The following is a 72,089-nucleotide window of genomic DNA, read 5'->3' on the forward strand; positions in this document are numbered from 1 at the left end:
TGTATTAAAAAACTCATTTTTTTATAGAATTACAAACTCATTTAATTTTTATACCTCCAAAGGTAAGGTTTGCTAGCATACTACGCATAGAAAACAAAGTTCGAGTGTATTAGTAATTCCATGTCAAGTGAAAAATTATTCTCAATTGTTATCATGGGAAAAACAAATCTTGATGCTACAATATTATATAGATGGCCAAGATTAATTTGTCTCATGAGAACAAATATCATCTCTCTTAAAATGAATAGAAACAAAACTGGTTTCTTATTGTACAGCACAGCCACAGTCCACTGATGACAAGCAAACTGTGTTTTGCAAAGCAAAAGATAAAAAGAACATATATTACGACAAGCTGATTGAGACTCATCTTTCTGCATTCATCGATGTGGGTGACACTTGTTCTTATGATAGATACAAAGCTTCTAAATAATCATCAATGTAGGCTAAGCTTGGCCAATGATCTGTACGGATACGAACTAAAGTTGAAACATCTCCAACTTCCATTTTAAAAAGGAGATGGAACCGCGGTGGAAGAAATATTAGAACATGAAAACAACCTAGGTGTCTTTTCCTAGTATTGCTAATAGACCCCTTCTCATACTCTTCATCATTGTAAGTAAGACGGAGTGGACCTGTATCACGATTAATAACAGAAGTAGCATCAGGAGAAGAATCTTCCCAAATGACATTTTGAATGATTCCCCCTTCCCATACAGCATCAATAAGTGGCTCCCCACTCACACCTACAACAAAGCGTGCCAAATGGCGCTCAGTTGCCTGGATCAAAGAGGTTGCAGGGACATCAAGAAGCTTGACAGATTGAGTTCCACTGATGGCAGCAATCCCTTTACCCCCTTTCAACTGAAAGGTCTCCCGGCCAGTGCTGGAGGATGAGCCACATGCCTCCCATAAAGTATTGAACAGGTCAAAGTTGTATCGAGGTGTTTCATCTTCTGGAATGTCTGATGGGACAATAGCCTTGAGAAACATGTCTTCTATGCCTACTGTGATTCCTTGAAGTTGACCTTGGATGATTTGACCATTTTCTGCATTTGTTTCAATGTGAACATTAACTATACCTGGTGTGGGTTCCCTGGGTTCCAAATCAACTACAACAGTAGCTCTATATTTTTCCTCTTCTCTGGAATCATTTCCGACACCAACAGGTACAATACTTAGGGAGACATTTTGAGATGCAGGATCTTTATTGTATGGTTCACCAAGAAGAAAAGGTATCCGATAGGATGGAATTGACCCATATGGTGCAGATGACGAGAAATTTAACACAGTAGCATATATAGCTGGAAGTGCGTCTGTCTCTTCCAAGGATGGGACAGCTTTATCTATTCCCAACATGCGATTGAAAGTATTAGATTCAAATCTCAATCTGCATGAGATTCTGACTTTGAGACCTGGCATATATCTGAAGTCGGGAATGCAGGAAAAGTACTTCCTTAACGTGTTTAAAATTTCTGCGACTTTAGAATCCATAACACGGAGTGGCTCTTGTGGCTGATTTATCCTTCTAGTTTCAGGAATGGTCTGTGTATTGGAACTATCAGAAAATTCTTTTTCCTCAACAGGAGCTTTGAGGTCTCTGATGCTCTCCAGATAAGTGGGATTGGCGTTACTTACAACTAAATTTGACAACGACAGAGACCAAAATTGTTTGACTAGCAATGGGCCCAAACGCTCAAGGTAAATGCAGGATGATAAGTCTTTAAATGACTTGAATTTCTGAGAAGGTCGAGGTGACTGAACGTTGAAAAATGAGGTTGGATGTGAAGATGGCGAAATTCCAAGGATCATGTCCCCGAGATTCAGGATGTCTCTAAGCTTCTTCCCTGGAATGCAGACCAGCATACGCAAGTAGATCCTGCAAAATACCATATATCAGCACAGGCAGGCAATAATATTTACAGGCCCTCTAAACCAACCTTCCAGTTATCTTCAATTTCAATAGATCATTAATAAGCCAGAGGGGTGAAGGAGAAAACTGAAATATATTTTATCAAAGGCGGCACTATACCTTGAATTGTCACGAACCTCCAGATCAGGAAAATATAGACATGTAAATGCAAGCAGACGAGACAATCTAATGAACAATCTAGAGCTATGGTGTCGCATCAGCATAGTTCGGCAAATTCCAAGAGCTCTGCTTCCCTGAGACCAAGATTTCATCCCTGTATCTGGGCCATGTTTCTCCACAAGAAAAATCATGAAGTTCGTGAGCACCTCTAACAATCCACGAGGAGGTATAGTCTGATTTTCAGCAATTCTATCAAATATTGGAAAGCAATAAACCAACTTATAATCCATTTTCACTTTGGGAAGCAAGTGCTCATCAAATTTCTGAAGTAAGCACTCACCCAACCAACAGTGCTTTTGACAGGAGAGTAACCGGTCAACAAACGCTACGACAACAGGAACCAGTCTTCTACTCTCCAACATCATGTTCACAAGCAACCCCTGGAAAACAAAAAAAAAGAAACTTGAATACATCATGCCTAACCCCGCAGCAGTGATGAAAGAAATGAGCCCGCATCAGCAATTAACCATGGAATCTGAACTTTTCAGTTATAACATACTGGGGGGGTCCTATAACTAGAATGCAACTTCTAAAATAGAAACATTCTTAGCACCTGCAAAGTGCGAAAAATGGCAGAGTCCAACAGATTTCTTGCAGTGGAAGGATCATTGTCAGAATGAGAAGAAGAAGCAATCAAAAACTTATGGAAGGTGCGGAATGCAACAGCGGTCTCTGCACTCATGGGAAGCAACCATTTGAAAGAAGATACACAAACAATACCATTTTCAAACAGCTTCACTGGATCAATCAACTCATCAGAACCACTTTTCAGCCTCAATACATGAGCAGAAACCGAGGAAAACGCAAGAAGGTCAAGCTTCAAGGCTTTCAAAGCCAGAGGATCAAACAAAGCGGGGTAAAAAGTGGAGCACAATTCGACGGTGGGCTTCGTCTTCTCGAAAATCAACTGATTGAAACCCAACAACCAGTGGACAGCCAACAAGCGAAACACCAAAAAATTCTGAGATTCTTTCGAAATCAACAAGAGTCTGCGAGAAACCTCTCCCTCTTGACCATCAAACGCCTCCAAGAAACGCAAATACATGCTCAAAACAACATGGCACAGAACAGGGTCAAAGGAATGAATCATCCCAAACAACTGCACCTTCAGCATGGATGGTTGCAATTCCAATGCCACAGCCACGGGAATTATCATACTCACAAACTCCATCATTCCGCAAGGAGTCATCACTTGTGGCCACTCCAGCAAAAATGCCATCGCCCTCCTCAACTCCTTCACATTCAATCCCGAACCTAACTCCGAACCTGAACCCGTCACACAGTTCGGCGCGTTGAACGGAACCATCGGAACCGATGTGTTGAGAATCGAAACGCTGAGTTTCCGAGCGACGATGTTGTGAATCACCGACGTGAAGAGCAAGAGGTAACACTGCGAAGCATGAGTTCGTTCGTTCTGGCACAGACTCCACAAGTGTCCAACCACATCCGAGAGCAATCCCGGTTTCCATCGCTCCAATTCCCTCAGGCATTCGCAAGCCACGCCGCGCGTGTGCCGGTCCGAACCGAAATTGGGACGGTTTACAACTGTCAGCAGCAGCTCGACCAGGTTATTCTCCGTTTGGGAATCGACGACGACGTTTTCCGATGTGCAGATGAGAATCGAGGTGACGGAGACCATGAACTGGTCTTTGAAGGCGGAAGGGACAACGTCGAGTGGCGCATGGACGACAGCTTTGAGCGCCTCAACGAGACGATGGAGATGGTGGTTGGAGATGAAGAAGGAGAGGGAGAATTCGTCAAGGAAGACGAGGAGTTGGAGCTTGAGGAAGAGAGGGAAATCCTTGCGGAGAAGAGAGGAGAGGAGAAGATCGAAGAGGGGATCAAGAGAGTTCCATTTGTGGTGGACGCCATTCTGGAAGTCCTCGATTAGGGTTTCCCACTCCTGAGTTGTCAAAGGCTTCGACGGTGGTGGCGCCGCCGCTTTCTCCGCCATGCCGTTCACGCTTCGGCGTAGCTGCTTTTCTCATCACTTTCCTCGTTAAAAAAAATCTGGACCTGGACTCTGGTCATTGGATTGTGTGCGTTTCAGAATTCCCTGATCTTGTTTTCTGTTTTGGTCATTGCACCTTTTACTCGAGGTTTTGCTCTGACGCTGAGGTTAGGAATTGCGAGAGGTGAAATCTGAGATTCATTGAGCGTGTTTTTGTGGGATCCAGGGTAATATGTGAAGGGTTAAGGTTTTTGGTCCTTTTCTTAATTTTGCTTCATTCAATAACTTCTGTGTTTCTCTTATAAAATTATTGTTTTGGCCAAAACGCACCCTGTAGATCCGTTTTGAGGCACACTAAAATCAGAGAAACTTAGGGCACAGCTTTGTCCCTCAAAAGCCACTAGGAGCGATGTTGGAGACTACCCATTGCCACTGCAGACTATCTCTTGGGTGTGTATGCTCTGATATCAATTCTTTTTTTCTAATTTTATCTTCTTTCTTTTGTTGTGTTACGCTATAATAATTTGTATTTTCTATTTTTTTTTCTCTTTGGCTGTGTTATGTCATTCTCCTCCATTCACGTATCTTTGTTTTTTATATAATTTGGTTTTAGATTGCGTTTATGTTTGCCATCAATGATGATCTCTACTATTTATTAACTGACCTATCAAGGGAAGGACTCAGGGAGCAATGGTTGTAGACAAATTTACTGGATCTGTTGAAGGTAAGATTACTTGTTTCACCCAAGTTGTAACTGTGTTTCAGCGTATCAAAGTAATTATGGATTCTGTTGGAATTAATCTGCAAAGACAGCTAGGCATATGCACAACTATTTTGTTAGAAAAGAAAAATGATAAGGAAACTGCTTCATGCTCCAACAAAGTAAAAATCTTGGGAACATTGCTTTGTGTCTTGGGAGCTCTCACAATGAAAATAATGCAAAGCGAGAAAAATTCCACACTTCAATTATCAACGACTCCATCAGGTTTTATCCTTAAGATACAAAAGATTATCGGTTTCTTCTATCTCGTGGTTGCAGTCATGATTTTGTCGAGCAACTTCGTTCTGCAGGTACCTTGTTATAAAATCTGTACAGTCATATGAAATCTAGTTTTGTTAACTAACATGAGCCAGAAATTTGGGGCGAGTAATTTATCTCTAAATTGTCACATGATACTCAGCAAAGCATGGTATAGGGAAATATTTGCAAGAGTAATGTATGGTGGTTTCTACCAACCATGTATGAAACTTTTTATATTTTCATTGTGATGGATGTCAACTAAAAGTTGTGAATGCACAGGCAGGTCCTGTGAGTGGAATATGGCTGAGTTTCAACGGGTGGACAGTGAAGAAAAGAGGGCCAGTGTTTGTCTCCATGTTTAGCCCCATTGGTACAGTGTGCTCTCTAATTTTCTCGGTTATTACACTAGGTGGAAGTATTAGTATTGGAAGGTACCTTGCTAAGATTCCTAGCTAGTGTGTGTAGCTTCTGACTTCTGCAAATTGTATATTCCCATTTACAGTGTCTTTTTTCATCCTTATCACAAACACTTCATTGCATACATTGGAGCCATGTTTCACATGTTCACTGGGCCGAAGGGAAAGAAGGAATATCAAATGGAGATAGCTTAGCGAGGCCTCTTTTCTGTTAACATGTTTGTCAAATGTCAAAGTGTAAAATGTAGCTAGAAACAGAGGAAAAAGGAGGTTTGGTTAAGTCGGGTGAGATAATAACAGTAAATTGCTTTAACGTGGTTAATTTAATTCAACTCCTATGAACAAGTAATGCATTTAAACGGGATTAATAGTGTCAATACTCAATGGCAACCAGCATGTATTAACTAAACTATTGATTAAGGAAACAACGTGGCAAAGCAATATGCAAATATTAATATGTGCTCTCAACAATGTCCTTTAGAATGTAAAATAAAAGCACCCACATTTTCAACTTCTTTTTTTCCTCTTTTGCAGAACATTGAAACAACTACTTCCTTCACGTATTGGTGACAGAGAATTTCCAAGAGCATATTGTAAAAAGGTAGAAGTCTCTTGGGTTTGAATTGTTGTAAAACCGAATGAAGATATGAACAAATATTGCAAAACAAAATATAGAGTGTGCACAGAAAAATTTTAGCTTTTTTCGATGCTTCTGTCGGATGAGATTTCGGAAGTGCAATGGAGATTGGTTTCGAGTTTGAAGCGCAAACGTTGCCCTCTCCACCTAGGATCGTGGTCGGAGGGAAGGTTCACACCTCCGCACTATTGATCTTTCGGAAGATTGAAGAACATTGTTGCACTTGAGAAGCTAAAACGTTCAAATGCAGTTTATGAAGGTGCAACAGCTTTGGTTTCGATTGTGAAAATGCAACAATTTTCTTGGTTCCTCTCCCTGTATAAAGAAAGGTTTCATCCGCTTCAAAAACACATCTTCTCACTGTCTCTTCATGTTTCGCATCTCACACTCACGTTTCCTCTCACCTTTTCATCTTCCTCCCTTACTCTCTCTTCATTTATTCTTTTCTTTCTTTATAATTATTTTTCTGAGTTTATTGGATTCTTACTTTTTTAAGAGTAACTTGCTAGTTCTGATCCTCGAAAATTTCCAAGAAGTTTTTGTTGTATCTTGGGGAACTTGTACAATATACCGCGGATAAGTCCTTATAAACAATAATGACTCACGTATCAGGAAATCAATTTTGTTTGTGTTTTAAAACCTTATTTAGTACATGAATAATATATTTAAAAAATATGTTGTGAGAAAATAGGTGGGTCACTTTGTGTTCCATGGTTTGTTTGTTGATATTGCTTATTAGGGGCAGTTTGTGGTGAGAGTGAAAAAATAGGGAAAGGAATATAAACTGGTTGGTGCGGCCATATATGTACCTTAACTTCACCAAAAACTCCTTTTTTTTTCTTTCCTTATTCTTTTTCAGTAACACTTTTTCTTTTCTATACAAAAATATAATTACGTTTTTAGTTATCAACTTCTATTCCACCTAATTTTTCAAGACTTCTAAATTCAAATTATATTTTAATCGAGTTGAGCTGACTTAGTTAATTTAATTGTATTGCATTTAAATTATTCTTTAAAATATCACATTCAAATAATTAGTATATATATATATGAAAAGGTTTAATTAAATAAATATATTTCTATAGTTGACGGTACAAGTCAGAATAATCCCTGTTTTCATTAACTTTTGCAATTAAATACGCATGTTAATCATTCTTATTAAACAGGTATTTGTTCTATCTATTCTATTTTTCTTATAAATACTAATAAAGTTTAAATATAATTGTCGTATTGTACATCTCACTTGTCGGTCTCAAAATCCATTAATGATTATTTAGATTTTAATGTTATTTTTATTTAATTAAAAAACTACTTTCAATTTAATTAGAAAACTAACTTCACACGAATTCACATAAATTAAGAAAGCCGGTTAATTGCATTGAATTTCATTAATATATTGCTCTCACCATTTTATGTTATGATGTTTAATTTGTATTTGGATATAAAATTTTATAATTTTAAAAAAAAACTTAAATACATTGAATTCAAATTATTGTCATTTTGGATTGTTTAATTATCTTAACAAAATCACCCGTTAAATTAAAAGATTTTAAGGATGGTTTTACATACAGAATATTATATTAATATAAAATATTTAATATATTTTTATATACACTAAAATTCAAATAATTATGCGTGTATATATGTATAAACTGTTTAAATATATATTTATAATTGTTCAATTTTATTAAATTTTGACATAAACAATATAAGTCATATATAATTATAACTTATAATTTTTTTATAGACCATCAGATGTGTTATAAAAGTAATTATATTCAAATCAAATAATATTATTATAGAGACCAAACATAACCTGGTCCTGTATGAACCAAAAAGACAAACATTGTTTTATAACAACAGTTGTGTTGATTAGTCCTGATTCAGAACCCACTTCACCCGTACCAAGTCAATGTCATGCATGATCCATCGTAAACTCAAATTTCCATCCAACTACACGGGAGAGTTTCCTAAAAATAATTTTAAAATCTAATCAAAATTTATTTATAAGATTAAATTTGTATCTATTTATATATTATAAATATTTTTTTATAAGTGATATTTAACCGATATTATTAAAATAACAGAGACAATAGAACCTCGAACAGATGTTGGGACCTAGAAAACGATTGTTTTCTCCTCCAATTGGTTGTTAGAATACTGTAGATAATGATGACGTACCTGATTTTTGGAATTTGTGTTATTTATATTATCTTAATGGACCATCGTTAGTGAGACGGATTAGGAGGTTGATTCGTGTTTAGAATTTCACTAAACAACTCTTAATTATGATTTGTCAATCCATGACTCATTACCATGGGTTGGTCGATCATGTGTTGTCACATAACCATCTTATCATGGTCGAATAACCAAATAGTTCAAAATTCCGACCGACTCAGTAAGTCGTTCGGTCGTATCAATACAAAAATCATAAAAACAAAAATTTATCCCCAACGAATATGTACGGGTTCATTTGGACTTTACTTTTCTAACACCAAAATTGAATAGCTAGCACAAACCTCAATTACTTGTGTAATCAGAAAAGCCATGTAATCCAAGGGGATTTGGTTAAACGCCAATGCAAAAGAAGATGCATTATATACGAAACATCAATTTATAGTTGGACTATTCATGCATCGCTTTCTATTTGTTTATATAATGCTGTTAATATTCTTATCTCGCTAAAGGTTGACATTTCATAGCACAACAATAAATGAAAATGTATATTCTGTCAACTTTCGTGCTTCCTTCTTTTTCCTTTGCTTTATATATGTTCGGACTATTATTCTTCTATATTTATTTAATTTTAGGGAAGATTTTTCCTTAGAAATATTTTAAAAAGTGAATATCAATTTTGAATATTCTGATACAAGAGAAACGTCGTGTTTAAATCATCATGATGAAAGTACTGTTCATTTTTAACATCACCTACCTCTCCTCTTTATCTAACTTGTATAAATGTGTTAAATAATTTAAATCGATGTGATGTAAAATATTTATAATAAAAAAATGTTATTTTGGTGATGGTTGAAGATTTGGTTTTGTTTGGCATGATGGGATAGGATAAGTGAGGGGTGGTGTAGCCCACAGCTAAGACCTTATCTGGTTTTATAGCAAAGTATGTGTATGGTTGCAGCAGACAAGAGAAGGAGCAATGGTAAAAGGGGTTTAAGTGAGTCGTGTTTGGTGTAGCCGTGTAGGCCATTCCATAATCTCGATGTATATCTATCAAGTTTAGTCCATTGCAACAAATCCTGGTCCCTCTTCATTCAATTCAACCCTACGTTTCGCATGCAAATACAATGCCTCCACCTGCCCCCTCACGCCAATTATAAATCATTTTCTATTTCACTTAGATGCCATACACGACCATTTTATTTGCTAATTGTTGTTAAAATAAATGGTTAGATTATAATTTTTGGCTCAACCTGGTTTTGGACCCGCATTTGTTACGAATTACTCATTATATTTATATATTGAGTTAACCTTTTTTTTTCTTATTTATATATATATATATATATATATATATTGTTAATTAAATTATGTTTAATTGACGTGAAATTTTCAATACTCATTGTTTGAAACATCTACATCTTAGATATGAGATTAGATATTTTTGAATAATCAAAACTAACAAATCTCAAATCTCGTTAAATTTTAATATCATATATTAAAAATTGAGTTTAAGTTTAACTTACTTTCACAAAATCTATTTATAAATTGTAAATATATATATATATAAATGATGATAATAAATTTATTTTTTAACAAACATTTTCATGACTAATTGTAAGAGAAAAATATTATATATATATATATATATATATATATATATATATATATTCTAACTTCCACATAAAATCAATTTAGTTTATAAAGGAGTTCAATTATTTTTTCTTCTTACTTTCTCGAACTCATGAAAAAAATTGTATAATCAAATTCTTCATCTAATATATTCGATATTATTGTTGCTGTTTAAAACAGTAAATTATAAATTAAATTTGTAAAATAAGAAACTTAACTGATCAATTAAAAAATTTATTTTAATACATTTTAAGTTTAATTAAGGTTTTGTGTCCTATAATTTAACTCTTTTTTTCTCTTTAGAAAAAAATCGCAACCATCTTTTTAAATTTCAATGTTTTATTTCTAGTCTATGGGACAAATGTATATGTCTTTTTCTTTCCTGCATTATAAAAAATGCCCAAAATACCCTTATAATTTTGATTTAAAAGAGAGGAGCGTATAGCTTGGTTTTTAACTGTGGTTGATTTGAGTGAAGGTGGAAGAAAGACTAAGCTTCGAGAAGGTGCAATGGAGATAGTGGTTGTAAAATTTGAAGGTTGAATTATATGATTGAGATAAGAATGGGTGATTCAATATGAGTTTGGAATGAAATAATGAAGATAGTGTGATCTTTGAAAATCGAGTTCTGTGAATACTTTTTAAAATATACAATTTAAAAGCAAAAGCATTGTTATGTATAATTTACTTTTTACATTACGGAAAATACATTTTGGAAGAGGGTAATTTACATTAAGAAAAATATAATTCATAAATGATTTTGAAATGAATAACGTATTCCATAAAACAAAATCCCAAAAATTAATTATGATTTCTAAAATATGAATTCCAAATGAGAAAATTTTACTTACAGAATTAAATTTCCAAAAGACAAATTGTCTTTTCCAAAAAATTTGTATTCCAAATTTTTTAAAAAGTTAATGAGTCTATTTCGATCATTTCAACTATGTGATATAATGGAAATTGATATAGTGAAAAAACAAAAGTCAATGTATATAGGTGGGTGTGGGAGAAATTGCCTCTATTTTATTTTATTTTTTATCCATATACTTACTAAACATTTTTTTTGAAAGTAAGTGCTTATTTTTTATCTGCAACAAATTAAAAGTAAGTGTTATTTTGTAAGATATTTAAAAAAATGAATGCATAAAGATATACGAAATGAAAGATAAAATAACTAATTAATGTCAACTTTATTATTATTACCTTAGAATTTGAATTATTCTCAAATAACTAAACATACATTGACACTATCTTGTACTCTTTTTTTTCTCTTTGCGAAAAAAACACATAGATTGACATAAAAATGCATCAATGTATAAATTATCTGTTAAATGAGAAACTGATTGGTTCTACACAATTGAAAAGATATTTTTTTTTTATCGTATTGATAATGAAATATCAGATAACAGTTTTAAATATATCCATAGAGAATCATTGTAATTTATAAAAACTTACGTCTTTGATTTTTTTTTTTATTACGATCGAGACTATCTATTGTAAAACTTGTAATATTGTTTTATAAAAGTATTATATATTATGCTTTTTCTAGACAAAATTGTGGATCTATCACTTGTCTCTTGTGTCTAATCTCATTAAAAATGTTAAAATGTTGTCATTTTCGTATGTTAGTTTGTAAGAATAACATATATAATATGGGTTACTTGAGAATTTAGAAGGATTAAAAATGAAAAGAAAAATAGTTATAATAACAGTAAAATTTATTGTGCACAAAATGAAATTGAGTAAAGTAATACCTAAAGTTGCTTTTAGAGACATGTTTGAATATAAGATCACAAAGATACAAAATGTTTGAGTTTTAAGCATCATTTTTCTGATGTTAATTTAATCTTCATTTTTGTAATAGGTGAGATTAAAATAGTTACATCTTCTAACGAAGAAACTAATATTTTTATTATTTTAAAGAGTGAACTTTATGGAAAGACGTGGCATCGTATTATTCGAAAAGAAAGCAATGTGTCTGGTGATGATAGGTTGGTGTTTGTGATTATGATGAATTGTGACGTTAGCATGACAGGTGTCAATCATCAATGGCCTATGCATGGCATGCTAAGAAAAGTCTCACGTATCAGATGCACTCACCTTAAGATAATTTTTTATAACACTTAATACATTAATTAATCATCTTTTCCACAAGAAATTCAAATTGGACTTATTTATTTTAAAATGTGTAATTTTACTTATTAATTCTTAAAATGAATTAAATATTAAAATAAATAAATTATATCAATATGATATGATTTTAATATATTTAAATTGAAAATATGTTAATATAACACGATTTTAATATAATTAAATTTTAATTAAAATTCCATATCATTTTGATATGATTTATTCTAATAGTTTTTTAAAATTTTATCATTTTAAATTGCTCATTCTTCCTATACTTCATTGCACATGTTGAGAAATATTGAGAAAAAAGAGAAGGGTGAAAGAAAAAGGAAAGGTATCTAGAATGGCAGAGAAATAAAGTTAAAAAAAATGTGATTTCTGGAAAGAGTTTTCAGTCATTCGAGTTCGAAAATACATGGAAATTTTGGTCCAAAACTATATCGGCTTTTGGTATTTTTTTCAAAAGTTCTTTTAAGATTTTTTTTTCAAAAAATAATTATTTATTATGGTTTTTAACATGGATAAACTACTTCCGTTTTTAAAAGTAATTTTGAAATGTTTTATATATAAAAAAAGGGAGATGCAATGGAATAAATAAAACTAAATGTCAAAAGGAATCAATTTGTGTTAGTTGGAATTAATTTATCTAATCCACTTTGTGTACCACTTTAATCCCCACTTTGGTGGCGAGTTTTAAAAATATTGACCCAAATTAGCATACTACGGATTGAAAGATTAAATGGGTTGACCCACTTAATTTAAAATAAATAAATTTGTTCAAAAAAATTCTAATAAAATTAAATAATAATTTCTCACTCTTTAGTTTGGTGGAGGTTTGTTAGAGAGTATATTATCTAAGTGCAAACATAATTAGTTTTTTAGCTTGAGGATGTTACATAGCAAAAATATATTGTTTAGAAAATTTTAAGGCACAAAAGAAAAAAAATGACATATGTATAAACTATGCATTTAATTCAACAGTCAACTATATATACATTATAATTGGACTATAAGTTCATATTGATAGGATTGTAACTGTTTTGCTGAAAATTTCAGTTGAGTTTTAGTATTTTAAAGATACCTAGTGTTTTTTGTTAAAGAGTTAGAATATTTTTTTGAATGTTTTAATTATTTTAATTTATTTTTATTAAAAAAATTATTTTTTTTATTGAATTTAGTAGGTTATATGAATCAATTTGACTCATCATAAGTTTTTCAAAGGTACGCCGAATTACAAGTGAGTCAAATTTTATTTTGCTACAATTTTTTCAACCAACTCAGAATCCGTGGTGTATCGCATCAACCCACAGATTTTGATATTTTAGAAAAAACTCACTTTTATTGAAAAGTTTTTTTTTTAAAGAAGATCTACTAAATTTAATTTATATAAATAAACATTTAAAACAAACCACTTTTTAATAATATATTTTAAAAGACAACTAAGCAAAAGCCATATAACTTCCTTCTTTAATTAAATGTTTGGTCTGTTGCCAAGACCTATTATGTTTATTGTTAATTCATTGTGAATAATAAAATATTAAATAAAGATAAAATGATATGAATAATAAGTAAATAAAAAAAATAATAGTAATTATACCTCTGCTTTTAATTTTTTTTATTTTAACTTTATATTAATATTTAATTTTATTATTGTATTTTGACTATATTATTTTTTATCTTTCTATAAATATTAAAACAGTTATGAATGTAAGTATTTTTAATTTAATTTTTTAAAATATATCTCAATTTTTTCGATCTTCAATTTTTATTACTGTTTTATAATCTGAACTTTTTAATATTTGAGATTTTATCACCATTTTTCTCTCTTTATTCTTTCTCACTTTATATCTCTTATTTCTCAAATAGCATGACTTTCATGTTTTTTTTGTCTCTTATACATACCAATACATATAAATTTATATTTTATTTAAATAAATATAAATATACATATAATAATAGTACCAATAAAAAATGCAGATGCACCGAAACTTATTTTACTAAAAAATATTTTTATATATGTTATAGATATTTCACTGTAAAATTATACACGTAATTTTTTTAATTATAGCTTTAAAATATATTTCATATCTAAAATTTAAATTGAGGACAAATGAAATTTATGAGATTCCGTTTTCTAAGGTCTTTGAGATTTATATTTTTCCATACACGTTGTTAAAAATATTAGTCATATATATATATATATATATATATATATATATTATCAAGGTTTGTAGCATGTAATAATTTTTAATTAGTTCCATTAATTTTCAACTAAAAATATGTATTTTTTTAATAAAACAAAAAGCTTTTCGAGAACAAAATTATATCATCAACCGATAAAATTATAAAATAACTATTGTAAAAATTGATAAACGTATCATGTTAAAAAAGATATGATTTTAATATAAAAAAAAGTTTTATACGATCAGTAAATAAAATATTTATTTCTAAATTGTGCCGATCCTTATAAAAATTAAACAGTAATAGAAAGATAAAAGAACTTATTTTAAAGTATTTGAAACGTTTGTGTCAAAACTAAAGGCATATCACATATATATTCAAATTCTCTGTGTGTGTATAAAAAAAGGTATTTTCTTTTGATTTACTTTTTTTCTGTGAATATAAAAATTACGGTTTGTTTTCAAAAGGAACCACCCTACCACATACATGGTTTGGAATTTAGGTTGCAATTTGATGTTAATTTATTAATTGTTGATATATATTTTTGAAAGTATGTTGTGGTGATTCTGATAATTGTTGGTAATGTTTTTCAACAACAATAAATGATAAAATAAAATGAGAATAGTAGAAATACTACAATCTATATAAAATACCTCATACGAATAGAAATACTATAATCCATATAAAATACCTGATACGATTATATAAATTATATAAATGCTGGTATCATATTATATAACTACATAATAATTATTGATTGGTAAAATATATAGAAAGAAAAAAAGTTTGCATAAACAAGATGGTGATATAGTGTGTCCGAAACACCAACTATAATAATCTTTATTATAATTTGGAACAGAACAGCGAGCATTTAGTGTGAGAGAGTTGCATATGACAGCAAAATGGGAGTAAATTTTGATTGTGTAACCTAATTTTTCTCAAAAGAATAAATTTGAATATGTTTGATGGTAGCAAGAGATACACAGTGATTTGTGGGGGAGAAAAGTGAAGAGAAGTTAGAGAGTATCTGAATGAGAATTAGTGGGTAAAGGAAAGGTTTCTTTAGAGGTTGAGAAACAGAAAGCAGTAAATGAAAAAAAGTTATTCCATAGGGGCAAGGTTTGCATGTTCGCTGCTGCTCTTTTCACTGTTCACGATCACACTGTTAGTTTTTGCCACCGAATAATGAATGTCACTGTTGGAATTTGTTGTGTTGACGCTTCACAAATCACAGCTCATATAAATACGCAGTATATGTAAAATTATATAGCTATCTAAATATTTATATATTGCTAATTCAATAATAATAGACACATATGCACAACCATAACTTTTGGGTCGTGTGTCCTATTGGTGGAAGAATGCTTGTTACCTACTCCTTTTTAAGTTCTGAAATTCCCCAAAACCAAACCAAACCAAACGTATCAGAATAAGGTCCTCTCTCTGCATTCAGACTCCCTCAGATGGAGCGCCACAAATGCAAGCTCTGTTCCAGAACATTCGCCAATGGCAGAGCCCTCGGTGGCCACATGAAGGCTCACTTAGCCACCCTTCCTCTTCCCCCCAAACCCCAACGTCTCCATCACTCTCTTAATACTTTCTCTTCCAATTCCTCTTCACGTGCAGAGTTAGAAGACGATGATAACGAAGAAGAAGATGAAGAAGAGCAAGAAAAGGCTCTGATCAACTACGCCTTGCGAGAGAATCCCAAGAAATGCTTCAGGCTCGCAGATCCCGAGTTCAACTCGGGCTCTGTTGTGCAAGACAGGGAGAGCGAGACCGAGTCAAAGAACCCAACTCGCCGACGATCCAAGCGGCCCCGCAGGCCCGCCAATTCCCAGCCCAAAGCCCGGCCCAAACTCAGCTTCATGGAGTCCCCCGAGCCCGTAAGCTCCGTCTCCGACACTTCCCCCGAGGAAGATGTGGCCATGTGTCTCATGATGCTGTCCAGGGACCGGTGGAGCAAGAACACCAACGCGGCTGTCGGCAGCGACGCCCTCGAAGAGGAAGAAGAGAGATCAGTGGAAGAGATCAAGTTGAGGAGAGTTCGCCGGAAGCACCAGTGCGAGAGTTGCGAGAAGACGTTTCGATCTTCACGTGCATTGGGCAGTCACCGAAGCATCTGCGGAGGGTCGGGTAATGATAGTAAAATCTTCGAATGCCCCTTTTGTTCTAAGGTGTTTGGGTCTGGTCAAGCACTGGGTGGCCACAAGAGATCTCACCTGGTACCTTCTTCCTCCTCCACCGCGAATGATTCCACCAGGTTCAAAGACAGCTTCATAGATCTCAACTTGCCTGCTCCAACCGAAGAAGACGACCTCAGTGTTGTTTCTGATGCCCAATTCGACGACTAATTCATTACTCGAGTAAAGTCTTCTCTTTTCTCATATTATTTCCATTTTTTTATAGTAGGTGAGAATTAATATTCCATTGGGTTCATTGTTACATCAAATGCTTTTTGATGGTTACCATCATAGTTTATATAATTTATGTTCTCAACCACTGTCTGTTGGGCCTAACTCTGGAGTGATACAAGCTACTACATTAACTGTTAAAATTGGATCATCATCAAGTGCGTGAATCAACTAACATCACATTGAATACCATTCTTGTTGGGTGGATGCAATGGAAGCATTGGTAGCAGTTTAGTTGCAAGTTTGAAACCAAACCCAGTTGCGCGTGTTTTGGTTTGGGTGATTTGGTTCATTAGTTGTGGACAACAGCTTTTGGCTTTGAAAGTACCAAGTGCTGAATTCCATTTTTGTGCTCTCTTCCACTTTCGAAAAAAAAAAACATAAATGGATTAGTTTTGTTCGTCATTGTGTTTTCTTTAAATCGCGTGAAGCGTGAAATGGATTTCCCAAAGACGTGTTAAAAGACGGCAATATAAACGCTGCAATTGGTTTCCTTTACATGAATGTGAATCTGGAGTTAGTTCCGTGATGAGCGGGAGGATATTGGGGAAAAACAGTTCCTTCCATTAATTTTCTCTTGTTTTAAATTTTTGTGGTTGGAGATAACAGCTATATTTTTGTTTTATTATCAAACACTTATCTTCCTTCTTCAACAGAACCAAGAATCAGGGGTACAAAGGGGTGCCCCTCTCTGTACTGTTCTTATCAAAGAAATAGTCAGATTTATGAAAGATTAATAAAACAAGCTTTTGTTATAAGAGATCATGTATTTACAGTAGCTGTTAATTCTTATTTCTTATAGATGAAGCACGTGTTGGTGAGATATATTTTTACTTTATGACAGTTATGACAGTTGGAATAGAATAAAAGAAAAAGAAAAGGTGGCCTTTTGTTCATCACGTGATCTTGCTTCATAAAAACTTAACCACAATGGTGACACTGTATTTATTGTTATTTTGATATTTTGAGTAGGCAGTGCCAATGGTTTGTTATAGATAGAAAGGATTGTGATTTTTTTAATAAATAAATAAATTCTATCTACTTTTTAAATAACTTATTAGTTTAAAATTATTTATTTAAGAAATAATTAGCCTATAATTCTATTCTGTGCCAATGCTTTCAGCTAGTGAATAGTAAAAGAAAACTTATTTACCAAGTTATAATATGTATTTAAATGCAATTTGATTTAAGATTTGGGTTAATGGCACGTTTTCAATGATTTTTCAATTCCATAACTTTTTTCTCCTTATACTTTTGCTAATTTCTAATTTTGTTTCTTATGAAATTATAATTATATTAATTCTTTCCAAAAAAAAATTATATAATTTTTTCACAGTTAAGTATATCACCCCAATATAATAGAAAATAGTAACATATTTTAAAATTTATTGTTAAATCTTACTTGCATGATTACGTAATTAATAATTTGAGATCATATTGTTTGTACCATTTTTAAGTTTTTTTTAATAAAATAAATTAATTTTAGCTTTTTTTATGTATTTATCTAATATGCTTTTTTTTTTAAATAAGTAGTTCCTTTATCATTTTAATATAAGCAAATTTTATCTATTCCTTAAATAAGTGATTTTTTTTAAAAAAAAACAGAATAGTTTTAAAAAATTAGAGATCAAAGGTGCAATTAAAATTTATAAAGAATAGAATAGTACATTCTCGACAAGAATGAATTTATTGTTTTTTAGCTGAAACAAGGATTTGACTCTCTACTCTAAAATAGTATATTTTAGAGGATATAATATATTGGTAGTATTAATTAAAAAAAAATACGGACATAAACTATGATAGAATAAAAACATATAGTTAACCAAATTTAAATTTAATCATAATTCCAATTTTTAATTTTAATTAATTATTATTATTGAATCTCCTTGGTTTTGGTGGACTTAATCCGAAATTGAGTTTCAAACATTTGATTTACATCTTATATTGTATTATAATTATTTTGATTTCAAAAATTGCTTTCAATGTCGTAGTTAAGAAACTCAATTATTTATGATGGAAATTAAATAATTTAATTTGATAGATAAGTAAAATAAAGTTATTTAAGATGATAACATAGTTGTTTGCAAAATTCATATTGTGTTTTAGGGTTTATGGGGATATATTGTTAATACTGATATTAGTAAAAGAAAAGAATAATTACAAACTAAGATTGTTGTTATAACAAAGAAAATTTTAAAAATCAACCTCTTCAAATCACAAGATGCGGCAATGAGATTCTAGACTATTCTTCAGATAGCAACATTGGTCTGACAAGTCTCTCCCACACGGTGGTGGACGAGGAAGATGAAGTGAGAAGGAAAGAAAAGGTGTAGTTGTTTTATAAATCTGAAGTAGTGAAACTTTTGACATTTCACCGACCCATTTTGGTGTACATCAAACCATGGGGTGCATAATGCAATAGTCAGATTGTTTCTTCATGCAGCTTCGTATGTTTTTTTCTCATTTCCATATATATTTGGTATTCTAAAAAGGTTCCTCTGTAATATTACTGGTTATATAATTTGAAAGTTTTTTTCCAAATTTGTAATTAATTTTTGGATTGTGTAATTCAGAAATCCTTTTTTAGATACATGATTAATTTCTAGATTACATAATCCATAAGTCTTTTCTAATATGACATTAACTTCCAAATTATGTAATATGATTTTTTTTTTCAAATGTGTGTCTGGATTACATAATATAGAAGCTACTCTCAACTCTAGACTTCAATATTATATAATCCAGAATATCATTTTTTAAAAATATATTATGGATTACATAATCTGTAAACTATTTCCGAATCTGATATTAACTTCCAGACCATGTGTAATCTGGAATATAGAAATGACACAAGAAAGATAAAAATATGTAGAGGTGCATGAAGAATCAGTCTAATAATTGGTTGTACGTTTTCACTTTTGAGGCCAAATTCAACTTCTTTTATTTTCTCAAGGGAATTTCTTCACTCACGCCCGTAATTTCTTCGTACACCCTCATAATTATGTAAATCTCAAATAACTTTCTAAATCTATGTTTTTTCTCAATTTAAGATTGTAAAATATAGTCACTTTTTAGATGTTAGAAATTCGAAGAATCTAAATCACACAATCCAAAATATAAATTTTATAATGGAATAAAAAAAACTATATTTCGAATTATATAATTTCAAATTTCAAATGCATTTTAGTCATAAAGCTTAAAGACATGCCTCACTTTAAGTGCCTCTCTTTGACTTCACTGGGAGTGAAAAACGAAAACCTTGGACTAATGTTTGCAGAATCTCAACTTTTCACACACCCATTAACCAATTTTCAAGTAAGAATAGATGATATGAGAGCAAAATTTTATTACAAAATGTTTTTGCATATAACAACATCACACACCACACCATTTATCATCTTTAATAAAATTTATTTAAAACATTATAATACAGATAAATTTGAAGTACTACAGTAACATTTCTACATATAAATAATATAAACATAACATTTGGATATTTTATAAATAAATGTTACTATAAAAAACATTAAGCTAATATATATAGTATCATTTTTTAAATGTTACTAAAAAGATAACTTTGTAAATAAATACTACAATAAAAAAATTTAAATTAATATATATTATATTTTTAAATGTTACTAAAAAATAATGTATTTTGATTATATAAAATAAAAATAGTTTTATTTTTCAAAATTATTATTTAACTAAAAAAATCAATAAACATAGATTAATTTAGAAAAATAATTAATTATTATATTTGTACTGGTAGGCTAAAACCAAGAGGTTTAGGCCGAGAACAACATGTTAAGTAACCAAGGGGTGATAAGGCTAAAACCGAGAGGTTTAGGCCGAGAACAACATGTTAAGTAACCAAGGGGTGATAAGGCTAAAACCGAGAGGTTTAGGCCGAGAACAACATGTTAAGTAACCAAGGGGTGATAAGGTTAAAACCGAGAGGTTTAGACCGAGAGCGGAAAAGATATACGTTAAAGAATAAAATAAAATATAAATATTATTATAAAAATGAAACCCAATTAAGTTAAAAACCTGCATGAGGGGTGTGTAAATAATAAAAAGGTGTAAAAAGAAAGTCCAAAAGAAAAGGGGAAAAGCCCATTAAGGAAACCCTATAAATAGAAGTTCAGAGTAAGAAAAAGGTAAGAGTGAATATTGTCTGATGATACTTTGAAATCATATTTGACTTTGGCATCGGAGCGCCTTGCAGGTACCCCCCAACCTGTGTGAAGGGAGAAGCCGAGAGCACCTTGCTGAGGGAGAAGCCGAGAGCACCTTGCTGAGGGAGAAGCCGAGAGCACCTTGCTGAGGGAGAAGCCGAGAGCACCTTGCCTAGGGAGAAGCCTAACACATTTGCCCAAGAAGGGTCTAGAACATGAACCCAAGAAGAAACTAAGAGAATCCGGCCCAAGAGTGAAGTATTTGTGTAAAGCCTAGTCTTGTCAACCTAGTTTTAGTATTCTCGGTCTTTGTTGTAAGAACATTTTGGCGCCCACCGTGGGGCCGAGAGGTAACTGAAAAAAGGTGGAAGACAAGATGAGTTTAAGAGAAGAACAAGGTGGAGAGCATGTGATGGAATTTTCATGAAGGTCTTCTTGAATCATGTAAGAAAATGGTGCGGAAGCTATGAAGGTGTGTGTGCAAGATCCTCCTAAGAGTGATGTTGATCTTGAAGGTGCATGATAGGTATGAACATAGGGAGGTTCGGCCAGCCCAAGGAAAGGTGAAGGATGTGAAGTTTAGAGCCTAGAGTTCTAGGGAGAAGCAAAGCTTGGCACAAAATGGCAGCATAACTTTACTCACAATAAACTTAAAAATACAAGGTGTAGGCTCCTCCTTTTATAGGCTAAGGAGGACCATAATGCAACCCTAATGCTAGCCAAATGAAATGTAAATGTGAAGCACATGGCACATGGGTGCACAAATGAGCACATGGGGAGGGGTGTGTCTAGTTTTTATGCTCACCCCCTCCATGGGCTTTCTAGACCGGCCTTGGTAAATTTAGAGGTTTTTTTAGAAACTCTAAGTTTACCTAGGTTGGTGTTTTAGGTGCCAAAATTAATTCTAAGAAAATTACAAATAAAGTTCCTATGCTAATTTTGACAAGAAATTAAAGTCTACTCTACACTAGAGTTTATGGCATTTGAACATGTAAAAGAACGTCTTCTTGGATCCTCTTGGCCATAACTCTATGGTTGACCCAAATCTACCCTTTGGTGGGCTTGCATGTGGGCTTGTGCTTGGGCCTCTTCCATCATCCCCTCCCTTTTGAAAAGGATTTGTCCTCAAATCCATTGGTTCTTCTTCTTCATGGCTAGGGGAATGGATGTGGCTGGATGGTGTCCATCATCTCCTTCTCCTTGAGAAGATCTATCCTCAGATCTAGAGATTTGATCTCGGATAGCAGCCTCTTGCTTCTTCAACTATGCTTGCCCTCCCGGATCAAACGTCCACCCAGGGGAATTATCAAATAAAGCAAATGAGTTAGTTGAAGCAGTTATATACAAATCAATTTTATGAAGTTGCCATTTTTGTTTTTCTTTTGTTTTTTGCAACTTTTTACAATATTTCTCTTTTGATGGTTGCATGTGTTCTCTAATCCTCTCCTGCTTTGTAAAATTTTCAATAGTGGTTACTTGTTCCTTAGGCATAATTCCTTTAGGAAGTGGTAACAACGCAAAAAGAGAAAGAGGGCTATGTTCACATACAACTTCAAATGTAGAAATATTAGTAGTCTTGTGGACTACTCTATTGTATGCATGCTCAATAGAAAAAGGATACTCATCCCAAGAATTGTGGTTGTCTTTCATGATTTCTCTAGGCATAGTAACAAGAGCTATGTTTTCAATTTTATTTTGACCATTCTTTTGAGGATGATAAGAATTTGAAAAGGACAACTTAGTTGCAAGTTTTTCCAAGAGAATCCTCAAATGATGGTTTTCAAATTTTGGAGCTCTATCCAACACTAAGTTTGAAGAGAAATCATGAAGACTTGTCACTTCTTTAAGGAAGAGTTTATCCATGTCCATGAAAATGGAATCAAAACCTTTTGTTGTCCTAGGAAGATCTAATATGAAATTTAGGCTTATGTCTTCCCAAGGATCATTTGCAAAAGGTGAAGGAGTATAGAGTTCATGAGACATCGCCTTAGATGTATTTTTAAAACACGGAATGTATCTAGGGTAATGTCTTTGAACATCTTTTCTCATGGGTGACAATAATTTTCCTTTTAAAAGCTCTAGAGTTTTATCAACTCTAATTTGACCCATGAGTTCTCCTTCATGAAGAATTTCTCTTTTATGTGTGAAGGTAGTCTCGTTGATACAACCTTTGTTCATGGAAATTTCAATTCGTTGCAAAGGTTGTCTCAATAAGACATGACAAGTTTCTTTAGGCACTACTTCACATAAAAAATTGTCTTTGTAGATGCCTATAGATGACTTGACCTTCACTTGGTGATATCTTGGCATGTATGTAAAATAATCTACTATATTTTATCTATGCAAGCCTTTTTTAAGGATTCTTCTTTTTTTTCTAGGCTTGCAAGTGTTCCTTTACAAAAGGTAAGGCTAGGTTGTTCACCAAGAGGTATATTTTCAACTTTTCCTTCTTGTTGAATGACCTTGTGGGAAGGAACACTCTTCTCCCACGCCTTTTGTTTCCCAAAGGTTTTCTCTTGCTTTTCTATTTTTACATTTTTTCACTCTCACTAGTTTCTTTTTCTTGGCTACTATTCTCATCTTTGCCCCTTAAGATAATAGATCTTTCATTGAAACATTGAGATGCTAATTGATCATTGCCAAGGTATTCTAAACATGGAATTTCTCTAGCTTGAGTGTGAGAGATATGCTTGGTTAGGTTTTCTTGTCTCTCTTTCCTAGCTCTCCTAGGGAATTGTTGATGATATTCATTTTTTCTAAGACTTTCTTCCCCAAGATAATCATGATGTTTAGAGCTAGATGCATGAGAATGTAATTTTTTTGAAAATTGAGACTTCTCATTCTTTGCTTTAGTCAAAACATTAAGTTTAGTCTCACTCTCCAATTGTCTATTGCAATTGCACAGTTTGTGAAACTTCTTTCAAAAGAGTTTTTAAAGATTTTAATTCACTTCCAATAGACTTTGTAGAATGAGAAGAAGAAGACATGGCTAAAGCTTTGTGTATACAAGTATTTTACCTTGAGAAAACTTAGGAAAGTCAAAGAAGGTAGTTTTCCAGGTAAGGGAGGTGAGTCACAAAGGACTACTTAAATACCAAGCCTTTGCCTTAGCCAAAAACTATCCCACAATGTCTTCACACAAAGCTTTCTCTTAGTAAACCACTTAGAACACAATTAAGTTGAGAAATTAGATTTTAATGCAAGAAAATAATGCAAGCTAACTAATCAACAAAGCTAGAGGGTTTATCACAAACTTAACAAAACAATCATGCAAAGCGTCACTAACTAAGCAAAAGAAAAGGCAATTACAAACAATTAACAATTGCTAATTAAAGAGTTTTATACTAGTCGGCCCTAGGTGAGGCTTCTTGGACACTTGGAGCCCTTGAAGACACACTCACCGTCTAATACGTAATTAAGAGGTAATTAACACAAATTAAGTTGCAAAGAAATTAAGAAAAATTCCCTTTGTTGATCCTCTTTTTGCTAAATGCACTTCCTTGTTGTCTTTGCTTGTTGGCCCTCCAAGTGTTTGTAGTGTTTTTCAAGAAAGCTTGTTTCGGCATTGGCTTTGTTTCCCCTTAGAATGAAGGTTTTAATTCTCCAATTCCAGCACCTATCAAAAGACTAGACCTTACCCAAGTCAAGTTTCCATTCAATTAAGCACCAAAGGAGAAATAAATTCCAGCACCAAATTAGAGGTCAAAGAACAAAAGCAAGAAACAATTTAATTGAATAAAACAGTACCACCAAAAGGAGTTAGATTATGACAACTAGAAAGAGGTCCAAGAAATATTAAGCAAACAAATAAAAGGTACTCAAATAAAGGTAGGCACACAAAAGAATTCCTAAGAATGACACTAGAATTAGATTACAAAATAAAAAACAGCACCACTGGAAAAATGTTGTGGGCCAGAAACGTGTTTTTTTCCCAATTTATGCTGAGATGTATTTTTAAAATTTGACTCTGAAATTTAATATGCAAGATATTCAAGATCTTAGCTAAAATCTGGCTTTGGAATCACTCAAAACGCATGCACCATTTTTTTTTAATAAATTTTGCAATTTTGGTGTTCAGTTACGCCAGCTGGAGCGCCTCAGATTTGCACACTGATTTTAGAAGATTTATCATTTTTTTTCGGTTGCTTCTTTTGATCTAATTCTTTTTTTGTCCTTTCTATAACACTTTAAACTTTCATATTCCATAGAATCAAAATTTTCCTATGAGTGAAAATATTTTTCTGGATCAAAACAGCCAAAACAGAGAAGGTGAAAACAGGGGAATCTGGAAAACTGAAAAAAAAAAACAGCAAGATACCAAAACTTAAACACAATGGAATTTAAGAAACGGAATTTGTGTAAGATCTAAACACAATATGAACTCAAACTAAGATTAAAAAGGCACCAAAGATCAAAGAACAGCAGATTCAAGCAATTAAAGAGACCCAAAATCAAGAAACAATCAAGCCAAATAAAAGGACTACTATGAATTGTTGACAATATGTGATGGAAGAGGCCCAAGCACAAGCCCACATGCAAGCCCACCAAAGGGTAGATTTGGGCCAACCATAGAGTTATGGCCAAGAGGATCCAAGAAGACGTTCTTTTACATGTTCAAATGCCATAAACTCTAGTGTAGAGTAGACTTTAATTTCTTGTCAAAATTAGCATAGGAACTTTATTTGTAATTTTCTTAGAATTAATTTTGGCACCTAAAACACCAACCTAGGTAAACTTAGAGTTTCTAAAAAAACCTCTAAATTTACCAAGGCCGGTCTAGAAAGCCCATGGAGGGGGGGTGAGCATAAAAACTAGACACACCCCTCCCCATGTGCTCATTTGTGCACCCATGTGCCATGTGCACCCATGTGCTTCACATTTACATTTCATTTGGCTAGCATTAGGGTTGCATTATGGTCCTCCTTAGCCTATAAAAGGAGGAGCCTACACCTTGTATTTTCAAGTTTAATTGAGTAAGGTTATGCTGCCATTTTTGTGCACAAGCTTTACTTCTCCTAGAAATCTAGGCTATAAACTTCAATCCTTTCACCTTTCTCCCTTGAGCTGGCCGAACCACTCAAACACCACACTCATCATGCACCTTCAAAGCCAACACAACTCCTAGGAGGGCTTTGTTTCACTCACCCATTGCTTCCGCATCACTTTTTACTACTTTGATTCAAGAAGAACACATGAAAATGCCATCATTTGGTATCATGAGCTTTGGTTCTTCAAGATGAGTAGCTCCTTGTCTTTTAAATTTTAGTTCTTCTTTATTTCATATTGTCATTTACTTTCCTTACTTGTCTTGCTGTTTTTTACATTTTAATTTGTTCTTGGTGTGCTTTGTGGAAGATCCAACCGAAGCACTCTTGTTCATTTGATCTTGAACAAGTTCTTGTGCAATTTGTGATAGGATTCCATACACCTTTGTGTTGCTATTTTGTTTTAGGCTTTGAGTCTTTATTGCTTTCATTATTTTGGTTCATATTATGCTTTGAGTCTTTATTTTTCTGAATCTATACATGTTTTGTCAAGTCATGTTCATCCATATTGTCAACAATTCATAGTAGTCCTTTTATTTGGCTTAATTGTTTCTTGATTTTGGGTCTTTTTATTTTGATTGAATCTGCTGTTCTTTGCTCCTTTGGTGCCTTTTAATTTTTAGTTTGAGTTCATATTGTGTTTAGATCATACACAATTCTATTTCACAAATTTCCATTGTGTCTAAACTTTGGTATCTTGCTGTTTTTGTTTCCAGTTTTCAGTTTCCCCTGTTTACACCTTCTCTGTTTTGGCTGTTTTAACCCAGAAAAATATTTCCACCCATAGGAAAATTCTGATTTTCTGGAAAATGCAAGTTTAAAGTGTTATAGAAAAGACAAAAAAAGAATTAGGTCAAAAGAAGCAACAGAAAAAAAAATGATAAATCTTTTAAGATCAGAGTGCAAATCTGAAGCGCTCCAGCTGGCCTAACCGAACACCAATTTTGCAAAATTTATTAAAACAAAATGGTGCATCCGTTTTGAATGAATCCAAAGCCAGATTTTAGATAAGATCCTGATTATCTTGCATAACAAATTTCAGAGCCAAATTCCAAAAATACAGATCAGCATAAATCGGGGAACAAACACGTTTTCTGGCCCACAACATTTTCCAGTGGTGCTGTTTTTTCTTTATTTGGTCATCTAATCTAGTGCTTTTCTTTAGGAATTCTTTTGGTGTGCCAACCTTTTATTGAGTACCTTTAATTGTTTGCTTTAATTTCTTGAATCTCTTTCTAAGTTGTCATATTATAAATCCTTTTGGTGGTACTGTTTTCTTTCAATTAAATTTGTTTCTTGCTTTTGTTCCTTGACCTCTAATTTGGGTGTTGGAATTTAATTCTTCTTTGGTGCTTATGTGAATGGGAACTTGATTTGGTTAAGGTTTAGCCCTTTGCTAGGTGCTGGAAATTGGAGGATTAAAGGCCATCATTCTAAGGAGAAGACAAGGCCAAAGCCGAAACAAGCATTCTTGAGAAAACACTACAAACACTTGGAAGATCAACAAGCAAAGACAACAAGGAAGTGCACTAACCAAAAGAGGATCAACAAAGGGAGTTCTCTTATTTCCTTTGCAACTTGGTTTATTGTTAATTACCTTGTTAATTACGTTTAGACGGTGAGTGTGTCTTCAAGGGCTCAAAGTGTCCAAGAAGCCTCACCTAGGGCCGAATAGTATAGCATTCTTGATTAGTAATTGTTACTTGTTTGTAATTTCCTTTTCTTTTGCTTAGTTAGTGACGCTTTGCATGGTTATTTTGTTAAGTTTGTGTTAAACCGACTAGCTTTGTTGATTAGTAGCTTGCATTGTTTTCTTTCATTGAAAATTTGATTTCTCAACTTAATTGTGTTCTAAGTGGTTTACTAAGAGAAAGTTTTGTGTGAAGACATTGAGGGATAGTTTTTGGCTAAGGCAAAGGCTTGGTATTTAAGTAGTCCTTTGTGACTCACCTCCCTTACCTGGAAAACTACCTTCTTTGACTTTCCTAAGTTTTCTCAAGGTAAAATACTTGTATACACAAAGCTTTAGCCATGTCTTCTTCTTCTCATTCTACAAAGTCTATTGGAAGTGAATTAAAATCTTTAAAAACTCTTTTGAAAGAAGTTTCACAAACTGTGCAATCAATTGCTTATAGACAATTGGAGAGTGAGACTAAACTTAATGTTTTGACTAAAGCAAAGGATGAGAAGTCTCACATTCTAAAAAAATTACCTTCTCATGCATATATCTCTAAAGATCATGATTCTTTTGGGGAGGGAAGCATTAGAGTAAATGATTATTATCAAGCACCCCCTAGAAGACATAGAAGAGATAGAAAAGAACAAGAAAACCCAAGAGGGGTTAGGGTAGACCAACCCCATTTCCATGGAAAAGAAAATATAGAAGCATGCGTAGATTGGGAAATGAGGGTAGAAAAATTGTTTGCTTCCCATAAAGAAAGAAAGGAAAGAAAAACACAAAAGAAGAGAGGGGAAGTCGAAAGGGAAGCTAAAGAAAAAGAAGAAAAAGAAAAGCATGAGAAGACCCTTGAAGAACAAAAGGCGTGGGAGAAGAGTGTTCCTTCCCACAAGGTCATTCAACAAGACCAAAGATTTAAAAATACCTTTGAAAATATGTGTCTTGTTGAACAACCTCAAAGCCTTACCTTTTGTAAAGGAACACTTGCAAGCCTAAGTGAAAAAGAAGAGTCTTTAAAAGAAGCTTGCATAGATAAAAATGAAATAGATTATTTCTCATATGTGCTAGGATATCACCAAGTGAATGTCAAGTTTTTTATAAGCATCTACAAAAACAATTTTTTATGTGAAGTAGTGCCTAAAGAAACTTGTCATGTCTTATTGAGACAACCATTGCAAAGTGTACAAATCCTTATAAACAATGGTTGTCACAACGAGACTATCCTTACACATAAGAGAAAAAGTCTTCATGAAGGAGAACTCATGGGACAAATTAGAGTTGATAAAACTCTAGAGCTTTTAAAAGGAAAACTTTTGTCCCCCATGAGAAAAGAAGTTCAAAGACATTACCTTAGGTACAATTCTTGTTTTCAAACTACGCCCAAGGCAATGTCTCATAAATTCTGTACTCCTTCACCTTTTGCAAATGATCCTTGGGAAGATATAAATTTCATATTAAAACTCCCTAGGACAACAAAAGGTTGTGATTCAATCTTCATGGTTATGGATAAACTCTTCTCTAGAGAAGTGATACATCTTCATGGTTTATCTTCAAGCATAGTGTTGAATAGAGTTCCAAATTACGCAAACCATGATTTGAGGATTTCCTTTGGAAAACTTGCAACTAAATTGCACACTTTAAATTCTTATCATCCTCAAACGCATGGTCAAAATATATTTGAAAATCTAGCTCTTTCTACTATGCCTAGAATAATCATGAAGTGCACACACAACTCTAGAGGTGAGCAAACATACCATAAAGTAGTTCACAAAACTACTTATATTTCTACTTTTAAAGTTATGTGTGGGTTCAATCATCTTTCTCCTTTTAAGTTGTTACCATCTTCTATAGGATTTATGCCTAAAGAGAAAGTAACCACAAATGAACATTTTAAAATACATAAGATGATTAGAGACCACACACAACCATTAAAAGAGAAACTTTGTCCAAGGTTGCCAAAACCAAAAGAAAAACAAAAATGGCAACCTAGTAAAATTAATTTGCAAACTAACACCTATGCCTTATTTGATTATTTCTATAGGTGGACGTTTGATCCAGGAGGACAAGCTTTGGCGAAGCAAAAGGTTGCTATCCGAGATCAAGTCTGTAGATCTGAGGATAGATCTTCTCAAGAAGGAGGAGATGATGGACACCATCCAGCCACATCCATTCCCCTAGCCATGAAGAAGAAGAAGCAATGGATTTGAGGACAAATCCTTTTCAAGAGGGAGGGGATGATGGAAGAGGCCCAAGCACAAGCCCACATGCAAGCCTACCAAAGGGTAGATTTGGGCCAACCATAGAGTTATGGTCAAGAGGATCCAAGAAGACGTTCTTTTACATGTTCAAATGCCATAAACTCTAGTGTAGAGTAGACTTTAATTTCTTGTCAAAATTAGCATAGGAACTTTATTTGTAATTTTCTTAGAATTAATTTTGGCACCTAAAACACCAACCTAGGTAAACTTAGAGTTTCTAAAAAAACCTCTAAATTTACCAAGGCCGGTCTAGAAAGCCCATGGAGGGGGTGAGCATAAAAACTAGACACACCCCTCCCCATGTGCTCATTTGTGCACCCATGTGCCATGTGCACCCATGTGCTTCACATTTACATTTCATTTGGCTAGCATTAGGGTTGCATTATGGTCCTCCTTAGCCTATAAAAGGAGGAGCCTACACCTTGTATTTTCAAGTTTAATTGAGTAAGGTTATGCTGCCATTTTTGTGCACAAGCTTTACTTCTCCTAGAAATCTAGGCTATAAACTTCAATCCTTTCACCTTTCTCCCTTGAGCTGGCCGAACCACTCAAACACCACACTCATCATGCACCTTCAAAGCCAACACAACTCCTAGGAGGGCTTTGTTTCACTCACCCATTGCTTCCGCATCACTTTTTACTACTTTGATTCAAGAAGAACACATGAAAATGCCATCATTTGGTATCATGAGCTTTGGTTCTTCAAGATGAGTAGCTCCTTGTCTTTTAAATTTTAGTTCTTCTTTATTTCATATTGTCATTTACTTTCCTTACTTGTCTTGCTGTTTTTTACATTTTAATTTGTTCTTGGTGTGCTTTGTGGAAGATCCAACCGAAGCACTCTTGTTCATTTGATCTTGAACAAGTTCTTGTGCAATTTGTGATAGGATTCCATACACCTTTGTGTTGCTATTTTGTTTTAGGCTTTGAGTCTTTATTGCTTTCATTATTTTGGTTCATATTATGCTTTGAGTCTTTATTTTTCTGAATCTATACATGTTTTGTCAAGTCATGTTCATCCATATTGTCAACAATTCATAGTAGTCCTTTTATTTGGCTTAATTGTTTCTTGATTTTGGGTCTTTTTATTTTGATTGAATCTGCTGTTCTTTGCTCCTTTGGTGCCTTTTAATTTTTAGTTTGAGTTCATATTGTGTTTAGATCATACACAATTCTATTTCACAAATTTCCATTGTGTCTAAACTTTGGTATCTTGCTGTTTTTGTTTCCAGTTTTCAGTTTCCCCTGTTTACACCTTCTCTGTTTTGGCTGTTTTAACCCAGAAAAATATTTCCACCCATAGGAAAATTCTGATTTTCTGGAAAATGCAAGTTTAAAGTGTTATAGAAAAGACAAAAAAGAATTAGGTCAAAAGAAGCAACAGAAAAAAAAATGATAAATCTTTTAAGATCAGAGTGCAAATCTGAAGCGCTCCAGCTGGCCTAACCGAACACCAATTTTGCAAAATTTATTAAAACAAAATGGTGCATCCGTTTTGAATGAATCCAAAGCCAGATTTTAGATAAGATCCTGATTATCTTGCATAACAAATTTCAGAGCCAAATTCCAAAAATACAGATCAGCATAAATCGGGGAACAAACACGTTTTCTGGCCCACAACATTTTCCAGTGGTGCTGTTTTTTCTTTATTTGGTCATCTAATCTAGTGCTTTTCTTTAGGAATTCTTTTGGTGTGCCAACCTTTTATTGAGTACCTTTAATTGTTTGCTTTAATTTCTTGAATCTCTTTCTAAGTTGTCATATTATAAATCCTTTTGGTGGTACTGTTTTCTTTCAATTAAATTTGTTTCTTGCTTTTGTTCCTTGACCTCTAATTTGGGTGTTGGAATTTAATTCTTCTTTGGTGCTTATGTGAATGGGAACTTGATTTGGTTAAGGTTTAGCCCTTTGCTAGGTGCTGGAAATTGGAGGATTAAAGGCCATCATTCTAAGGAGAAGACAAGGCCAAAGCCGAAACAAGCATTCTTGAGAAAACACTACAAACACTTGGAAGATCAACAAGCAAAGACAACAAGGAAGTGCACTAACCAAAAGAGGATCAACAAAGGGAGTTCTCTTATTTCCTTTGCAACTTGGTTTATTGTTAATTACCTTGTTAATTACGTTTAGACGGTGAGTGTGTCTTCAAGGGCTCAAAGTGTCCAAGAAGCCTCACCTAGGGCCGAATAGTATAGCATTCTTGATTAGTAATTGTTACTTGTTTGTAATTTCCTTTTCTTTTGCTTAGTTAGTGACGCTTTGCATGGTTATTTTGTTAAGTTTGTGTTAAACCGACTAGCTTTGTTGATTAGTAGCTTGCATTGTTTTCTTTCATTGAAAATTTGATTTCTCAACTTAATTGTGTTCTAAGTGGTTTACTAAGAGAAAGTTTTGTGTGAAGACATTGAGGGATAGTTTTTGGCTAAGGCAAAGGCTTGGTATTTAAGTAGTCCTTTGTGACTCACCTCCCTTACCTGGAAAACTACCTTCTTTGACTTTCCTAAGTTTTCTCAAGGTAAAATACTTGTATACACAAAGCTTTAGCCATGTCTTCTTCTTCTCATTCTACAAAGTCTATTGGAAGTGAATTAAAATCTTTAAAAACTCTTTTGAAAGAAGTTTCACAAACTGTGCAATCAATTGCTTATAGACAATTGGAGAGTGAGACTAAACTTAATGTTTTGACTAAAGCAAAGGATGAGAAGTCTCACATTCTAAAAAAATTACCTTCTCATGCATATATCTCTAAAGATCATGATTCTTTTGGGGAGGGAAGCATTAGAGTAAATGATTATTATCAAGCACCCCCTAGAAGACATAGAAGAGATAGAAAAGAACAAGAAAACCCAAGAGGGGTTAGGGTAGACCAACCCCATTTCCATGGAAAAGAAAATATAGAAGCATGCGTAGATTGGGAAATGAGGGTAGAAAAATTGTTTGCTTCCCATAAAGAAAGAAAGGAAAGAAAAACACAAAAGAAGAGAGGGGAAGTCGAAAGGGAAGCTAAAGAAAAAGAAGAAAAAGAAAAGCATGAGAAGACCCTTGAAGAACAAAAGGCGTGGGAGAAGAGTGTTCCTTCCCACAAGGTCATTCAACAAGACCAAAGATTTAAAAATACCTTTGAAAATATGTGTCTTGTTGAACAACCTCAAAGCCTTACCTTTTGTAAAGGAACACTTGCAAGCCTAAGTGAAAAAGAAGAGTCTTTAAAAGAAGCTTGCATAGATAAAAATGAAATAGATTATTTCTCATATGTGCTAGGATATCACCAAGTGAATGTCAAGTTTTTTATAAGCATCTACAAAAACAATTTTTTATGTGAAGTAGTGCCTAAAGAAACTTGTCATGTCTTATTGAGACAACCATTGCAAAGTGTACAAATCCTTATAAACAATGGTTGTCACAACGAGACTATCCTTACACATAAGAGAAAAAGTCTTCATGAAGGAGAACTCATGGGACAAATTAGAGTTGATAAAACTCTAGAGCTTTTAAAAGGAAAACTTTTGTCCCCCATGAGAAAAGAAGTTCAAAGACATTACCTTAGGTACAATTCTTGTTTTCAAACTACGCCCAAGGCAATGTCTCATAAATTCTGTACTCCTTCACCTTTTGCAAATGATCCTTGGGAAGATATAAATTTCATATTAAAACTCCCTAGGACAACAAAAGGTTGTGATTCAATCTTCATGGTTATGGATAAACTCTTCTCTAGAGAAGTGATACATCTTCATGGTTTATCTTCAAGCATAGTGTTGAATAGAGTTCCAAATTACGCAAACCATGATTTGAGGATTTCCTTTGGAAAACTTGCAACTAAATTGCACACTTTAAATTCTTATCATCCTCAAACGCATGGTCAAAATATATTTGAAAATCTAGCTCTTTCTACTATGCCTAGAATAATCATGAAGTGCACACACAACTCTAGAGGTGAGCAAACATACCATAAAGTAGTTCACAAAACTACTTATATTTCTACTTTTAAAGTTATGTGTGGGTTCAATCATCTTTCTCCTTTTAAGTTGTTACCATCTTCTATAGGATTTATGCCTAAAGAGAAAGTAACCACAAATGAACATTTTAAAATACATAAGATGATTAGAGACCACACACAACCATTAAAAGAGAAACTTTGTCCAAGGTTGCCAAAACCAAAAGAAAAACAAAAATGGCAACCTAGTAAAATTAATTTGCAAACTAACACCTATGCCTTATTTGATTATTTCTATAGGTGGACGTTTGATCCAGGAGGACAAGCTTTGGCGAAGCAAAAGGTTGCTATCCGAGATCAAGTCTGTAGATCTGAGGATAGATCTTCTCAAGAAGGAGGAGATGATGGACACCATCCAGCCACATCCATTCCCCTAGCCATGAAGAAGAAGAAGCAATGGATTTGAGGACAAATCCTTTTCAAGAGGGAGGGGATGATGGAAGAGGCCCAAGCACAAGCCCACATGCAAGCCTACCAAAGGGTAGATTTGGGCCAACCATAGAGTTATGGTCAAGAGGATCCAAGAAGACGTTCTTTTACATGTTCAAATGCCATAAACTCTAGTGTAGAGTAGACTTTAATTTCTTGTCAAAATTAGCATAGGAACTTTATTTGTAATTTTCTTAGAATTAATTTTGGCACCTAAAACACCAACCTAGGTAAACTTAGAGTTTCTAAAAAAACCTCTAAATTTACCAAGGCCGGTCTAGAAAGCCCATGGAGGGGGTGAGCATAAAAACTAGACACACCCCTCCCCATGTGCTCATTTGTGCACCCATGTGCCATGTGCACCCATGTGCTTCACATTTACATTTCATTTGGCTAGCATTAGGGTTGCATTATGGTCCTCCTTAGCCTATAAAAGGAGGAGCCTACACCTTGTATTTTCAAGTTTAATTGAGTAAGGTTATGCTGCCATTTTTGTGCACAAGCTTTACTTCTCCTAGAAATCTAGGCTATAAACTTCAATCCTTTCACCTTTCTCCCTTGAGCTGGCCGAACCACTCAAACACCACACTCATCATGCACCTTCAAAGCCAACACAACTCCTAGGAGGGCTTTGTTTCACTCACCCATTGCTTCCGCATCACTTTTTACTACTTTGATTCAAGAAGAACACATGAAAATGCCATCAATATGGATGAACATGACTTGACAAAACATATAAGATTCAGAAATTAAAGACTCAAAAGCATAATATGAATGAAATAATGAAAGCAATAAAGACTCAAAAGCCTAAAAAGAAAATAGCAACTCAAAGGTGTATGGAATCCTATCACAATTTGCACAAGAACTTGTTCAAGATCAATTGAACAAGAGTGCTTCGGTTGGATCTTCCACAAAGCACACCAAACAAATTAAAATGTAAAAAACAGCAAGACAATTATGGAAAATAAGATGAACAACATGAAATTAAAGAAGAACTAAAAAAATGAAAGACCAAAAGCAACTCATCTTGAAGAACCATAGCTCATGATACCAAATGATGGCATTTTCATGAAGGTCTTCTTGAATCATGTAAGAAAATGGTGCAGAAGCTATGAAGGTGTGTGTGCAAGATCCTCCTAAGAGTGATGTTGATCTTGAAGGTGCATGATAGGTATGAACATAGGGAGGTTCGGCCAGCCCAAGGAAAGGTGAAGGATGTGAAGTTTAGAGCCTAGAGTTCTAGGGAGAAGCAAAGCTTGGCACAAAATGGCAGCATAACTTTACTCACAATAAACTTAAAAATACAAGGTGTAGGCTCCTCCTTTTATAGGCTAAGGAGGACCATAATGCAACCCTAATGCTAGCCAAATGAAATGTAAATGTGAAGCACATGGGTGCACATGGCACATGGGTGCACAAATGAGCACATGGGGAGGGGTGTGTCTAGTTTTTATGCTCACCCCCTCCATGGGCTTTCTAGACCGGCCTTGGTAAATTTAGAGGTTTTTTTAGAAACTCTAAGTTTACCTAGGTTGGTGTTTTAGGTGCCAAAATTAATTCTAAGAAAATTACAAATAAAGTTCCTATGCTAATTTTGACAAGAAATTAAAGTCTACTCTACACTAGAGTTTATGGCATTTGAACATGTAAAAGAACGTCTTCTTGGATCCTCTTGGCCATAACTCTATGGTTGACCCAAATCTACCCTTTGGTGGGCTTGCATGTGGGCTTGTGCTTGGGCCTCTTCCATCAGCATGCAGATAATGTTAATATGCCAATGGCAATGTTGGTACAACTACAAAAAGAATTTGAGACACTAAAAAAGAATAATGAAGAAGAGTTGAGTATGTTGAGAGCCGAAAACGCACACATGAGGAGAAAGTTACAAGAGGAAACGGTTTTGAATTCATCTTTTGAAACTGTTCAGCCTGGGATACAAGTGAATGAAAGGCTATATCACAACGAAAGTTCCCAAACCAAAAGAAGATGGCTTGAAAACTCTGGGGTTTGTGCAGGGACATCTTCTAGGAAACATCCGTTTTATGACGTTATAGTTGATACTCCGTTGCCCGACAATTGGAAGAACTTGACCATTGACAAATATGATGGAAGTACGAACCTTGATGAACATATTGCAATATATACTACTGAAATAAGCTTGTATACATGGAATGATGCTGTTATGTGCAGAGTATTTCCTACAACTCTGAAAGGGGCAGCATTGAGCTGGTTCACACGCCTCCCACCTTTGAGTATAGATTGTTTTGATACGTTGGTGGAAAAGTTCGGCGCTCAGTTTGCAACTAGTCGCCCTCATCATTTAACGTCAATCGCCTTAGTAAACATAAGACAAGAGAAAGGAGAGTCTTTAAGAATGTTCATGGAACATTTTGGAAAGGTTGCCTTGGGAATTCGAAATCTTAGCCCAGAGGTTACCATGCATCACATGATAACGGCACTAAAACCGGGACCATTTGCCGATAGTCTTTGTAAAAAACCCGCGATCAATTTGGATGAACTAAGGCAACGAGCATCAAAATTTATGCAGATGGAAGAGCCCGAGAAGAGTTTAGAAGTCGAAAATTCCAGCAATACACACCTCTAAATACAAACAGAGCAAGAATTCTACAGGAAGCCATGGCAGCCGAAATAATACCATCACCAAGAAAAGCAAGAACACCGGAAAGAGCAGACCGCACCAAACATTGTGAATATCATAAAAATCATGGTCATCATACAGAAGAATGCATTGGGTTGAAAGACAGAATAGAAGAGTTGATTCATGCGGGACAGTTAAAACGTTTTGTTCGAGGGGGAAACGCAAGAGTATGGTTGAGCCCTGAGAGAGATGTGAGAGGAAGAGAGCTGGGTGAAAGAAGGGTGGAAAGGTTTGAGAGGAGAGAAAATAAACGAGTGGAAAAAAGAGATGATAGAAGGATTGGAAGACCAGAAGAAAGAGGTGATAGAATTTATCAAAACACCCAGTCAGTAAGACGAAACAGGGAGCGAAGTTTGGGAAGGTCGGTTAGGGGGTTTATAAATACGATCTTGGGAGGTTTCTCTGGGAAGGAGTCCTTGTCAGCAAGAAAGCAACATTGGAGAAGTATCTGGGCTGTTAATCATGTTTTTAAAAGAACTTTGCCACCAATGCTTTTCACAGACGAAGACTTTCAAGAAATTGATCCAGATCATGATGATCCTATGGTGATAACAGTCGAAATAGCCGAATATGCTGTCATGAAGACCTTGGTTGATCAAAGGAGTTCGGTTGATATCTTGTTTTGGGATACGTTTAAAAGGTTACATTTGAGAGAAGAAGACATAGTGCCTTTCCGAGAGCAAATCATTGGCTTTTCGGGCGAAAGAGTTAACACAAAAGGGTATGTTGATTTGATAACAACATTTGGAAGAGGTAGCAAAATTAAAAAAATTAAAATCCGATATTTGGTGGTGGATGCATCCACTTCATACAATGTGTTGTTAGGACGGTCTTCCTTAAATAAGTTAGGAGCAATCGTATCAACACCGCACCTGGCCATGAAATTCCCAACATAAAAAGGAGAGATAACAACAGTCTATGTCAATCAAAGAGATGCTCGGGAGTGTTACGCGGCAGGTTTAAAGATGAATTTGAAGATGGATAGAGATACTGAAAAAATAGTAGCCATGGTGGATTTGGATCCCAGATTAAATGAGGAAAGGTTGGAGCCGAAAGAAGAAACAACAGCAGTAGTGTTAGGCCAAGACGACAGACAATGCACTTACATAAGTGGAAGTATGCCTGATGAATTACTTAGCAAACTCATCACACTGTTGCGTAACAATAAGGATTTATTTGCCTGGAAGCCGTCTGATATTCCTGGAATTGATCCAGAGGTAATGTGTCACAAGTTATCTGTTTGCCGAGAAGCAAGGCCGGTATCTCAAAAACGAAGAAAGTTAGGAGAAGAACGACGAAAGGCAGCAATTGAAGAAACTGAAAAATTAATACAAGCTGGTTTTATCCGAGAAGCTAAGTATACTACGTGGCTGTCTAATGTGGTACTTGTCAAAAAACCAAATGGAAAATGGAGAATGTGTACAAATTACACCGATTTGAACAAAGCCTGCCCAAAAGACACATATCCATTGCCTAATATAGACCGATTAGTTGATGGGGCATCTGGCCAAGAGATGATGAGTTTTCTTGATGCTTATTCGGGGTATAATCAAATACAAATGTATGCACCTGATATCCCGAAAACAGCTTTCACCACTGATGTTGCAAACTATTGTTATAAAGTCATGCCTTTCGGCTTGAAGAATGCTGGAGCAACATACCAAAGATTGATAGACAAAGTGTTTAAAGAACAGATTGGAAAAAACCTGGAAGTTTACGTTGATGACATGGTTGTTAAATCAAGTGAGATACAGAAACATCTGGAAGATCTTGAAGAAGTGTTTGCTCAAATAAGAAAGTACAATATTCGTCTTAATCCAGAAAAATGCGTTTTTGGCGTCAGAGGAGGAAAATTCTTGGGATTCATGTTGACAAACAGAGGAATCGAGGCCAATCCTCATAAATGTGAGGCAATAATGCAGATGGGAAGACCGAAAAACCTAAAAGAAGTACAAAGGCTGGTAGGAAAGCTGAATTCATTATCAAGATTTCTGCCAGTATTGGCCGAAAAAACCAAACCAATTATAAACTTGTTGAAAAAATCCGAAAACTTTGTGTGGAGTGAACAATGTGAGCAAGCTTTATCTCAAATCAAAAGCATGGTGGCTGAACCCCCAATCTTAGTAAAACCTGTGCCAACTCAACCCATCATAGTTTACTTAGCCACTTCAAATGAAGCAATAAGAGCTGCTTTGATCCAAGAAAACCCAGAGCAAAAACTGATATATTTTGTGAGTAGAACCCTACAAAATGCCGAAACCAGGTACCCCAAAGTTGAGAGAATTGCCCTAACACTAGTGTATGCCGCGAGGCGTCTTCGACCATACTTTCAGAATCATCAGATAATTGTGAGGACAAATTTTCCAATATCTAAAATTTTAAAAAAACCAGAACTTGCAGGTCGAATGGTGACATGGTCAATGGAGCTTTCAGAGTATGGAATCAAGTACGAACCAAGAGGACCAATTAAAGCCCAATCTCTTGCAGATTTTATCATTTAGATGCCAACATCAACACAACAGGACCAGTGGACTTTGTATGTAGATGGTGCGTCAAGCAAAAGAGGAAGTGAAGCAGGAATAGTACTTGAAGGACCAGATAATTTCCAAGTGGAGATGGCGTTAAGATTCGAGTTCAAAACATCCAACAACCAGGCCGAATATGAAGCTCTTGTTGCAGGGTTATTATTGGCCAGAGACATGGGAGTTGAAAATGTTGTTTGCAAAACTGATTCACAGCTGTCGGTGGGACAAGTACACGGGGAGTTTCAGGTAAAAGACCCTTTATTAATGAAATATTATCATAAAGTCTTAAATATTATGCAATGTTTTAACAAAGCCGAGATGAAGTATATTCCAAGAGAATTAAATATGATGGCAGATTCACTATCTAAGTTAGCAAGCCAACAAAGGCAAGTGCAACACAATTCAGTCATACAACAAACCCTCAGTCATCCGACAGTTAGTCTGGACGAATGCTTCAATATTGTAACATCCAAAGACGACTGGATAAAAACATACATCGAAGTCATAAAGAACCAGGAGCAAGGTGTTGAGCCAGATGCAAAAACAACGAAGAAAGTAGCTAGTTTCATTCTAATCGGTGACGAGTTATATAAAAGAGGATATTCTATGCCCCTGTTAAAATGTTTGACCAAAGAACAAGCAGAATATGTAGTCAAAAAACTTCATGAAGGAATTTGTGGACTGCATTGCGGAGCTCGAACAATAACAACAAAGGTTTGCAGAGCTGGTTATTATTGGCCAACAATCCGAGAGGATTGTGAAGTTTATGTCAAAACGTGTAAAAAATGTCAAGAGTTTGGGAGTTTAAATCATATCCCAGCACAGGAGTTGCAAGAAATTATATCTCCATGGCCATTTGCAAAATGGGGAATTGATATACTTGGTCCATTCCCACTTGGACGAGGCCAAACCAAATTCATGATAGTAGCTGTAGACTACTTTACAAAATGGATAGAAGCAGAGGCATTGACAAAGATAACGGCGCAACAAGTCCAAACGTTTGTATGGAAAAATATAATATGACGATTCGGAATCCCACACACTATTGTAAGTGACAATGGCCGACAATTCATTGACAAAAAACTTATGGAATTTTATGCAGATTTGGGAATCAAGTCCACAACCACTTCAGTTGAACATCTGCAAACGAATGGACAGGCCGAAGCCGCAAACAAAGTTATTCTTGGACAATTAAAAAAGAGGTTGGGGACTGCTAAAGGATTATGGGCTGAGAAACTACCAGAGATCTTATGGGCATATCGTTGCACACCACAAACATCAACTGGAGAAACACCGTTCAATCTCACTTACGGAACAGATGCAATGTTACCAATAGAAGTCAATGAACCAACATTAAGAAGACAAATGGAAGATTGGAATATCAACAATGAGTGTTTGAGGACCGATCTTGATCTTATTGAAGAACTTAGAGAAAAAGCAAAAATAAAAGAGACTGCAGTAAAACGAAGAGCAATGAAGAGATTTAATGCAAAAGTAAAATTTAGGACTTTTAAAGAAGGTGATCTGGTATGGAGAATGCGAACTGATGCTCGAAAGGATCCACGACATGGAAAGTTGACATCCAAATGGGAAGGTCCTTTTAGGGTACTAGAAAACTTACAAAATGGAGCTTATAAATTAGAAACTTTGGAAGAGAAAGTGATACCGAGAACCTGGAATGCAAGTCATCTAAAATTTTATTTTAGTTAAAATAGATGTAAAAAGAAGACTTTTTGTGTAAATACTTATCATATAATGAAGAAGCATTCTCAAGAAACAATTCATCTTGTTATCTTCTATTGTGTACATATTCATTCTTTGTTTCTCGGCCTTGGATGCTTTCACTTTAGGTGAAATCCCTCCCGAGAACAGATTTACATAACTCTTGGGCTTGGATGCTTTCATTTCAAGTGAAATCCCTCCCGAATAAACATTACACGATTCTTTCGGCCTTGGATGTTTTCACTTCAGGTGAAATCCCTCCCGAAAAAATATTCACAACTCTTTTGGGCTTGGATGCTTTCATTTCAGGTGAAATCCCTCCCAAATAAACATAAATATACTTCCTTCGGTCTTGAAAGCTTTCAAACCAGATGAAATCCCTCCCGTCAGAATGTTCCTTTAAAACTATCAATCTTAGACGTTTTCATCTCAAATGAAAACCGAAAGATCAAAATCAAAAGATGCACGATTTTTACACCTTAAAAAACGCCAGGTCCAAAGCAATAACTTTACAATTCAAAAAACCGAAAGCTACTTATACATCAAAAATACTTTGCTAAACCGACAATTGCATATTCCAATCAGTCACGTATCAATTACAAGTCAACCTCAGTAAATCAAAGGTTTCCGATTAGTAACTTTATACTTCACAACTTAAATCAATATCATTTTTCCATAACAGTATTGATCTCATCATTATCAAAGATAAATTCAAAGATAAAAATTGCTTTTGTGAGATAAAACCGAAAACAAATAACCCAATGCGCTAGTCACGTGATGTTATACTTTTTAAATCCTAATCGAAAGAACCCGGTACCAAGTTTATTAATAAATGAATGTTTTAAATTCAAAATAAGTAACCCAAAGGGTCAGTATTCGGTTAACACCGAAAGGTCTTTAATACTATTCGATTATAATAAAAAATATCACGCTTAAAAAACCGAAAGGTCCAGGTTACAACATAGTCAATATTTTCATACTCTAGAAACCGAATGTTATGTTTAATCTAGTATTTATGATCATTAAAACCGAGAGGTGAGTTCAAACATTTCTTATATGAAATAATAAGGAACTCTTTTAAGCGAAACCAAACGATGAATACAAGGCCAACAATTATAATAACTATTAAAAAGTCCATTATTGTAATAAAAAATAATTATAACTGACAATTTTTGAAACCTTTTTTTTTTTAAAAAAAAAAAAAAAATTCTTAAAGTTTTCAAGATAAAGAAAACCGAAAGCTAACAATTCTCACTATGATTATAACCGAAAGAAAATTTTGATCGGACAACATAATGTGAAGGATAAAATCACGATGTTAACCACAAAAGCTTAACATTTATATTAAGAAGTTCCCAAAAAGGAATTACATCACAAATGCAAACATTAAACAACCCAGCATTCCAAAACAATTGTACTTCTCAGCAAGTAACCGAGAGTTAACCGAGAAACTATAAACAGTTAAAACCCCATATCCACCTAATTCTCGATGTTAATATCTTCAACATCATTATCTGGAATCTCATTAGCAGGAATTAGTTCACCATTATAAAAATCCTTCTTAACATCAAAGTTACCTTCATCAATAGGAATCTTATAAAAATATTTTGCTTGTTGAAGAGCCTTCTCAAAGCCAAGTTTGTGTGGTTCAAATATAAAACTTTCGGCTTCAAAAACATTAGTCCTTAGCTGATTAATCTCCTCATCCATAAGTTTGATGGTGTTTTTGTCAGATTCATTCGCAGAAGATAACGCCGATACCTTTTCGTTCAAAAGTTGATTCTCTTTAAACAGTTGAGCATTCTCTGTACTAGATTTCAGGTTTTCACTCTTCAAATCAGAAATTTCTTTTCCAAGACCTTCGTTTTCAACTTCTTGTTCCTTTTTCTGCTTTTTCACCTCTTCTAACTGTGAAGATAAAGAGCTCATTCTTTCCTTATACTCAGCAATATCATTCTTCAATTTTTTCAAATTCAGATAAAGACACGCAGTTCCCATTCTTCTCTTTCATCATTTTTCCAATAAAAAGATTTCTACTTGACAATTCAATAACAGAATCTGCCAATGAAGCAGAATCCATATTTTTCAGCATGTTGTAAGATGATTCGCTAAAAGGCGTTTGAACAAACTTTGCATATTTAGTTGTAGCACTAAATATCGTTTCAGAAAGAGGTTCAGATGAAACATTTTCACCATGGCGATGGCGCCGAGAAGACGAATGTGACCTCTTGCTACTCCTATCTCGTTTCTTTGATTTCTTCGAAGGACCGGCAACATCAACATTACTTGTCGGTTCCACCACGTCAACATTGGCAACAGGTTCCACGATTTCTACTTCCACCACAGGATTTACCACATTCTCACGTCGGGGAGTTACATCACCCACTTTGTTCAGCAATTTCGAAAAGTAAGATCGAGCTTTCGGATTAGTGCTTGCCATCAGAGCTGAAAATCAATAAAAAATTTAGCAAAGTTAAAAAACTCATCCTAAAAAGCAAGAAAATGCGGAACAACCACGTACCAATAAGATCTTCTTGAGGATTTGATGAAGTATACAACTGTAGCAAGGCGCGAGTGGGAACTTGGTACGAGAGGCGACTAAAAACTTCGATAACATGACGATCGGCCACACCCATCGAATGAAAAGATATTGAGTTAAACTTCACGGGGTCTTTCGTCCAATACAGAGGAAATTTTGGAGAATCTCCATTAAAGAAGTACTCTCTTCCTACTGGCTCTATTAGAATTTTGAAAAAACTTCCCTTAAAATCCTTGTATGACGACGTAAAGGGCTTAAGAAAACACACGTTCGATTTACTAATAAGGGATAGCCACCCCGGCCGTTTACCAGGCCGAGAACTATAATAGTATAGAAAAGCAGAGGGACTAGGAGAAAGTGACAATAATTTACACAAAATACTAAAGGCTTGCTTCGCAGCCCAACCATTAGGATGAAGCTGAGTAGGAGCAACATTAAGGAAATTAAGAACGCCCATTTGAAAATTGTTCAAAGGCAATCGAATATGAAGATCTCTGAAAAAACAAGCATAAAAATAAAAAAATTCATAGCTATCACCTTCTAGGCCATGACACACATTATCAACATCTCCAACACGCCGAAATGAAATGATATCATTTTCAATATCAGAATAATAAATTTGAGAATGGGAAAGAAAACTCCGAAGTTCGTTAGCAGAACGATACTTCGAGAAATACTCTCGGACTTTAGAATTAACCCATTGATAAACTGGACGAAAGTTTTTTAGGGGCTCAATAAATTCAAATTCTTGAGGAACATCAACAGTAGGAGCTCCATTTGAATCATTCATACAAGATGGAGTAGCAGATGAAGACTTCGACTCAGGATGAACTTCTTCTCGAACCACTCGGCCAGTTGATTCACCACCCGCGCTTGAACATTCATCAGTACCAGAAGAACTTGAAAGAGACATTACCTTCGCAAGAACTGAATGAAGATCGACAATACGCTTCCTCCTCAACAGCAGCAAAGCTCACACAAAATCATAAAAGATTCAATGACAAACCTATTTATAGCCCAGAGTAAACCCTAGAATTCCAAACGTTACAAACAATGTGAAACCATTCAAAAATATATCATCTAACGGTCAAAATAGCAAGTTCATGTCAAGTCATTTAAACTCAGCAAAATAAAGCACGGAAACCAAAGCGTTCCATATCAAATCAAATCAAATGTCAAAATTATTATATTATATTAAGACACAAATATTTGTTTAAACTTAAATAAAATATTTCTGTCTCCGGGAGCTAGTGTACTGGTAGGCTAAAACCAAGAGGTTTAGGCCGAGAACAACATGTTAAGTAACCAAGGGGTGATAAGGCTAAAACCGAGAGGTTTAGACCGAGAACAACATGTTAAGTAACCAAGGGGTGATAAGGTTAAAACCGAGAGGTTTAGACCGAGAGCGGAAAAGATATACGTTAAAGAATAAAATAAAATATAAATATTGTTATAAAAATGAAACCCAATTAAGTTAAAAACCTGCATGAGGGGTGTGTAAATAATAAAAAGGTGTAAAAAGAAGTCCAAAAGAAAAGGGGAAAAGCCCATTAAGGAAACCCTATAAATAGAAGTTCAGAGTAAGAAAAAGGTAAGAGTGAATATTGTCTGATGATACTTTGAAATCATATCTGACTTTGGCATCGGAGCGCCTTGCAGGTACCCCCCAACCTGTGTGAAGGGAGAAGCCGAGAGCACCTTTGCTGAGGGAGAAGCCGAGAGCACCTTGCTGAGGGAGAAGCCGAGAGCACCTTGCCTAGGGAGAAGCCTAACACATTTGCCTGAGAAGGGTCCAGAACATGAACCCAAGAAGAAACTAAGAGAATCCGGCCCAAGAGTGAAGTATTTGTGTAAAGCCTAGTCTTGTCAACCTAGTTTTAGTATTCTCGGTCTTTGTTGTAAGAACAATATTTATTAAATCACTATTAGAAACTTTATTTATTTATTTATTTATTTAAGTTTGTATATTAAAAGAATTTGAAACAGTTGCACGATTTAAAAAGTTTTTCAGAAAGGATTTTTTTGAATTTTAATTTTAATTTTTTGATTTGTTTATAAAACATTTGTCTTGGATAATAACTAAATTGTGACTAATTAATGTAACTCTGACTAACTACATTAACACATTAACAGTGGCATTAGAGAACTTGATCATCGTGTCCTCCACTGTGTAACTTTACACACATCTCATGCACTGCACCGCCCCATCCTAGAACAAAACATATGTCAAAAATTTTAAAATTATTTTATTGTGCAAAAAGTTGGTAGTTGGTCACCACTTATTCATACATAAGTCACCACTTACTCTAACTAATTGACATTGAGATTAGATAATTGTACCTTTGTATTTTCCATCGAGGTCACTTTACACACCTCATGCACCACCTCACACAAGAAAAACACAAACTTATAGTTGGAACAATTTCTAAGTAACAAAAAAAGTGAGTAGCTTCACAGCTTTTTAAAAGTATTATAAGTATTAAGGAAATAATAATTATCAAATTATATACAATTATAATACGTAATTATTGTACGCTATTGTACAATATTGCACGCAATTATACGTAATTAATTTAATAATGATACTAGGTGACTTTACACCCATCTTATGCACTGCACCGCCCCATCAAAAAACAAAACATATCTCAAAAATTTTAAAATTATTTTACTGTGCAAAAAGTTGGCAGTTGGTCACCACTTATTCATACATAGGTCACCACTTACTCTGACTAATTGACTTTGAGATTAGATAATTGTACCTTGATATCTTCCATCGAAGTCGCTTTACACATCTCATGTACCACCTCACACAAGAAAAACACAAACTTATAATTGAAACAATTTTTTAATTTCTGGTATTCCTAATTTCTGGTGTAACAAAAAAGTGAGTAACTTCACAACTTTTTAAAAATATTATAAGTATTAAGGAAATAATAATTATCAAATTATATACAATTATAATACGTAATTATTGTACGTTATTATACAATATTGTACGCAATTATACGTGAATATATTTTTGCCATAATAAATACATTACAATACAATACAATAATTTGAACAAATACATTATTATATAAACAATTATCTAATACTAAGTATCCATTACGTATTTAAACTTCTTTCAAAAGAGTTTTTAAAGATTTTAATTCACTTCCAATAGACTTTGTAGAATGAGAAGAAGAAGACATGACTAAAACTTTGTGTATACAAGTATTTTACCTTGAGAAAATTTAGGGAAGTCAAAGAAGGTAGTCTTCCAAGTAAGGGAGGTGAGTCACAGTGGACTACTTAAGTACCAAGCCTTGCCTTAGCCAAAAACTATCCCTTAATGCTTCACACAAAAATTTCTCTTAGTAAATCACTTAAAACACAATTAAGTTGGAGAAATCAAAATTTTGATGCAAGAAAACAATGCAACTAGCTAATTAACCAAGCAAGACATATTAACAAAGCTTATACAAGGCAACTGTACCGTCCCGTACCCGGGCGTTGACTAAGTCAAAGTCAAAGTCAACGAGAGGCGTCGCTTAGCTGGAGAGACGCCAAGAGGAAACGTCGCCAAGGCAAGGCGTCGCCTCGTTGGAGAGACGCTAAGAGGAAGCGTCGCCAAGGCAGGGCGTCGCCTAAGTAAAGGCGTCGTCCAACCAAGGCGTCGCCAGATCAAACAACGCTAAAGTAAGGCAATCGCGGTGTGGTTCCCCGATACCCATGGGTAGGAAAGACCATGGAGGGAGCGACGCCGTGGGAAGGCCTCAGGTCCCAATAGCACGTGGCAGTAGTAAAGAGAAGGAAAAGGTGGCTTCAAGGCCATAGTAATAGTACCAGTGAAGGGCAGCCTGACTCGTGAAGTGCTCCTGCCGCCTCAGAAACGCCTGTGGGGCAGATACGACTCAAGAGGAAAGTCACGCCCAGGGCAACCGGGTGCAGAGTACAAAAGGAAGGCAGATACGCTCTCAAAGTAAGTGACTAGATACTTGGGGGCATGAGTTGGCACCCAAAAAGTCACCCCTAGCGCAGTAGCACTCCCAGCAGGAGGACTCACACGTAGAAACGTCCCCAGGTGGGCAGGAGCGCCCCCAGATGGGGTCATGGCGTCGTGAGGCCCTCCACGTGTACGACAGCCATGCCAGAATAGAAACACCTTTCAGTCAGGTGCCAGGTAATTAAAAGTCATTCAATACAGTTTCCCTTTTGAGCATTCAGGTACTATAATGGCTCCCGAGCGTTTCAACGTCTTAAATGCGCTACGTTTTCTAATTAAGCGCTTTAATGAGTGCGTTACGTTTGTGATTAAAAGCGCTTTAAGACGCTTTAAATGCTTGGGTAGTTTAAATAGCGCGGGGAATGTTGGAAAAAGGGTTGGAACTTTCGGCAAATTTATCAGAGAACTCTCTAGTTGCTTGCTCGTGCTTCAAGGTTACGTACGAGTGACTGGGGAATATTTTTGCCTGAAGGAGACAACACACACACACATATACACAGTTTCTTTTTACCACCTTCAGAGTGCCATACGCGGTGCTCAGAGACGTGGGTGGACAGTTTTGGTGTTTCTTGCTGGCTGACTTGAGTGTCGGAGTGCACACGGCCGCTAGGGCGCCTCTTTGTCCTCTTTTTTGCAGGAATCCACAGGCAACCAGTGGGAAGGAGTCCCTAGCTGACAGCTGAGGTCGAGCACGAAGACGTCCCGGTCAACCGGACAGAACATTTGGCGCCCACCGTGGGGCTCGATATAAAACATCAGTCCCATCACAAGTTCCAGAAAAATCTACCAGGTTACAGTAGCGCTGAAGGAGTTTGGAGCGACAATGGCCCCCACCAGACGGAGAGCAGCACGCGCAGCCCCAACAGACCTATCCATGCAGCAGGTCCTGGAAATAATGAGGGGGCTGCAGCAGGACATGGCGGATTCGAAAATGGAGCAGGAACGCATGCAGGCAGACCTTGACGTCTCGCATGAGCGGAACGAAGAGCTCCACCGTGTGAATTAGGAGTTGCGCCAGGGCCTGAGAAACGATAGGAGGCGGCCTGGGCATGACGAGACGGAGAACCATTCCCCACCAAGGGAGTTTTCCACTCCTTTCTCACAGGAGATCCTAGACGCAGCGATCCCGAACACGTTCGAGGGACCCAAGGTGATCTTCACCGGGATGGAGGACCCAGAGACGCACCTGGCTGCATTTCACACGCAGATGGTCCTGATAGGCGGTTCCGATGCTGCCAAGTGCAAGCTCTTCATGAGCACCATGACCGGGATGGCTATGGACTGGTTCATTAGCCTCCCAGAAGGTCATATCACATCTTTCCGCCAGTTGTCGCGGTTGTTCCGAGAATAGTACTTAGCTAACAAGGCCCCGCCGCCGGTCTCCTACGACCTGTTTGACGTGAAGCAGTATCAGGGAGAGACCCTGAAGGAGTATATCAATTGCTTCGGGGCCCAGGTCATGAAGGTTGGCACAACAGAGGAGCCTATGATCGTGTACGCATTTGTGAAAGGCGTATGCCCCGGCCCCTTCGGAGAATCCATTATCCGCAATCGCCCTAGGACTTTCGCTGAATTACGGCGCAGGGCAGTAGAGCATATTGCTTAGGAAGGGGAGGTATGTGGGAAGCGCACCAGCGCCGTGCCCTCACGCCCGAGGGACCGGCGCGAGTTCAACCCGTCAGAGTCAATGAGACCACGACGGGGAGAATGAAGCCAGAGGCGAGACGCCCCTACGAGGCCAGAAAGCCCCAGCCCCGGGGCCCAGCAGGAGGCGAACGCCCCGCCAGAGAAAGAGCAAGACCGGCGAGGTACAACTTCGTGGTTGAGTTGAAGGATTTGATCGCCGTGCCCAACATAGCTGAGAGGCTGAGGCGACCGGCGAAGACCGACAAGGTGTTAGGGCCCCGTAAGGACACTTGGTGCGAATTCCACGAGGCTTTCGGGCACCAAATTGATAATTGCCTGTCGTTGGGCTACCAGCTAGATGAGCTGGTGAGGACTGGGTTTTTGAAAGACTATGTCGCAGATTCCCCAACGACCGCCACCTTGCCGCCGCCGGCAGATGAGCCAGCACACGAGATGCCTGTGCTTGGCGAGGTCCACACCATTGCTGGAGGTTTTTCCGGCGGAGGACCCACCGCCTCCCAGCGGAAGAAATACGCGAGGGGGGTGAATTCAATCGAGGAGAGGCTCTCGGGGGAGCCCTGGGAGTCGGATATTGTGTTCACAAGAAGAGACCTCCGAGATGTGGTGCCCCACGACAACGATCCCGTTGTCATCTCAGTCGTCACGGCTGGAAGGAAGGTCCACAGAGTGCTTGTTGATTAAGGAAGCTCGGCAGACGTCATGTTTCTGTCGACCTTTAATAAGTTGCGGTTGTCCCCCGATCTGCTGAGTCCCTATACGGGATGTTTGTATGGGTTCGGGGATAACCAGGTAGAAGTCCGGGGGTACCTGGAGTTGAGGACTACGTTCACAGACGGAGAGGCCTCCCGTACCGAGAGCATCCGGTACCTCGTCGTGAACGCTAATTCTGCCTACAATATTTTGCTGGGCAGACCGGCGTTAAACCGTCTGAGCGCGGTGTCCTCCACTCGTCACATGAAGATGAAGCTGCCGGACCTCAGTGGCCGGGTGATAGTCATCAGGTCAGATCAGGAGGAGGCGAGGAAATGCTATGAAAACAGCCTGAAAACGAAGAGAGGCGTATTCATGGTGTATGAACGTCCGCCGAGCGCGGACGCGACGATGATTGAGGCGACGCCCGCTGGGCTGACACCTGAAGAGGCCATAACGGATAGGGCAACGCCCGAAGCAGACGTGCCAATGGAGGAAGGTCCCGTCGAAGAGGCGGCGCCCGTCGAAGAAGATAGCAAGGAGCAGCCTGCAGCTAACGCCATAGAAAGGGAGATTGGCGGAAAAACTTTCAAGTTAGAAAGTTCGCTAAGCCCAGAAGAACAGGAAGGGGTGGCAGAAGTGATTTCACGCCACCTGGATGCCTTCGCATGGTCCGCCTCGGATATGCCAGGCATCGACCTCGATTTCCTGTGTCACCACCTCAGCATGGACGCCACGGTCCGCCCCGTGCGTCAGAGAAGGAGGAAGTTCAATGCGGAACAACAGCAGGTGGTGAAAGACGAAACGCAGAAGCTGCTGGGCGCTGGCCACATCAGGGAGATTCAGTACCCTGAGTGGCTCGCCAGCGTCGTCTTGGTGAAAAAGGCAAACGGAAAGTGGAGGATGTGCGTTGACTTCACGGACCTGAACAAGGCATGCCCGAAGGACTCGTATCCGCTGCCCAGCATCGACGCCTTGGTAGACAGCGCGTCTGGCAGCAAGGTGTTAAGTTTCCTAGACGCCTTTTCAGGGTACAACCAAATCAAGATGCACCCAAGAGACGAAAGCAAGACTGCATTCATGACGGAGACATGCAGTTATTGCTATAAGGTGATGCCCTTTGGGCTCAAAAATGCGGGCGCCACGTACCAGAGGCTAATGGACAAGGTCCTGGCGCCAATGCTTGGGAGGAACGTATACGCTTATGTAGACGACATGGTGGTGGCGTCGCAGAACAGGGTGCAGCACATGGCAGACCTGGAGGAGTTGTTCAACACAATATCCAAATATCGCCTCAAGTTGAACCCCGAGAAGTGTGTTTTCGGGGTGGAGGCCGGTAAGTTCTTGGGTTTTTTGCTCACCGAGAGGGGGATAGAGGCGAACCCCGACAAATGCGCGGCTATTATCGCCATGCGGAGTCCGACATCGGTAAAAGAGGTGCAGCAGTTGACAGGGCGGATGGCGGCGCTCTCGAGGTTTGTTTCCGCCGGAGGAGAAAAGGGGCACCCGTACTTCCAGTGCCTCAAGAGAAACAGTCGCTTTGCATGGGCTGATGAATGCGAAGCGGCTTTCGTTAAGCTAAAGGAGTACCTGGCGACGCCTCCGGTTCTCTGCAAGCCGGTAACGGGCGTGCCCCTCCGTTTGTATTTTACTGTAACGGAGCGGGCCATCAGTTCTGTGTTGGTCCAAGAGCAGGACCAGAGTCAGAAGCCCATCTACTTCGTAAGCAAGGCCTTACAGGGGGCTGAGACGAGGTACCAAGCGCTGGAGAAGGCGGCGCTGGCGGTAGTGTTCTCGGCTAGGAGGCTCCGTCATTACTTCCACAGTTTTACGGTGGTGGTGATGACCAACCTCCCTATACAGAAGGTGCTGCAGAAACCCGATGTGGCAGGAAGAATGGTACGCTGGGCAGTGGAATTGTCAGAATTCGACATCCAGTACGAGCCTAGAGGATCCATCAAAGGGCAGGTGTACGCGGATTTTGTAGCAGAACTTTCGCCCGGAGGTGAGCAAGAGGTGGAAGCGAGTTCACAGTGGCTGCTCTCGGTTGATGGCTCCTCAAACCAACAAGGGAGCGGTGCGGGAATAGTGTTGGAAGGACCCGACGGCATACTGATCGAGCAGGCCTTGCGTTTTGCCTTCAAGGCAAGTAACAATCAGGCAGAATATGAAGCCCTGATAGCAGGAATGCTCTTGGCCAAGGAGATGGGCGCACAGAACCTCCTGGTGAAGAGCGACTCTCAGTTGATTACGGGGCAGGTGTCGGGTGAGTTCCAGGCGAAGGACCCACAGATGGCGGCGTATCTAAAATACGTCCAGTTATTGAGGGGGGCGTTCAACGCTCTTGAGTTGATACACGTCCCGAGGGAGCAGAATGCCAGAGCTGACCTGCTCGCAAAGCTGGCCAGCTCAGGCAAGGGGTGTAGACAGAGGACAGTGATCCAGGAGACTCTCAAAGCTCCGCGTCGATTCGTTGAAGACAACAGGGTGGATGTCCTCCAGATTTATGCATCAAGGGGAAGGCCGAGGAGTCACTCCTCTTTGACCCAAGATACGCAGAGGGCGCCCCGCATCAGCATATACGCGGGTGTGCCTGAAGAAGAGCAGATGCAGGTCTGCGTTTTGTCTAGGGGAGACACCTGGATGACGCCCTATAAACGATACCTGGTGGATGGGGCTCTTCCAGTGGACCCTGAAGAGGGTAAGAAAGTCAAAAGAAATGCCGCAAGATATGCTTTGGTGGATGGAGTGCTGTTCAGGCACGGCTTCACTCACCCTATCCTAACATGCGTCAGTGGCGATGAGTGCACCAGGATAATGGCGGAGCTACACGAAGGCATCTGCGGAAGCCATGTAGGAGGAAGGTCCTTAGCCTCCAAGGTAATACGCGCAGGTTTCTTTTGGCCAACAGTGAAAGAGGATTGCGCACGGCACGCCCAGCGGTGTAAGCAATGCCAAAAGCACGCCGACTGGCACAAGGCGCCGCCGGAAGAGTTGCGGTCCATATACAGCCCGTGGCCTTTCCACACATGGGGAATTGACATCCTGGGCCCTTTCCCACTAGCAATCAGGCAGATGAAGTATCTGATCGTCGCCATCGAATACTTCACCAAGTGGATAGAGGCAGAGCCCGTGGCACAAATCACTGCGCATAAGGTACACCATTTCGTGTGGAGAAACATTGTGTGTCGCTTTGGCGTACCTAGGCGCCTGATATCTGACAATGGGACCCAGTTTGCCAGTCAGCAGTTGAGAAATCTGTGCGCTGAAATAGGAATCAAACAAGTGTTCGCGTCGGTTGAACACCCCCAAACCAATGGACAAGTAGAGTCGGCAAACAGAGTTTTGCTGAGGGGGTTAAAAAGTAGGTTAGAGAAAGCCAAAGGGGCGTGGGCGGAAGAGGTGCCAAGGATTGTATGGGCATATCACACCACGCCCCAATCCTCTACTATGGAGACGCCCTTCAGTTTGGTGTACGGTTCAGACGCGATGATTCTAGTAGAAATACATGAAAGCTCACCACGTTTTCAAAACTTCGTGGTGGAGGAGTCCAATGAGGAGAGGCGGGTAAACCTGGATCTGCTAGAAGAGGCCAGGGAAGAAGCTAGAATAAAAGCTGAAGCGATGAAGAGAAAAGTAGAGCGGCAATATAGCTCTAAGGTAAAGCCGCGACAGTTTCAGGTGGGCGACCTAGTGATGAGGAAAGCCCACCCATACGAGTTGGAGAATAAGCTGTCTCCCAAGTGGACCGGGCCCTTCAGGGTTACTGAGGCTAAGGGCAATGGTTCGTACAACCTGGAGACTTTAGATGGAGGCCCTATCCCGCGCAGTTGGAATGCAGCCAACTTAAAATTTTATTTCAGTTGACTTATGTAAGCAGTATGTAACGATTTAGTTGAAGGGGACGCTCTTTTTCCCTCTCGGGGGTTTTTTAATGAGGTCACCCTAATAAAAGGAAAAAACCAGTTTGAGAAAAAGAAGTGCCTTGGTTTTCAGCCTTTATCTTTCCTTGTTTGAAGATTATGTGATGCGCCGCCTAGGCCATGGCGTCGCCAAGTAAGAAGGTGTCGCCTAGGCCCTGGCGCCGCCCAGAAAGAAGGCGCCGCCTAGATAAGGGCGTTGCCCTGAGAAGGCGTCGCCCAAGTGAAGGTATGCAACGTTGGGAAAACGAGACGAAAGGAAAGTGCGCAGTGCATGAAGCATATGCAAAGTAAAGTGGCGTTGCAAAAAATTAAGTATGATATTGAAAAGTTGTTGTTACAAGCAATGTTCGGTGCAAACGGAGCAAACGCTACAAATCATGCAAAAACACGAACAAGCCATTTCTCAGCGCTCATCAGAGTCATCACTGGAGGAAGGCGAAGCCCCTTTCCCAGCCCGCAGCGCTCGAGTAAGTCGTGTCCTCTTTTCTTGGCTTATTTTCGAACCTGCACAAGGGGAAAAGATGTGTTAGAGACACCATGAAGAAAGACAGGCACAGTTAGAAAGTAACGAAGGCCGAAGTTGCCTAAGGCAGTGGTTCTTACATATGTACTTCTCAAGAGTCCTAGCGTTGAACTCCAAGCTGATCACCGTAGCAGAGTCAAAACCTCCCGCCTCAGCAAGAATCCGGCAAGCTATTTGATCACTTGGAGCCAGATTCTTGAGGGGTTTGGCTTTGAGGACCTTTTCCTCTCTCACCCAGTACAACGGAAACCCATCAAGGGCGTCGGGAACAAGATCAGTACAGCAGATCTTGAAGAACCGGCCTTTCCACCCCGTGAACGAGCTTTGGAAGGGCGTGAAGAGAACTCTTCCGGGTACATTGCTGAGAGTTACCCAGAGGTTGTGTCTCTATCTCTTCACCTCAAAAAAGTGAAGAAAGAGGTCAACCGAGGGTGCACAACCCAGAAACCCGAAGAGGATATCGAAGGCCTTGACAAAGGCCCAGCTGTTGGGGTATAACTGGGCCGGAGCCACGTTGATCTCCGTCAGCAGTTCCTTCTCGAACCGGGAGAAAGGTAAGCGCACTCCGATGGTCTTGAACACCACCTGGTAAAAGTAAAAGAAAGGAACCCCTCCGTTGGCCCGTTCGTCTCCACATACTGGCTCCCCTAGAGTGCAAGGGAGCACAACGATGTCGTCATCATGCCTCCTCGCGAAGGCCCGGTGGTCATAGGAACACGAATCCCCTTTGTGTTCCCGTATGGCCCTGGTTGAGAGCAAGCATGAATACTCGTCAAGAAGTTCACTCGAGGCCCAAGGGTACAAGTCTTTGAGAATTGGAAGAACCATTCACGCCACTTGGAACCTTGATCCAAGATAAGTGAAGGAGTGCCGCCACTTGAAGCTCACCATTGCTCACAAGATAAGGCAAAGGAAGAAGAAGACTCAAGACTCACAATTTCTCTCTAAATTTGAGTATAGTCTCTCTACTATAAAATTCCAATCTGAAAAATACAAAGGGAAGCACCTTATTTATAGCCTATGAGGTGCTGAAATGCAAATCCAAATGACCCTCAAATGCTACTCAAATTCGGCGCCAACTAGACAATGAAGGAAGTGTGACTTTCCTTCCTAGTTTGGCACCTCCTAACTCCTATCTACACTCCCCCCTAGACTCCCTTACTACTTACACCTTTTTATTACATCCACACCCCTATTCTACAAAAGAAATAAGAAGAGCCATCTTATTATACTTTTGTCCCAAAGCTCTTGCCATGCTCCTAGTAATTCGTTGGGCTTGGACCCCTTGTTGGGCTTGGGCCCCTTGTTGGGCTTGGGCTTCATGGGCTTGAGCATCCTCTACTTGGTTTCCATCATACTCCCCGGGTTGGAGAGAATTCGTCCACGAATTTCGGAAACCTGCAGCAAAAGGAGTGAGATCAGTAATATTGAAAGAATTACTACCAAGGTAAGTAGAGGGCATATCTAACTCATAGGCATTATCATTAATCCTCTTGATGACTTGGAAAGGGCCATCACCACGAGGCATAAGTTTGGACTTCCTTAGAGAAGGAAATCTATCCTTTCTCAAATGAAGCCAAACCCAATCACCGGGCTCAAAGATTAATGCCTTTCTCCTTTGGTTGGCAGTGTCAGCATACTTACCAACTTTCTTCTCAATTTGTAACTTGATGCGGTTATGCAAATCCTTAACAAAAGAAGCTTTTTCAAAACTGTCTTTGCATAGAACCTCATCAAGTACAGGAATGGGAAGAAGATCTAGAGGTGTGAGGGGATTAAACCCATAAACAACATCAAAAGGAGAATGGTTAATGGTGGAATTTACTACCCTATTATAAGCAAATTCAACATGAGGTAGTAAATCCTCCCAAGCCCTTGGATTCCCGGAAATAAAGCATCTCAATAATTGACCCAAAGTTCTATTAACCACTTCGGTTTGACCATCAGTTTGGGGGTGACATGTAGTAGAAAACAAAAGTTTTGTGCCAAGTTTCCCCCATAAGGTCCTCCAAAAGTGACTTAAGAACTTAGAATCCCTATCGGATACTATACTTCTAGGAAGTCCATGCAAACGAACAACTTCCTTAAAGAAGAGATTTGCAATATGGCATGCATCATCCACTTTGTGGCATGGAATAAAATTAGCCATTTTAGAAAAACGGTCCACTACCACAAAGATGGAATCCTTACCCTTCGATGTCTTGGGTAGTCCTAAGATAAAATCCATAGAAATATCAACCCAAGGCATTGTAGGGATAGGAAGAGGGGTATATAAACCATGGGGTTGGACCTTAGATTTAGCCTTCCTACATGCTATACATCTATCACAGAAAGTATGTACGGATTTGCGCATGTGAGGCCAAAAGAAATGTTCATGCAATGTTTCTAAGGTCTTAGCTACCCCAAAATGTCCCATAAGCCCACCCTCATAAGCCTCTCTAACAAGAGATTGTCTTATGGATCCTTGGGGAACACAAAGTCTTTTTCCTTTGAAAAGAAAACCATTATGTAAGAAAAAGTCTTTGTGACCTCCCGTGGAACACTCTTGATAGATTAGAGAGAAATCTAAGTCATCATGATAAAGTTCCTTTATATGATCAAAGCCTAAATATTGAACATTCAAAACATTTAACAAGGTATATCTTCTTGAAAGAGCATCGACAACCACATTAATTTTACCTTGTTTATGTTTGATCACATAAGGAAATTGCTCAATAAACTCCACCCACTTAGCATGTCTCTTATTAAGCTTGCTTTGGCTTTTCAAATATTTAAGGGACTCATGATCACTATGGATCACAAATTCCTTTGGAAAAATATAATGTTGCCAATTTTGCAAAGCTCTAACAAGAGCATAAAGTTCTTTATATAAGTGGAGTAATTGAGATGACTCCTTTTGAGTTTCTCACTAAAACAAGCTATGGGGTGTCCTTCTTGAAGGAGGACGGCCCCAATGCCTATATTAGAGGCATCACACTCTATTTCAAATGTCTTAGCAAAGTTAGGAAGGGCTAGAATGGGGGCTTTAGTTAATTTATCTTTCAAAGTTTGAAAAGGTTTTCTTGCTCTTGTCCCCACTTAAAAACCACATCCTACTTTACTATGGCATTTAAAGGTGCGGCAATTGTACTAAAGTCTTTCACAAACCGCCTATAAAAACTAGCAAGTCCATGAAAACTTCGTACTTCATTGACATTGGTGGGTGTAGGCCAATGTTGAATTGCTGCAACTTTTGTTTGATCTACATGCACCCCTTTATGACTAACCACAAACCCTAGGAAGTCTATATGATCTAATGCAAAGAAACATTTAGCATGATTAGCATACAATTTCTCCTTCCTATGGGTTTCTAAAACTTGTCTAACATGTGACTCATGATCTACTAAAGACAAGCTATATATAAGAATATCATCAAAGTAAACCACAACAAACTTGCCAATGAATGCTCTTAAAACATGATGCATGAGTCGAATGAAGGTACTAGGAGCATTAGTCAAGCCAAAAGGCATGACCAACCACTCATATAAACCAAATTTGGTCTTAAAAGTGGTTTTCCATTCATCACCATGTTTAATTCGAATTTGATTGTAACCACTCTTAAGATCAATTTTGGAAAATATTTTAGACCCATGTAATTCATCCAACAAGTCATCTAACCTAGGAATGGGATGCCTATATTTGATGGTGATGCTATTTATAGCGCGACAATCCGTACACATCCTCCATGTCCCATCCTTTTTAGGGACAAGTATGACAGGCATAGCACATGGGCTCATGCTATCTTGTACCCACCCCTTAGCTAATAAATCCTCAACTTGTGTTTGAATTTCTTTGGTCTCTTGGGGATTGGTCCTATATGCAGGGCGATTTGGTAAAGAAATCCCAGGCATGAAGTCTATTTGGTGTTCGATGATGGAGGAGGGCCCAAGCTCACCACATGATGAAAGCCATACTCAAACACCAATCCTTTCACCTTCTCCCTTGAGCTGGCCGAACCACTCAAACACCATACTCATCATGCACCTACAAGGCCAACACAACTCCTAGGAGGGTCTTGATCATCTCACCCATTGCTTCCGCACCTTTTTTTCTACTTTGATTCAAGAAGAACACATGAAAATGCCATCATTTGGTATCATGAGCTTTGGTTCTTCAAGATGAGTAGCTCCTTGTCTTTTCAATTTTAGTTCTTCTTTATTTCATATTGTCATTTACTTTCCTTACTTGTCTTGCTGTTTTTTACATTTTAATTTGTTCTTGGTGTGCTTTGTGGAAGATCCAACCGAAGCACTCTTGTTCATTTGATCTTGAACAAGTTCTTGTGCAATTTGTGATAGGATTCCATACACCTTTGTGTTGCTATTTTGTTTTAGGCTTTGAGTCTTTATTGCTTTCATTATTTTGGTTCATATTATGCTTTGAGTCTTTAATTTTCTGAATCTATACATGTTTTGTCAAGTCATGTTCATCCATATTGTCAACAATTCATAGTAGTCCTTTTATTTGGCTTAATTGTTTCTTGATTTTGGGTCTCCTTTTTTTTTCTTGAATCTGCTGTTCTTTGCTCCTTTGGTGCCTTTTTAATTTTTAGTTTGAGTTCATATTGTGTTTAGATCATACACAATTCTATTTCACAAATTTCCATTGTGTCTAAACTTTGGTATCTTGCTGTTTTTGTTTCCAGTTTTCAGATTCCCCTGTTTTCACCTTCTCTGTTTTGGCTGTTTTAACCCAGAAAAATATTTCCACCCATAGGAAAATTTTTATTCTCTGGAAAATGCAAGTTTAAAGTGTTATAGAAAGGACAAAAAAAGAATTAGGTCAAAAGAAGCAACAGAAAAAAAATGATAAATCTTTTAAGATCAGAGTGCATATCTGAAGCGCTCCAGTTGGCATAACCGAACACCAATTTTGAAAAATTTATTAAAAAAAAATGGTGCATCAGTTTTGAGTGATTCCAAAGCCAGATTTTAGATAAGATCCTGAATATCTTGCATAACAAATTTCAGAGCCAAATTCTAAAAATACAGCTCAGCATAAATCGGGGAACAAACACGTTTTCTGGCCCACAACATTTTCCAGTGGTGCTGTTTTTTTTATTTGGTCATCTAATCTAGTGCTTTTCTTTAGGAATTCTTTTGTGTGCCAACCTTTATTTGAGTACCTTTATTTGTTTGCTTTAATTACTTGACTCTCTTTCTAGTTTTCACAATCTAAATCCTTTTGGTGGTACTGTTTTATTCAATTAAATTTGTTTCTTGCTTTTGTTCTTTGACCTCTAATTTGGGTGCTGGAATTTAATTCTTCTTTGGTGCTTATGTGAATGGGAACTTGATTTGGTTAAGGTTTAGCTCTTTGCTAGGTGCTGGAAATTGGAGAATTAAAGGCCATCATTCTAAGGAGAAGACAAGGCCAAAGCCGAAACAAAGCATTCTTGAGAAAACATTACAAACACTTGGAAGATCAACAAGCAAAGACAACAAGGAAGTGCACTAACCAAAAAGAGGATCAACAAAGGGAGTTCTCTTTTTCCTTTGCAACTTGGTTTATTGTTAATTACCTTGTTAATTACGTTTTAGACGGCGAGTGTGTCTTCAAGGGCTGAAAGTGTCCAAGAAGCCTCACCTAGGGCCGAATAGTATAGCATTCTTGTTTAGTAATTGTTACTTGTTTGTATTTGCTTTTATATTGCTTTAGTATTGACGCTTTGCATGGTTAGTTTTGTTTAAATTTGTGTTAAACCGTCTAGCTTTGTTGATTAGTAGCTTGCATTGTTTTCTTTCATTGAAAATTTGATTTCTCAACTTAATTGTGTTCTAAGTGGTTTACTAAGAGAAAGTTTTGTGTGAAGACATTGAGGGATAGTTTTTGGCTAAGGCAAAGGCTTGGTATTTAAGTAGTCCTTTGTGACTCACCTCCCTTACCTGGAAAACTACCTTCTTTGACTTTCCTAAGTTTTCTCAAGGTAAAATACTTGTATACACAAAGCTTTAGCCATGTCTTCTTCTTCTCATTCTACAAAGTCTATTGGAAGTGAATTAAAATCTTTAAAAACTCTTTTGAAAGAAGTTTCACAAACTGTGCAATCAATTGCTTATAGACAATTGGAGAGTGAGACTAAACTTAATGTTTTGACTAAAGCAAAGAATGAGAAGTCTCAATTTTCAAAAAAATTACATTCTCATGCATCTAGCTCTAAACATCATGATTATCTTGGGGAAGAAAGTCTTCGGAAAAATGAATATCATCAACAATTCCCTAGGAGAGATAGGAAAGAGAGACAAGAAAACCTAACCAAGCATATCTCTCACACTCCAGCTAGAGAAATTCCATGTTTAGAATACCTTGGCAATGATCAATTAGCATCTCAATGTTTCAATGAAAGATCTATGATCTTAAGGGACAAAGATGAGAATAGTAGCCAAGAAAAAGAAGCTAGTGAGAGTGAAGAAAATGTAAAAATAGAAAAGCAAGAGAAAACCCTTGGGAAACAAAAGGCGTGGGAGAAGAGTGTTCCTTCCCACAAGGTCATTCAACAAGAAGGAAAAGTTGAAAATACATTTGAAAATATACCTCTTGTTGAAAAACCTAGCCTTACCTTTTGTAAAGGAACACTTGCAAGTCTAGAAAAAAAAGAAGAATCCTTAAAAAAGGCTTGCATAGATAAAAATATAGTAGATTATTTTACATACATGCCAAGATATCACCAAGTGAAGGTCAAGTCATCTATAGGCATCTACAAAGACAATTTTTTATGTGAAGTAGTGCCTAAAGAAACTTGTCATGTCTTATGGAGACAACCTTTGCAACGAATTGAAATTTCCATGAACAAAGGTTGTATCAACGAGACTACCTTCACACATAAAAGAGAAATTCTTCATGAAGGAGAACTCATGGGTCAAATTAGAGTTGATAAAACTCTAGAGCTTTTAAAAGGAAAATTATTGTCACCCATGAGAAAAGATGTTCAAAGACATTACCCTAGATACATTCCGTGTTTTAAAAATACATCTAAGGCGATGTCTCATGAACTCTATACTCCTTCACCTTTTGCAAATGATCCTTGGGAAGACATAAACCTAAATTTCATATTAGAGCTTCCTAGGACAACAAAAGGTCTTGATTCTTTCTTCATGGAAGTGGATAAACTCTTCTTAAGAAAAGTGACAAGCCTCCATGATTTATTTTCAAAAATAAGGGATAGAGCTCCAAAATTTGAAAACATAGCTCTCCCTTCTATGCTTCACGAAATCATGAAGGACACCCACAATTCTTGGGATAAGAATCCTTTTCCTTTTATGCATGCATACAATGGAGTAGTCCACAAGATTACTCATATCTCTCCATTTGAAGTTGTATGTGAACATAGTCCTCTTGTCTTTTTAAAGTTGTCACCATTTCCTAAAGGGATTATGCCTAAGGAAAAAGTAACTACTTTTGGAAATTTTAGAAAACATAAGAGGATTAGAAGGCACCTACAACCATCAAAAGGGAAGCATTGTGAGAAGTTGACCAAAACAAGAGAAAAACAAAGATGGCAACTTCACACAATTAATTGTTCTCCAAATACTCACTCTAACTCCTTTGCTTTGTTTCAAGATTCTCATAGGTTGATATTTGATCCGGGAGGACACACCTTGACGAAGCAAGAGGCTGCTATCCGAGATCAAGTTAGCAAATCTGAGGATAGATCTTTTCCCGAAGGAGGAGATGATGGACACCATCCAGCCACAACAAGCCCCCTCAAAAGCAAAAGCTTTGGATTTGAGGACAAATCCTTTTCAAGAGGGAGGGGATGATGGAGGAGGGCCCAAGCTCACCACATGATGAAAGCCAAGCCTCCAAGACTAGACGGTCTAGCCTATAATGAGGAGCGTCTAGACTCAAAAAGGAGCGTCTAGCCCATGAAGAGGAGCGTCTAGGCCATGATGAGGAGCGGCTACATAAGGAGCGTCTAGGCCATGATGAGGATTCCTTCTAGACCGTCTAGCTTCACATACACATGGGTCAAAGCTACGGTTTTGGGAAGAGAAGACCTTTGTAATTGTTACATAAAGGCCCATTAGGGGTGCTTAGTAATTAGAGTAGTGTAGAAAGCATATTTGTGTGAAACATTCTAGAAAGACCATGGAGGGGGTGAGCATAAAAACTAGACACACCCCTCCCCATGTGCACCCATGTGCCATGTGCACCCATGTGCTTCACATTTACATTTCATTTGGCTAGCATTAGGGTTGCATTATGGTCCTCCTTAGCCTATAAAAGGAGGAGCCTACACCTTGTATTTTCAAGTTTATTGTGAGTAAGGTTATGCTGCCATTTTTGTGCACAAGCTTTACTTCTCCTAGAAATCTAGGCTCTAAACTTCAATCCTTTCACCTTCTCCCTTGAGCTGGACGAACCACTCAAACACCATACTCATCATGCACCTACAAGGCCAACACAACTCCTAGGAGGGTCTTGATCATCTCACCCATTGCTTCCGCACCTTTTTTTCTACTTTGATTCAAGAAGAACACATGAAAATGCCATCACAATCCCTCTTAGAGGTGGTAAGCCTTTAGGAGGATCTTGAAACACATCTTCATATTCCTTTACCAAATGGTCCAAACATGTGGGACTATCCTTAGCCGACTCATATTCACTAGTTCTAGGAATAGCTAAAAAAGTAGGCTTGTGAGTAACTATTACGTTTTTAACTTGTTGGGAAGATATGAGAAGGCTTCTCTTGGAATTTTTTATATCTTTTTCTTTCTCTCTCTTTTCTCTCATTTTGACTTGGTCCTCATGTACTTCCTTTGGAGAGAGAGACTTAAGAATGACTTTGTGTCCATGGAAGTTAAAAGAAATTTTGTTGGTAAAGCCATCATGAAATTTTTTTCTATCAAATTGCCATGGCCTACCTAAAAGTATATGAGTAGCTTCCATTGGAACAACATCACACAAGACCTCATCTTTATATTTGCCAATGGAAAATGTAATGAGGACTTGTTTGTTCACTACTATCTCACCCACCTCACTCAACCATTGTAACTTGTAGGGCTTGGCATGAGAGATGGTAGGCAATCCAAGTTTGTCTACCACTCTTGTGCTTGCCACATTCGCACAACTCCCCCCATCCACAATCAAAGAGCATACTCTATCACTAATAAGACACCTTGAATGAAAAATATTTTCTCTTTGAGTTTCATCAAAAGGTTTTAAAACTTGTCCAAGCATGCGCATTATTACTAATAGGTCACCCTCATGTGGGCTTTCACTTTCACTCTCACTTGGGGATTTAGAAGGTGAGGAATGTCTAGAAGATTCGGACCCATGCTCACTACTATCTACCCCATCATGCATATACATAGCTCGTTTAGAAAGGCAATTAGAAGCAATATGTCCATAGCTTAAGCATTTAAAACACTTCTTACTAGACGATTTATGTGGTGATTTAGGCCTAGAATTGGAAGTGGAAGGCTTAGACTCTCTAGGTTTGAAAGTAGAGAAACCGTTGGAGTTTCAACATTAGGTCTTTCCTAAAGTGTGGGGGTACGAATCTAGCGCGTAAACATGCTTTCAAATCGTTCCAAGAGACCACGAGCGGCCTCTTGTGTAGGTCAATGTCCATGAGATATTGATGCCACCATTGCATGGCATAGTCCAAAAATTCTAAAGAAGCTAATCTAACCCTATGCTCATCTCTAACCCCATTTACATCAAAAATTTGGTCAACCTTAGCCTCCCATCCTAAGTATACATTGGGATCACTTTCACCACTAAAACTAGGAAGTTTTACATTAGGAGAACAAGGGCCAGCCACATGTTGGCGCCTCTCTTCATGGTGATGATGTCTTGGCCTTGGACTGTCTTCATAATAACCATGAGAAGAATGGGAGTGCCTTGAAGAATGCCGAATAGGAGGAGGAGTTTTTCTCTCACGGTTTTGATGTATTTCTTCTCGGTTTAACTCCAAACTTTGTAGCCTTGCCTCAATTTTCCTTATTACCTCAAGATAGTGAGCATTGGACTGCTTGGCATTCTTTAAGTCTTCATAAAGGGCTGCCTTTTGTGGTGAGCACGGTTTGGAGGACTCTCCACTAGAAAAATGAGCCATGAGCAGAAAATACACAAAAACAGAAAACAAAACAGTGAAAGAAACTTGTTAGACAATTAAAAGGGAGATATAGATTGCTGGAAAATGCCCAAGAAAGCACTCAAACCACTCCAAGAAAATATTCTGTCCTCAACCAAGCCTTTCTTATGGAATGGAGTAGCTTCAAATGAAATATGTCACAGCAAACCAACTTACTTAAGAACAAGTCTCCACACAACTTTAAGAAGAACAAAAAAGACAAGCAAGAAAAGGTAGAAACAATAAAAGCTAAACCAAAAAACAGAGAGCAATGTATGACAAACTAGAAAGAATATGAATGAAAGACAATCAAGAAAATAAGGAACTCAATGAATAACGAAGGCACACAAAAAGAGTCCTAAAGAAAAGTGCTAGAGTAGATTGAAGAAAACAGAAAACAGCTACTGGAATTTTTTTTTTTTAATGCAAACTGTGCTATGTTTACAGATTTAACTGGAACGATGGAAAGCGAACTGGAATGTGAAAAATTAACCACAGAAACTTCAATGTCTTAAATCAATAATGGCACTGGAATGAGGTAAAAACAGTAAGCCAATTGAGAGAAATAAATTTTTCAAAATTGCTGCCCAATTACCGTATTCTTTTCGGCAGTATTGTACACTTTCCGTATTTTATTTATCATTTTTTGTGTACTTGGAATTTTTAAGTAATTCTTTTTTCTATGCTTTTGTAACACTTTGAAGAATGTAAATCCAAATTTTCACAAATTTCCCATGAGCCAATTAATTGCAGTAAATTGAAAACAGTAGCACGTTTGTAAGAAAACAGAGGAGCCTATTTAGGAATGAAAAAAAAACAGTATGATGAACTAACAAAGACATAATGGAAAGTATGTAAAGGAACTTGTATAGAATGAGAATACAAGCATGAACTCAAATCTAAAAATGAAAATGCACAAAGGATCAAGCAATAAACTCAAAAACAGAAAGTAAACCAAAGCAAGAAACAATCAAAGCAATAAAAGTACTACTAGAAGTAATGACAATTATGGAATAACATGACTAAGACAAAACTTGACATGATTACAAAATTAAAAGACATATAACAAGATATAACAACAAGTGAAAGGAAGCTTAAGGTCAGCTCTAGGAAGGAGAATGTCATTCCAAAAGAGCAGCCATACTCATATGAACAATGAGTGCTAGAATCCTTTTCACAAACATATGGTGTAACAAAAGAAAAACAGCAAGAAAAGTCAAAATAAATCCTAAAACAGAATGGTAAACAACTTGAATTAAAGAGCTCTTGAAAGTAAAGTGCAATACAACTCAAAATTTAAGCAAGAAACAAGCCTAGACTCTAGATACCACATGATGTGAATGTAACAACAAGAATACATGATTCTTTGACATTCTTAGGAGCAACTTGAGTTGGTCATGAAATGGCACTTTACTTAGAATTGGATCAATGTTCTAATTCAAGAACTTACCAAGACTTTGCACCAAACCAAAGCTCATATGGAAGTCCATATATTGTCAAATGGAATCAAACAACAAAGATGAAGAACAAGAAAGATAAACCGAACAGAAATGTAATGCTAAGCTACTGAACCGAACAGAATCAAGGAAACAAAGCTGGAAACAGAAATTCAAACGGTAGAAAATGAAGATAAACACTAGAAATTAAGAACTACCGAATGGAAATTGAAGAAAAGGAAGAAGGAGCACTTATAGAAGGGATCTTGCTGGATTTGAGAATTGGAAGAACCATTCACGCCCCTTGGAACCTTGATCCAAGATAAGTGAAGGAGTGCCGCCACTTGAAGCTCACCATTGCTCACAAGATAAGGCACAGGAAGAAGAAGACTCAAGACTCACAATTTCTCTCTAAATTTGAGTATAGTCTCTCTACTATAAAATTCCAATCTGAAAAATACAAAGGGAAGCACCTTATTTATAGCCTATGAGGTGCTGAAATGCAAATCCAAATGACCCTCAAATGCTACTCAAATTCGGCGCCAACTAGACAATGAAGGAAGTGTGACTTTCCTTCCTAGTTTGGCACCTCCTAACTCCTATCTACACTCCCCCATAGACTCCCTTACTACTTACACCTTTTTATTACATCCACACCCCTATTCTACAAAAGAAATAAGAAGAGCCATCTTATTATACTTTTGTCCCAAAGCTCTTGCCATGCTCCTAGTAATTCGTTGGGCTTGGACCCCTTGTTGGGCTTGGGCCCCTTGTTGGGCTTGGGCTTCATGGGCTTGAGCATCCTCTACTTGGTTTCCATCAGGGACCCTCGTGCCCAGCCCTCAGAGCCAATCCTTTTCCCGAGGTTACAGATCCATTTTGCCGACTTCCCTTGCCTACATTGTTCCATCAACCAGAGGTTGTTCACCTTAGAGACCTGATGCGGTTATGAGTACGACCGAGTGTGGGAGGCATTCGGTCCTTCGGATTTTCAAGGGCCGCCGGGGGTGCACCGGACACCACGCGACGTGCGGTGCTCTTCCAGCCGCTGGAACCTACCTCCGACTGAGCCATTTCCAGGGTGGGCTGGCTGTTAAACAGAAAAGATAACTCTTTCCGGGGCCCCAGCCGACGTCTCTGATTCCCTTTCGTAGTACGCGCTCAGAGCGCTATCAGACGGGCTTCCCCCGTCCCTTAGGATCGATTAACCCATGTGTAAGTGCTGTTCACATGGAACCTTTCCCATCTTCGGCCTTCAAAGTTCTCATTTGAATATTTGCTATTACCACCAAGATCTGCACCGACGGCCGCTCCGCCCAGGCTCACGCCCTGGGTTTTAAAGCGACCGTCGCCCCGACGGCCGGGTATAGGTCGCGCGCTTTAGCGCCATCTAGTTTTGGGGCTAGTTGATTCTGCAAGTGAGTTGTTACACACTCCTTAGCGGATTTCGACTTCCATGACCACCGTCCTGCTGTCTTAATCGACCAACACCCTTTGTGCGGTCTAGGTTAGCGTGTTGTTGTGATGGAAGAGGGCCAAGCACATCTAGCCATGGGAGCCAAAGCCCAAACCATGAAGAACGTCTAGACCAAGAAGAGCGTCTAGCTACAAGAAAGGAGCGTCTAGGACGTGAAGGGAGTCTACCCATGGAGCGTCTAGATGTGGAACTAGACCGTCTAGGTCCTCTCACAAGATCAATGGCTAAACATGTTCAAGCCCAAGTGAATGAAGCCACGGATGGAAGAGAGAAGGCTTTGTACATGTTGCATAAAGGCCCAATAGGGGCACTTAGTAATTAGAGTAGTGTAGAAAGCATATTTGAGTGAAACTTTCTAGAAGCTTTCTATGTGTGACCGGTCATGGCACATGGCTTAGGATTTGCATTTCATTTGGCTTCCATTTCATTAGCTATTAGCTTAGTTTCTGTTGGGAAAAACGGGTAATTTTCCCACTAAAACAAAACCCTAACAGAGCTACCCGACAAATAATATTGAATAAATAAAGCGGAATAATAAAAGAGATAAAGAGGAAAAAACACACCCGAAAATTGATAACGGAGTTCGGCCTGTTTAGCCTAATCTCCGAGCACAGCAAAAACAACTCCCTTTTAATATTATGAGAGAAGATATTACAAATTGGGATTTATAACAGTGAAGGAGAAGAGTTTAATTTATAACCCTCAAACCTCCTTCCCAAACAATGAACCCACCGATGTGGGACTTGGGATTAAGCCAAAATCAACAAATCTCCACCTTGGCTTAATTTCAAGTCCCACCTAAAACAAATCTTCTCAAAACATAACAAAAACAAACTTTACAGTGCTTCAAATTTGCGCCTCCGGGCACCAACTTCAAATGTGCAAAATATTAACCAAGTCTAAACAATGTTCAAACTTGGCCCTTGTAACCACCTTGCCTTGTAGCGAACATCTTCTTTATTAGAAAATTCTTCTTTCTTTGCAAATACCCATTTGCACCCAATTGCCTTCTTACCTTTTGGTAATTTTTCCAGCTTCCACGTCTTGTTCTTCTCCAAAGACTGCATCTCCTCTTCCATCGCACCTGCCCAATTACCACTCTCTGAACTCATAATGGCTTTTGGGTAAGTGGATGGAATGTCATCAACAACTGGAAGTGCATAGGCAACCATATCCATGAAACGAGCAGGCTTCTGAATATCTCGTCTCTGTCTTCTAACTGCAATTGGCGCTGATTGTTGTTGAGATTCTTGGGTAGGAACCTCTTCCTCATCTGACTCTTCTTCTGCCATAGGAGAGTCACTTGTGGTATTTCGTGTTGGGATCACCACTGTCGGCTCAAACTCCACCTGCTTCCGGGCACACTCCACCTGTTACGGAGTACTATCAGCTCCTTCTGGATTTACCTTCTTTAACATGGCAGATTCATCAAAGGTAACATCCCTGCTGATAATCGTCTTCTTTGCCTCTAGACACCACAAACGGTATCCCTTCACTCCAGGACTAAAGCCCATGAAAAGAGCCTTCTTTGCCCGTGGATCCAACTTTGATTCAATCACATGATAATATGCAATAAAACCAAAAACATGCAAAGAATCATAATCAGTTGCAGGTTTTCCAGACCATACCTCTAACGGGGTTTTGCCATCTATAGCAGATGATGGCAAACGATTGACGAGATGTTGAGCGTATGTCACAGCCTCAGCCCAAAATTCTCTGCCTAACTCAGCATTAGACAACATACAACGAACTTTCTCCACAAGTATCTTGTTCATACGCTCCGACACCCCATTCTGCTGTGGTGTTTTTCTAACAGTGAAGTGCCGAACTATGCCACAATCTTGACATACCTTCTGGAACGGATCACTCTTGTATTCTCCTCCATTGTCTGTTCGAAGAACCTTAATCTTCCTTCCTGTCTGGTTTTCAACTTCAGCTTTCCACTTAAGGAAAATTTCAAGCACATCATTTTTGTTCTTCATAGTAAACACCCAAACTCTCCTGGATAAATCATCCACAAAAGTGACAAAATAATGCCTACCTCCGATTGACGGAGTCTTGGCAGGTCCCCACACATCTGAATGCACATAATCCAGAATACCCTTGGTATTGTGAATTGCAGTGCCAAACTTCACTCTTCGTTGTTTTCCCAGAACACAATGCTCACAAAATTCAAGTTTGCAAGCCTTCGTACCTTTCAACAATCCCTGCTTGGTAAGAATTTGCAAGGATTTCTCTCCAGCATGTCCCAACCTCATATGCCACAACTTCGTTGCCTCAGCATCCTTCTTTGAGCTAGAAGTTGCTGCCGCTACTGTCCCCACCACTGTACTACCTTGATAGTAATACAAATTGTTCTTCATCACGCCTTTCAACATCACCAGTGCTCCCGAAGTTGCTTTAAGAATTCCATCTCGCATCGTCACAACTAGGCCTTTAGATTCTAAAGCCCCCAATGAGATGAGATTCTTCTTCAACTTTGGCACGTACCGTACATCCCGCAAAATTCTGGTGGATCCATCATGATTCCGCAGCTTGATTGAACCTATCCCAGCTGTCTTACATGGATTATCATTACCCATGTAAACAACCCCGCCATCAAGTTCTTGAAATTCAAAGAACCAATCCCGAATGGGACACATATGATAGGTACAACCTGAATCCAATATCCACTCATCTGGATACACTGATGCTGAAAGCGAGACAATTAAAGAGATATCTGATTCCACATCACTTTTGCATTCTGCAACATTTGCATCTTGCGGAACCTTCTCTTTCTTCTGCAGTTTTGGACAGTCTTTCTTCCAGTGTCCTTTCTCATGACAGAAAGCACACTCATCTTTGGCAACGGCTCGACCTTTAGACTTAGACATCCCTCTTCTCTCCTTTGTTTGGCTTTGCTGACGACCTCTTGCCACCAATGCTTCTTCTGATGTCGTTGATTTGGTTTTCATCTTATCCTGCTTTCTCAATTCATGACTATATAAAGCAGAACAAACAGCATCTAACGACACATTCTCCTTCCCGTGAAGGAGCGTAGTCTCCAAATGTTCAAATTCATCAGAAAGAGATGATAACAACATCAAAGCCAAATCCTCATCCTCAAACTTCACATCTAAATTCAACAGGTCTGCTACTAATTGATTAAACATAGTGATGTGTGCATTCATAGTAGTACCTTGTTGGTAGTCAAATCGGAACAACCTTTTCTTCATCAGGAGCTTGTTCTGACCACTCTTCTTCAGAAACTTGTCCTCCAATGCCTTCCATAGTTTGTGTGCAGAAGTCTCGCTTTTTACAGCGTACTTCTGCTCTCTGGACAGACAGGATCGAATAGTTCCGCATGCCAACCAGTTGATGATGCTCCAATCTTTCTCCTCTACCTCTTTTGGTTTCTCTCCTTCAATAGCAATATCAAGACCCTGCTGAAAAAGAGAGTCCAAGACCTCTCCTTGCCACATGCCAAAATGTCCAGTGCCATCAAATATTTCCACCGCCAATTTCAAAGTGGACACCGGGAACCTCGACCATGATGACGAGGAGCCCGACACTCTGGATACATTCTTCGCTTCTTCTTCTTGATTTGCCATTACAGACTCACAATATAATATTCAATATTACAAATAATTTCAAACAACCCAAGGCGAACCTTCGGCTCTTGATACCACTTGTTGGGAAAAACGGGTAATTTTCCCACTAAAACAAAACCCTAACAGAGCTACCCGACAAATAATATTGAATAAATAAAGCGGAATAATAAAAGAGATAAAGAGGAAAAAACACACCCGAAAATTGATAACGGAGTTCGGCCTCTTTAGCCTAATCTCCGAGCACAACAAAAACAACTCCCTTTTAATATTATGAGAGAAGATATTACAAATTGGGATTTATAACAGTGAAGGAGAAGAGTTTAATTTATAACCCTCAAACCTCCTTCCCAAACAATGAACCCACCGATGTGGGACTTCGGATTAAGCCAAAATCAACAGTTTCTACGTCCAAATAGCCTATAAATAGGAAGGCTATCTCTTGTATTTTCCAAGTTTATTGTGAGTAAAGTTATGCTGCCATTTTGTGCCAAGCTTTGCTTCTCCTAGAATTCTAGGCTCTAAACTTCATTTCCTTCACATCTCTTTGGGCTGGCCGAACCTCCCTATAATCATACCTATCATGCACCTTCAAGATCAACACCAATCTTAGGAGGATCTTGCTCACACACCTTCATAGCTTCCGCACCACTTTTCTTACATGATTCAAGAAGACCTTCATGAAATGCCATCATTTGGTATCATGAGCTATGGTTCTTCAAGATGAGTTGCTTTTGGTCTTTCATTTTTAGTTCTTCTTTACTTTCATGTTGTTCATCTTATTTTCCATAATTGTCTTGCTGTTTTTTACATTTTAATATGTTTGGTGTGCTTTGTGGAAGATCCAACCGAAGCACTCTTGTTCAATTGATCTTGAACAAATTCTTGTGCAATTTGTGATAGGATTCCATACACCTTTGAGTTGCTATTTTCTTTTAGGCTTTTGAGTCTTTATTGCTTTCATTATTTGGTTCATATTATGCTTTGAGTCTTTAATTTTCTGAATCTATACATGTTTTGTCAAGTCATGTTCA

At 37.7% G+C, this 72,089-nt stretch overlaps 4 protein-coding genes across 4 annotated transcripts; 3 read left to right on the forward strand and 1 right to left on the reverse strand.

Moving 5' to 3' along the window:
- Positions 1–205: 205 nt before the first annotated feature.
- LOC137810504 (uncharacterized) lies at positions 206–4,509 on the reverse strand. The gene is made up of 3 exons (XM_068611834.1): positions 2,643–4,509; positions 2,030–2,469; positions 206–1,876 (listed from the first exon to the last, which is right to left on the reverse strand). The coding sequence occupies exons 1-3, from the start codon at positions 4,041–4,043 to the stop codon at positions 403–405; spliced, it is 3,315 nt and encodes a 1,104-aa protein (XP_068467935.1). The 5' UTR covers positions 4,044–4,509; the 3' UTR covers positions 206–402.
- LOC137810505 (WAT1-related protein At5g47470-like) lies at positions 4,390–6,529 on the forward strand. Its single transcript, XM_068611835.1, has 4 exons — positions 4,390–4,490; positions 4,654–5,111; positions 5,341–5,431; positions 6,012–6,529. Exons 2-4 carry the CDS (start codon positions 4,731–4,733, stop codon positions 6,017–6,019), a joined length of 480 nt encoding a protein of 159 aa, XP_068467936.1. The 5' UTR covers positions 4,390–4,490; positions 4,654–4,730; the 3' UTR covers positions 6,020–6,529.
- A 9,022-nt stretch (positions 6,530–15,551) lies between these two features.
- LOC137810506 (zinc finger protein ZAT1-like) lies at positions 15,552–16,731 on the forward strand. The gene has a single exon (XM_068611836.1). The coding sequence runs from the start codon at positions 15,696–15,698 to the stop codon at positions 16,584–16,586; it is 891 nt and encodes a 296-aa protein (XP_068467937.1). The 5' UTR covers positions 15,552–15,695; the 3' UTR covers positions 16,587–16,731.
- A 20,131-nt stretch (positions 16,732–36,862) lies between these two features.
- On the forward strand, positions 36,863–37,780 carry LOC137809924 (uncharacterized). The gene has a single exon (XM_068610984.1). The coding sequence runs from the start codon at positions 36,863–36,865 to the stop codon at positions 37,778–37,780; it is 918 nt and encodes a 305-aa protein (XP_068467085.1).
- The last annotated feature ends 34,309 nt before the right edge of the window (positions 37,781–72,089 follow it).

Source organism: Phaseolus vulgaris, chromosome 2 (genome assembly GCF_000499845.2).
Source record: "Phaseolus vulgaris cultivar G19833 chromosome 2, P. vulgaris v2.0, whole genome shotgun sequence".
In the NCBI taxonomy this organism is placed as follows: Eukaryota; Viridiplantae; Streptophyta; class Magnoliopsida; order Fabales; family Fabaceae; genus Phaseolus; species Phaseolus vulgaris.

Coding starts and splice junctions, on each gene's coding strand:
- LOC137810504 (XM_068611834.1), bottom strand. CDS start 4,043: ATGGCGGAGAAAGCGGCGGCGCCACCACCGTCGAAGCCTTTGACAACT. Junction 2,470..2,642: donor CCATTTTTCGCACTTTGCAG/GTGCTAAGAATG, acceptor TTTGTTTTCCAG/GGGTTGCTTGTGAACATGAT. Junction 1,877..2,029: donor GAGGTTCGTGACAATTCAAG/GTATAGTGCCGC, acceptor GGTATTTTGCAG/GATCTACTTGCGTATGCTGG.
- LOC137810505 (XM_068611835.1), top strand. CDS start 4,731: ATGGTTGTAGACAAATTTACTGGATCTGTTGAAGGTAAGATTACTTGT. Junction 5,112..5,340: donor CGAGCAACTTCGTTCTGCAG/GTACCTTGTTAT, acceptor GTGAATGCACAG/GCAGGTCCTGTGAGTGGAAT.
- LOC137810506 (XM_068611836.1), top strand. CDS start 15,696: ATGGAGCGCCACAAATGCAAGCTCTGTTCCAGAACATTCGCCAATGGC.
- LOC137809924 (XM_068610984.1), top strand. CDS start 36,863: ATGGCAGCCGAAATAATACCATCACCAAGAAAAGCAAGAACACCGGAA.